Here is a 72,089-nt window from a genome sequence, read left to right on the forward strand (position 1 = left end):
TCATTCTTTAGTAGGGTGTTCTTTAACCTCCATGCTTTTGGAGGTTTTCCAGACTTTTTCCTGTGGTTGATTTCAAGTTTCATAGCATTGTGGTCTGAAAGTGTGCATGGTATGATCTCAATTCTTGTATACTTATGAAGGGCTGTTTTGTGACCCAGTATGTGATCTATCTTGGAGAATGTTCCATGTGCACTCGAGAAGAAAGTATATTCTGTTGTTTTGGGATGCAGAGTTCTAAATATATCTGTCAAGTCCCTCTGATCCAATGTGTCATTCAAGGCCCTTGTTTCTTTATTGATCCTGTGTCTAGATGATCTATCCATTGTTGTAAGTGGAGTATTAAAGTGCCCTGCACTTACCACATTCTTACCATAAGGTTGCTTATCTTTGTGATTAATTGTTTCATATATTTGGGGGCTCCCATATTCGGCGCATAGATATTTATAATTGTTAGCTCTTCCTGATGGATAGACCCTGTCATTATTACATAATGCCCTTCTTTCTCTCTTGTTACAAGCGTTAAGTTGAAGTCTAGTTTGTCTGATATCAGTATGGCTACTCTAGCTTTCTTTTGACTTCCAGTAGCATGATAGATAGTTCTCCATCCCCTCACTTTCAATCTAAAGGTGTCCTCAGGTCTAAAAGGAGTCTCTTGTAGATAGCAAATAGATGGGTCTTGTTTTTTTATCCATTCTGATACCCTATGTTTTTTATTTAGAGCATTTAGTCCATTTACATTCAGTGTTATTATAGAAAGGTATGGGTTTAGAGTCATTGTGATATCTGTAGCTTTCATGCTTGTAGTGAGGTCTCTGGTACTTTGTGGGCCTTGCAACATTTCACTCACAGAATCCCCTTAGGATCTCTTGTAGGGCTGGTTTAGTGATGATGAATTCCCTCAGTTTTTGCTTATTTGGGAAGACCTTTATCTCTCCTTCTATTCTGAATGACAGATTTGCTGGATAAAGGATTCTCAGCTGCATATTTTTTTTCTGTTCATCACATTGAAGATTTCCTGCCATTCCTTTCTGGCCTACCAAGTTTCAGTATATAGGTCTGCTACCACCTTTATGTGTTTACCTTTGTATGTTAGGGCCTGTTTAACCCTGGCTGCTTTCAGAATTTTCTCTGTATTCTTGTATTTTGCCAGTTTTACTATGATATGTCGTGCAGAAGATCAATTCAATTCAGTCTGGAGGGAGTTCTCTGTGCCTCTTGGATTTCAATGCCTTTTTTTTCCCCAGAGCAGGGATGTTCTCAGCTATGATTTGTTCAAGTATACCTTCATCCCCTTTCTCTCTCTTCTTCTTCTGGAATTGCTATGATATGGATATTGTTCCATTTGAATGCATCATTTAGTTCTTTAATTCTCCCCTCATACTCCTGGATTTTTTTTATCTCTCTTTTTCTCAGCTTCCTCTTTTTCCATAATCTTATCTTCTAATTCACCTATTCCCACTGGGGCCATAGTCAGACTGGTGTGTACCTTACCTTCCCCTCTCCCAGGGGCAGGACTCACTGTCGAGTGGTGTGGCTCCTGTCTCGGCTACCTGCACACTGCCATCTTATGGTGCTGCTTCTATGGGATCTGGCTGAGGGCGTATTAGCTGGGTTCGATCCACAAGGTGCACAGGGGTGGGAAGGGCAAGCTTAGCTCGCTTTGCCCTCGGTGGTCCCCTGCCGGAAGGGCCCTGTAGCACCGGGAGGGAGGCAGGCCCGTCTGAGGGATGGATCCACAGAAGCACAGTGTTGGGCGTTTGCATGGTGCAAGCAAGATTAGTGCTGGGAACTGGTTATCTTTGGGATTTCAGTTGGGGGATGGGAGAGGGAAATGGTGCTTGCCAGTCCTTTTGTTCCCCTGCTGAGCTCTGTCCTTCCAGGGCTCAACAACTCTCCCTCCTGGAGTTTTCTTGTCCTTCCCGTTCTCCGAGAGCAGAGCTGTTCACTTTTAACATTCCAGATGTTAAGTCCCACTGACTGTCAAAACTCACGCAGTCTGCCTCCTCCACTTTTGCAAGCCAGACTTCAGGGGCTCTGCCTTGCCTGGAGGCCTGTCCCTCTACCCCTGGACTCCCTCCTGCCAGTCTGTGTAGCACACACCTCCTCTCCGCCCTTCCTACCCTCTTCCATGGGGCTCTTATCTACCTAATTAACTTTATATAGAAATATTGAAATGAGGAAAATGGGTGATTTCTCAAAAAGAATGGTGCCAAAGCAGGAGATTTCTCTTAGCCTGGCTTTAAATTACATTCATTGACAAGATTTGTGAAATATGGGGATCGTCTTAGGAATACACTCCTAATGATAATATTCTTTCTAGCTTATATACTCATTGTTGTGCACAAGAGTATGATCCCCAGAATTTTAATTTTTGTGATACAGCTATTATCTGTCAACTAACCCAATAAATAATTGTACAGCAGTAAGAGTGTGAAAAACTGATGATCATATGAGTTGAAAAAGCTACAACTTAAAACTTGGTATTGCCATCACAATACCTCAAACCACAGTGTATGTCTGGATTGATCATGTGTCCAAATAGTAATGTTGTATCCTCCAGTTTTAGGTATGCTTTAGCATAATGTTTAGCTCTGTGTCTGGATTCTTTTATGTTCCATTCTTTTATTGACTTATAGTTGTAGTAATAACACACTTATTAATGGCGACTATAATTTTTTTTTTCTTGATTAATCTTTCAAGATGTTAATCATTTTAGTAATCTTTTCCAAAGTACTAATTTTGGCTTTGCTAGATTAAGATTTTTTTTTTTTTTTACTTTTTAAAATCTCCTATGTGTTTAACTTTATTCTTCTTTGTTGTTTTTTTTTGTTTTGTGTTTTTATATTTCTCTAGCTTCTTAACAGACAACATTAGACCTTTCATTATCAGGCTTTCAATATTTCAAATTTGTTTATGAGTGTATATGTACATATATATATATATATATACACATATATATACATATATATGTGTATATATACACACACACACACACACACACACACACACACACACACATATATATATATATTCGACATGTATTTTCCAAAAGTATTCAATTCTCATAATAATTCTAAGTTAATATATATTTTTTATTTTCAACATTTAAATTATCTTTCCTTCAACTTTTGGCATCTGTAGTTTCTGTTCAATAGTGAGCCAAAGACTCCATGTATTTGTAAAGTTGTTGTGTCTTTTTTTCCTCTTGCCACTTTAAGGATTTTATCCTCATTTCTGGTTTTAGGAAATTTGACTATGGTAGTCTGTGTATGGTTCTTTCTTTTTACTTTTCCTTTACAGGGCAGTCCAAACTCAATGATTCTGTGGGTTAAAATCTTTCTTCAAGTCTAGAAGTTTAGTAGACAGTATCGTTTTGAATATTTTTTATGCTTCAATTTCATTCTACTTTTATTCTGATATATTATTTAAACTTAGATATTTTGCCTGTATTCCTTAGCTCTTTTATGCTTACTTCTGCATTTCCTTTACTTCTTTCTTTTTCTGTTCATCAGTTTAGTTCTCCATAATTTTATATTTTATAGTCTTTCATATGAACAATTCTGTATTCTGCTATTAAACATAATAATTCCTTAACTTCAGCCATTTAAAAATTTAAGATTAGATTTTAATTCTTTGTTTAAATTATATAATTCCTCATGTATTTGGTTTATATTTCCCTTCATATTCTTTTTGAAAAAATTTTAAAATGTTTATTTATTTTTGAGAGAGAGAGAGTGCACAAGTTGGGGAGGGACAGAGAGAAAGGGAGACACAGAATCTGAAGCAGGCTCCAAGCTCTGAGCTGTCAGCACAGAGCCCATCATGGGGGTTGAACTGATGAATTGTGAGATCATGACCTGTAACAAAGTTGGATGCTCCACTGACTGAGCCACCCAGGAGCCCCTCCTTTTATATTCTTGAATAATATAATTATAATTTTTTTTTAGTCCAAATTAATAGACACTATTCTAAATCACTTGGGAGTCATTTTAATTTTTCCACCTGGCTTTTAGGACTTTTTAATATTTTAGTAAGCTTCATTTTTTTGTTTCTACTTTCTTTTAATTTTTATGATACCCTTACAGATATATGAAAGATTTAATGCATAAACTTATTGAACTAGATAGATTTGGTCTAAATTTCATGTAAATAAATCTTCCATCTCTCTCTTTAAAATTCAGGAAATGCACATTCTTTTTAAAGAAAATAAATAATTCAAATTTATATGTCCATAATTCAGCTGCTAAGAATTTTGGATTCTCAAGCATGGATTTGGACTTTTTTTTTTTTTTATCTTTTAATATTTTATTTTAAAATAATCTTCAAATTTTAAAGCCACAGGGAAGATGGCAGAGTAAGAGGATCCTGAGCTCACTTGTTCAATGGACATAACAAAATAACAGCTAAATAATAGCTAGTTTATGCAACTAACTCTGAAAAAGACCTGAGCATTGGCATAACTTCCAAATTCAGTCATAGAGAGGGGACCACATTGAAAAGGGTGAGAGAGGCAGAGACACAGTTGGGAATGGAACCCCAGCAAAACTAACCACAAATGGAAGGCCAAAGAAGTGAGTGGCTCAGACTTTGCCCCCGGCATCTCAGGAACCAGTGATCCACCCTGGGAAGATGAGTTCCCATAACATCTGGCCTTAGAAACCAGTGGGGCTTAGCTTAGGAAGTTTTAAAGTCAGCAGGGTTGAACTTCAGGTTAAGGAAAAGATATACAAAAGTGTGGCAAACACCATTTTTCTTCTCTTCCCCATCCTAGATAGACAGACACTTGCAGGCTCCAGCACTAATACTTTCCACCTATCTTGCCAACACTATGTGTCCCACCCCTACATTCCTTTGTGGAGCCACCTATTCAACCTATTCACCTGGGCAGGCATTCCTCCAAAGAAGTTACTGCCCCAATATATTTTGTACGTGGTCCAGGCAGGGACCAATGCCAGTCCAAAGTGACTCCTATCCTGGGGAGAGAAGGAAATAATGCCTCCACTAGTGTAACTGCAGTTCCAGCAACTAAATCTTTTTGCTGGCTGAGCAAGGATAAAGCCTTGTGGTTAAGGGTGTCCACAACCATGGCAAAGAGGCTAATTGTGGACACCTGATCTGACTGCCAGGCTTGCCCACCAATGACTCTGTTGGCCACATAATGAGAAAATTCTGTTTTTTGCTGAAACCACAACTGTGACAGAGGCTAATGGCAGATCTATTCTGACTGCTGATCCCCTTTACCCCACCTGTGAGTCTGTGGTGACCTCACACAGGAATCTTATAGCAAGGGAACAAACTGCCCACTGTGTCCGTAGTAGCCAAAGAAGGTTATTGCATCTGGCTGGGCTGAAGGCAAACATAGCTCAGCCACAACACTATGGTATATAGAGTCCACACAGGGGACACCCCTGCAGTGCCTGGTTCTGGTGACCAGAGGGGATGATGCTTCAGGGCATAATTTTATAGAACCTCTTCTATACAAAACCACCACTTATAAGATCAAGAGACACAACTTACATTAAAATACATAATTATATAATACATTAAAAACTAACACAGACAATTAGGGAATATGAAGAGACAGAGGACTATGTCCCAAACTTAAAAACGGGACAAAATAACACCAAGAGAACTAAATAAACAGAGATAAACAATATACCTTGTAAAGAATTCAAAGTAATGGTTATACAGACATTCAGCAGACTTCAGAAAAGAGTGGGTGAACTTAGAATTTCAACAAAAAGTTACAAAATAAAAAAATTAAATGAAACACCAAAAAAACTGAAATAAAAAATACACTGGAGAGAATCAATAAAAGATTAGAGAATGTAGGGGAATGGATCAGTGACCCGGAAGACAGAGTAATGAGAAGCAACAAAGCAGAACAGATAGAAGAAAAGAGGAAGAATAAAAAGTGAGAATAGTTTAAGAAAACTCAGTGATATCATCAAGAGTAATAACATCTGTATTATAGAGATCCCAGGAGAAGAGAGAAAAGGGGCCGAAAACTCATGTGAACCAATAATTTCTGAAAACTTCCCTAATCTAGGGAAAGAAATAGACATCTAGATCCAGAAACACAGAGATCCTCTAACAGTTTGAACCAAGGATATCCACACCCAGACACTAATAATTAAAATGGCAAAAAAATAATGATAAGGAGAGAATATTGAAAGCAGCAAGGAAGAAGAAAAAATTACATACAAGGGAAACCCCATGAGGCTGGAAAAGCTGATTTTCCAGCAGAAACTCTGCAGGCCAAAGGGAGCAGCATGGTATATTCAAAGTGCTGAAAACAAAACAAAACAAAACAAAACAAAACAAAACCCTACAACCAAGAATATTCTACCTAGCAAGATTATTATTCCAAATAAAAGGAGAAATAAAGAGTTTCCCAGACAAACAGAAGTTAAGATAAAGGAGTTTATCACCACTAAGCCAGCCTTACAAGAAACTTTAACAGGAATTTTTAAAATAGAATAAAAGACAAAACCAGAAGAAAAGTATAAAGGAAAACAACTTCACAGAAAAACACAAAAAGATAATAAAGGTAGCAGATTAGTTGCTTACAAACGTAGTATGGAGGTTAAAAAACAATTAGTGAAATTAATTTTTCTATAAATATCAGTAAAATGATACACAAAATAAAAAGATATACATACAACATCATATAAATAAAAAATTGAAGGGGAGTAAAATATTAGTGCTTTTAGAATATATTCAAACTTAAGGGACCATCAATTTAATATAGACTGATATACACATAAAGATGTTATATATAAACCTAATGATAACCACAAATCAAAAACCCATAATAGATACACACACAGACAAAAAGAGAAAGGAGTCTACCATAACAGCAAAGACAGCTATCAAATGAGAATGGAAGAGAGAAAGAGAAGAAGGAAGGAACACAGAAGAACTACAGAAGCAATCATTAAACAATTAACAAAATGGCAATAAGCACATGACTATCAATAATTACTTTAAATGTCAATGGACTAAATGTTCCAATCAAAAGACGTAATATGAGTGAATGGATTAAAGAAAGACCCGTCTACATCTGCCTATAAGAGACCCACTTCCGACCTAAAGATAGAGGTTGAAAGTGAAGGCCTAGAAAAACATATACCTTGCAAAAGGAAGAGAAAAATTCTAGGATAGCAATACTTATGTCAGACAAAACAGACTTAAAACAAAGACCATAGCAGGAGACAGAAAGGACCCACATATAAAGGGATCAATACAACTAGATGATAAACCAACTGTAAATATCTATGCTCCCAACTTAAGAGCATCTAAATATATAAAGCAAATAATAACATAAAGGAAACATATAATAATAGCAAGGGAATTTAATAACCCACTTACATCAATAGATAGATCATTCAGACAGAAAATCAACAAGAAAACAGGGACTTTGAACAATATATTGCACCAAATAAACTTAATAGATATATACCAAGATTCCATCTAAAAACAACAGAATACACATTCTTTTCAAAGGCACATGGAACATTTTCCAGGATAGATTACATGTTAGGTGACAAAACAAACACTAGGTAGACCACCATGGCATAAAATTAGACATAAATTACAAGAAAAAAACCTAGAAAGAATAGAACTACATGGATGCAAAACAACGTGATGCTAAACAATGAATTGGGCAACCAGGAAATCAAAAAGGAAATTAAAAAAAATACATGGAGACAAATGCAAAGGAAACTGCAAAGTTCCAAAATCTTTGGGATTCAGCAAAAGCAATTTTAAGAGGGAAGACCTACCTCAAGAAACAGAAAAATCTCAAATAAATAATCTAATCTTATACCTAAAAGAGTGAGAAAAAGAGCAAATCCCAAAGGTAGAAGGAAGGAGATAATAAAGATTAAGGCAGAAATTAATGAAACAGAGACAAAAAAAAAAAAAGAAATGATTAGTGAAACCAAAAGTGGGTGCTTTGCAAGGGGCAATAAAATTAATAAATATTTAGAACGACTCATCAACAAAATGAGAGAGGATTCAAATAAATAAAATCAGAAATGATTGAGGAGAAATATCAATACTACAGAAATACAAAGGAGTACAAATGAATATCATGAAAAATTATATGCAACATATTAGACAACCTAGAAGAAATGGATGAATTCCTAGAAACATATAACCTTCCCAAACTAAATCAGAAATAGAAAATTTGAACAAATCAATTACTAGTAATGAAACTGAATCGGTAATAAAAAAATTACAACAAACAGAAATCCAGGACCAGACAGCTTCACAGATGAATTCTACCAAATATTTAAAGAAGAGTTAATACCCATTTTTCTCCAACTATCCCAAAGTATAGAAGAGGAAGGAAAACTTAAAAATTTATGTTGCAAGTCCAGCTTTACCTTGATACCCAAACAAGACAAAGACACTACAGAAGAGAACTACAGGCCAATGTTTCTGGTGAAAATAGATGCAAAAAAACTTCAACAAAGTATTAGAAAAGTGAATTCAAGAACACATTAAAAAAAACCACTCACCATGATCAAGGAAGATTCATTACAGGAATGCAAGCGTCGTTCAATATCTGAAAATCAATCAATATGATATATCACATTAACAAAGGAGAAAGGATAAAAATCATATAGTCATTATGTTAGATGCAGAAAAAGCATTTGACAAAATACAACATCCACTCATGATAATAAAGACTCAACAAAGTGGATTTAGAGGGAACATACCTCAACATAATAAAGGTCATATATGAAAACCCCCAGCTAATATCATACTCAATGGTGAAAATAAAAAAGATTTTCTTCTAATTTCAAGGATATCTACTTTTACCACTTTCATTCAACTTAGTACTGGAAGTCCTAACCATTGTATTTGGAAAAGAAAAATAAATAAATTCATCCAAACTGGTAAGGAAGGAGTAAAACTGTCACTATTTGCAGATGACATGATACTAAATATAGAAAACCCTCACCAAAAAAAATATTAGAACCAATGAATAAATTCAGTAAAGTTGTAGGATACAAAATTCAAATACAGAAATATGTGGCATTTATATCTAATAACAAAGTAGCAGGAGGAGATATCAAGAAAACAATCCCATTTACATTTGCACCAAAGGAAAAAATACCTAGGAATAAACCTAACCAAGAGGTGAAAGATGTGTACCCTGAAAACTGTTAAGACACTGACAAGAGAAATTGAGGATAACATAAATGAATGCAAAGATATTCCACATTCAGGATTGGAAGAATATTATTAGAATGTCTACACTGCTCAAAAAAATCTATAAATTTAACACAATTATTATCAAAAACCCAACATTTTTCACAGAACTGGAACAAATACTAACATCTCTTGGAACCACAAAAGACCACAAATAGCCAAAGCAATTTTGAGAAATAACAAACCTATAAATATCACAATCCTAGATTTCATGATATACCACAAAACTGTAACAATCAAAACAGCATAGTACTGGCATAGGAATAGACCCAGAATAACGGAAAGAATAGTGTGCTCCCAAATAAACCCACACATATATGGTCAATTAATCCTCAACAAAGGAGGTAAGAATATACAAAGGAGATTAAGTCTCCTTAATAAATGATGCTGAGAAAACTGGACAGGTACAAGACTGAAACTGGGCCAGTTTCTCATAGCATACACAAAAATAAACTGAAAATGGATTCAAGACTTAAATGTGAGACCTAACACCATAAAACTCATAGAAGAAAACATAGTAATCTTATTGACATCGACCTTACCAACATTTTTCTAGATATGTCTCCTCAGGCAAGGGAGACAAAAGCAAAAATAAACTATTTAGACTACACATAAAAACTTTAGCACAAAAAAAGAAACCATCAACAAAATGAAAAGACAACCCACTGAATGGGAGAAGATATTTGCAATGATATATTGGATAAGAGGTTAATATTGAAAATATACAAAGAATTTCTGCAGCTCAACAATGAAAATTAAATAGTCCAATTAAAAATGGGCAGAGAACCTGAATAGACATTTTCCCAAAGACATGCAGATGGTCAAGAGATACATGAAAATATGCTGAATAGTACTAATCATCAGGAAAATGCAGTCAAAACCAAAATGAGATTTTACATCTGTCAGAATGGTTACAATCAACAAGACAAGAAATAACAAGTGTTGAGGATAGGGGAAAAAAAGTAACCTTCAAGCACTGTTAATGGGAATTTAACATGGCGCAACCACTGTGAAAATAAATGGATTTTCCTCAAAAAGAAAAAAATAGAAATACCATGTGATCCAGTAATTCCACTACAAGGAAAACTCAAAGAAAACAAAAACACTAATTCAAAAAGACATATGCATCCCTGTTTATTAGAGCATTATTTACAGTAGCCAAAATATAGAAGCAACCCAGCATCCATTTATACATAAAATAAAGAATAATTGGTGGAATAAAGAATAATATATGCATATATGTACACACATACACACACACACAGGCACACAATGGAACCATAAAAACGAATGAGATCTTGCCATTGCAACATGAATGGACCCAGGTGGTATTATATTAAGCAAAATGAGTCAGAAAGAGAATGGCGAAGTCTAACCTTCAAATTATAAAATCAGTAAGTCATGAGAATAAAAGGCACAGCAGAGGTGATATAGCTGATAATACTATAATAATAAATGGTGACAGATGGTACCTACACATCATGGTGAGCAATGAGTAATGTATAGAATAGTAAAATCAATATGTTGTGCACCTGAAACAAATATAACATTGTATGTTAATTACACATGAATTAAAATTTTTGAACTTTGAGAGAATTTGGAAAAATACACAAAATAATTCCATGTACTCTTTGTCCAGGTTCAACAAGTTATGACATAACACTTCACCCCTTAATACTTAATTTAGTGTATTTCTTTCATTTAAAATTAAAAAAAAAAAACCTTTTGACGTTTATTTATTTTTGAGGGAGAAAGAGAGTGAGAGCAGGGGAGGGGCAGAGAATGATGAAGACGTAGAATCTGAAGCAGGCTCCAGGCCCTGAGCTCTCAGCACAGAGCCTGACACGGGGCTTGAACCCATGAACTGCGAGATCATGACTTGAGCTGAAGTCAGACACTTAACCCACTGAGCCACCCAGCCACCCCTATTCAGTGTATTTCTTAAGAACCAAGTATTTCAGTGCTATAAATATCATGTTTAAATAACATATTTAAACAGCAATGCTCTAGTTATCATGTTTAGAAAATTTAACATTTACATACACTTTAACTTGAATTATATATTTAAATTCATTATATTTCACAATAATCTCCTACAAAGGATTTTGTTTGCTTGCTTTTCCTATAAAGGATTTATTCAGGGGAAAATATTTCACTGTTTTTCATTCTCAGTTTCCCTTCTTTATTTTTTTTAACAAAATTTTTTTTTTATTGTCAAGTTAGCTAACATACAGTATAGTCTTTGCTTCAGGAATAGATTCCCATGATTCACCACTTGCATACAACACCCAGTGCTCATCCCAACAAGTGCCCTCCTCAATGCCGATAGGTAATTTCCTCACCCCCATCAACCCTCAGTTTGTTCTCTGTATTTAAGAGTCTTTTATGGTTTGCCTCCATCTCTGTTTGTCTCTTATTTTCTTCTCCTTTCTCTTATGGTCGTCTCTTAAGTTTTTTAAATTCCACATATGAATGAAATCATATAATATCTTTCTGTGACTGACTTATTTCACTTAGCATAATACCCTCCAATTCCATCCACATTGTCTCAAAAGGCAAGATTTCATTCTTTTTCATTGCTGGGGAGCATTTCATTGTGTATTTATATACCACATCTTCTTTATCCAGCCATTCATCCATGACCATCCATTGATGGGCATTTGGGCTCTTTCCATACTTTGGCTATTGTAGACAGCACTGCTATAAACATTGGGGTACGTGTGTCCCTATGCATCAGCACACCTGTATCCTTTGGATAAATACCCAGTTGTGCAATTGCTGGGTCACAGGGTAGTTCTATTTTTAATTTTTTGAGGAACTTCTATACTGTTTTCCAGATTGGCTGCACCAGTATGCATTCCTACCAACAGTGCAAGAGGGTTCCCCTTTCTCCACATCCTCAACATTTGTTATTTCCTGAGTTGTTAGTTTTAGCCATTCTGACAGGTGTGAGGTAATATCTCAATGTGGTCTTGATTTCTATTTCCCTGATGACTTGCAATGTGGAGCATGTTTTCATGTGTTTGTTGGCCATCTAGATGTCTTCTCTGGAAAAGTGTCTATTCATGTCTTCTGTCCATTTCATCGCTGTATTATTTACTAACCCTTTATCTGATATGTCATTTGCAAATATCTTCTCCCATTGCATTGGTTCCACTTTAATTTTGCTGTTTCCTTTGCTCTGCAGAAGCTTTTTATCTTGATGGGGTCCCAATTGTTCATTTTTGCTTTTATTTCCCTTGCCTTTGGAGACATGTCAGGTAAGAAGTTGCTGTGGCCGAGGTCAAAGAGGTTGTTGCCTGTTTTCTCCTCTAGGGTTTTGATGGTTTCCTATCTCACATTTATTCTTTCAATCCATTTTGAATCTATTTTTGTGTATAATGTAAGAAAGTGGTCCGACTTCATTCTTCTGCATGTTGCTGTCTAGTTATCCCAGCACCATTTGCTAAAGAGACTGTCTTTTTTTCCATTAGATACTCTTTCCTGTGTTTTCAAAGATTAGTTGGCCATATATTTGTGGTCTATTTATGGGTTCTCTATTCAACTCCATTGGTCTCTGTGTCTGTTTTTGTGCCAATACCTTACTGTCTTTTATTTTTAATTTTTTTAACGTTTATTTGTTTTTGAGACAGAGAGAGACAGAGCATGAACGGGGGAGGGTCAGAGAGAGGGAGACACAGAATCTGAAACAGGCTCCAGGCTCTGAGAGCCCGATGCGGGGCTCGAACTCACGAACCATGAGATCATGACCTGAGCCGAAGTCGGCTGCTCAACCGACTGAGCCACACAGGTGCCCCAATACCTTACTGTCTTGATGATCACAGCTTTGTAGTACAGGCTAAAGTCCAGGATTGTGATACCTCCAGCTTTGGTTCTGTTTCAACCTTACTATGGCTATTCAGGGTCTTTTGTGGTTCCACACAAATTTTAGGATTTTTTATTTTGGCTCTGTGAAGAATACTGGTGCTATTTTGATTGGGAATGCATGGGTGTGTAGATTGCTTTGGGAAGTATTGACATTTTAACAATATTTGCTCTTCCAATCCATGAGCATGGAATGTTTTTTCTATTTCTTTGTGTCTTTTTTCAATTTCTTTCATGAGTTTTCTATAGTTTTCAGACTACAGATCTTTGATATCTTTGGTTAGGTTTATTGCTAGGTATTTTATGGTTCTTGGTACAATTGTAAACGGGATCAATTCTTTGATATCTCTGTTGCTTCATTATAGGTGTATAGAAATGCAAGTGATTTCGTACACTGATTTTATATCCTTCCACTTGGCTGAATTCATGTATCAGCTCTACCAGTTTTTTGGTGGAGTCTTTCAGGTTTTCCATGTAGAGTATCCTGTACCTGTGAAAAGTGTAAGTTTGACTTCTTGTTTGCCAATTTGGATGGATGCCTTTTATTTCGTTTTCTTGTCTGATTGCTGAGGTAAGACTTCCAATACTATGTTCAACTACAGTGGTGAGAGTGGACATCCCTGCCGTGTTCCTCATCTCAGTGGGAAAGCTCTCAGTTTTTCCTCATTGAGGATGATAAAATCTGTGGGTTTTTCATAATGGCTTTTATGATGTTAAGGTAGGCTCCTTCTATCATGACCTTCTTGAGGGTTTTTATGAAGAAAGGATGCTGTATTTTGTCAAATGCTTTTTCTGTATCTATTAACAGAATCTTATGGTTTTTATCTTTCTTCTATTAATATGATGATTCTGTTGATTGATTTGTCAATATTGAACCGGCCCTGCAGCCCATGAATGAATCCCACTTGATCATGGTGAATAATTCTTTTAGTATACTGTTGAATTCAATTTGCTAGTATCTTGTTGAGAATTTTTGCATCATGTTCATCAGGGATATTGGTCTGTAATTCTCCTTTTATTGGGGCCTTTGTGTTTGGGAATCAACGTAATGCTAGCTTCATTGGATGTGTCTGGAAACTTTCTTTCTGTTTCTATTTTTTGAAAAAGCTTGAGAAGAATAGGAATTAACTCTGTTTTAAATGTCTGGCAGAATTCCCTTGAGAAGCCCTCTGGTCCAGGATTCCTACTTGTTGGGAGATTTTTGATAACCAATTCATTTTCTTTGCTGGTTATGGGTCTGTTCAAATTATTTATTTCTTCCCATTTGAGTTTTGGTAGTGTGTGAGAATTTAGGAATTGGTCCATTTCTTCCAGATTGTCCAGGTTTGTCAAATAATTTTTCATAGTATTCTCTAATAATTGTTTGTATTTCTGTGATGTTGGTTGTGATCTCTCCTCCTTCATTCATGATTTTATTTATTTGGGTCATCTTTTCTTTTTCAGAAGTCTTGCTAGGGGCTTATCAATTTTATTTATTCTTTAAAAAAATCAGCTCTTACATTCATTGATCTGTTCTACTGTTTTCTGGATTCTATACTCTTTATTTATGCTCTAATCTTTATTACTTCTCTTCTTCTGGGTTTCGGCTTTCTTTCCTGCTGCCTTTCTAATTCCTTTAGGTGTGAGGTTAGGTTTTATATTTGGAACTTTCTAACTTCTTTAGATAGGCCTGAATTGCAACGTATTTTCCTCTTAGAACTTTCTTTGCTGCATCCCAAGGGGTTTGGACTGTTGTTATTTGTTCCTATATATTTTTAAATTTCTTCTTTAATTTCCTGGTTGACCCATTCATCCTTTAGTAGAATATTCTTTAACCTCTATGTATTTGGGGGCTTTCCAAATTTTTTCTTGATTTCAAGTTTCATAATGTTGTGATCTAAAAATATGCATGCTATGATGTCAACCCTTTTATATTTTTTGAGGGCTTTTTTTGTGACCCAGTATGTGATCTATTTTGGAGAATGTTCCATGTGCACTCGAGAGGAATGTGTATTCTGCTGATTTAGGGTGAAAAGTTCTGAAAATATCTGTTATGTCCATCTGATCTAATGTGTCATCCAGAGCTGTTGCTTTCTTACTTATTTTCTGCCTACATGATTTTTCATTACTCTAAGTGGAGTATTAAAGTCCCCTACATCACAATATTATTATCTGCATATGTTTGTGATTATATTTGTATATTTGCGTATTTGGGTGCTTCCACATTGTGGGTGTAAACATTTACAATCAATAGCCCTTCTTGATGGATAGACCCCTTAATTATAAAGTCCTTTTTCATCTCTTGTTACAGACTTTGTTTTAATATCTAGCTTGTCTGATATAAGTGTGGTTACTCCAGCTGTCTTTTGATATCCAGTAGCATGATAGATGGTTCTCCATCCCCTCACTTTCAATCTGTAGGTGTCTTTAGGTCTAAAATGAGTCTCTTGTAGATTCTTTATAGATGAATCTTATTTTTTTAATCCATTCTGGACCCTATGTCTTTTGCTTTGGGCATTTAGTCCATTTACATTCAGAATGATCATTGGAAGATATGGATTTAGTTATTATTGTGTTTTCTGTAGGTTTTGTGCTTGTGTTGATGTCTCTGGTCTTTTGTAGTCTTTGCTGCTTTCCACTCACAGTGTCCTCCTTAGGGTATCCTGCAGAGCTGGTTTAGTGGTCATGAACTCCTTCAGTTTTTGTTGGTCTGGGAAAGCCTTTTCTCTCCTTCTATACTGAATGACAGCCTTGCTTCATAAATGATTCTTGGCTGCATATTTTTTTCCTATTCATCACATTGAATATTTCCTGCCACTTCCTTCTGGCCTGCCAAGTTTCAGTGGACAAGTCTGCTACCACACTTATGTGTCTATCATTATAGGTTAAGTCTAATTTGTCCCTAGCTGCTTACAGAATTCTCTATCTTTGTATTTTGCCAGTTTCACTATGACGTGTCATGGTGTTGTCTTGTTTTTATTTATTTTGAAACAAGTTCTCTGTGCCTCTTGGACTTGGATGTCAGAAGACAGCTGGATGCCTGATTCCTTCCCCAGATAGGAAAGTTCTCAGCTATAATTAGTTCAAATAAACTTTCTGCCCCTTTCTCTCTTTTTCTTCTTCTGGAATTCCTATGATACAGATATTGTTTTGTTTTACTAAATCACTTAGGTCTCTAATTCTCCCTTGTTGGTCTAGTAATTTCCTTTCCCTCTTTTTTCAGCTTCATCATTTTCCATACTTTTATCTTCTATTTCACCTATTCTCTCCTAAGCTTCTTCCATCCTTGCTGTCACTACATCTAGTTTATTTGCATCTCATTTATAGCATTTCTTAATTCATCATGACTATTTCTTAGGTCTTTGATCTCAGCAGCAATAGATTTTCTGTTGGCTTCCATATTTTGTTCAAGCCCAGTTATTAGTCTTATTATTGTTATTCTAAATTCTTGATCAGATATATTGTTCATATATCTTTTGAGTAATTATCTGGCTGTTATTTCTTCCTGGAATTTCTTTTGAGAAGAATCTTCTTTTTCATCATTTTGGCTAAGATTCTGTCTTTTGCACGTTTTAATAGCTTATTATATGTCCTGCACCTGTGAATACCACTATATGAAAAAGTGTTCATACACTGTCTAGGGCCTGGCACTTCAGGAAGTGTTTTTGGAGTATGTTGAGTGCACTCTGTTTTTGCATATTTGGCTGTTCTATTCCGCTGGTCAGTCCTTTACAAAGCTCCTCCTTGCTTGTAGTGGTAGATTGTTGGACCTTCAACCCAGGTGTGCTTTGATCTGCTCATTGAAGTAACCCTTGAAAAAAGAAAAGTAACTCTCTTTGTATGATCTTATACAAAAAGAAAAATGAAAGGGTCAGAAAAAAGAAAAAAAAGACCGAGCAGGGAATCAAATAAACTATAAGGCTTAATTCAGAGAGAGAGAAAGGAAAATAAAGAAGGAGATACAGAAAAGGTGTAAAAAGAATAGAGTAAAAATGCCTGATTAAACAAACAAAACAGCAAAATATAGAAAACAAAGAATTGACCAAAAATCAAATCAGAAACTATTAGTCTGATTCCAAAGGGAAAAAAAGAAAGGAGAGAGAGAGAGAGAGAGAGAGAGAGAGAGAGAAGAGGGTAGAAAGAGGGAAACAAAAAAACAGACTAACATACAAAACCACAGGACAGTTGTCTGTTGATGCCTGGGACCAGTGGCTGTAATGGTCTAGAGGAGAGGCCGTCTGGTTCAGTCAGTTTTAGTCCTGTTCTGGTATATAAGCAGTTACCAGGCACAGGTGGGTGGGTTTTGTGTAAGCGGGTCCTGCCTCCACTTGGGGCCAGTGTGCTATTCCCTGAAGCCCCACCATGTTGGTGTTGGGCAGAAAAATCGTGATACCTGGGTCCTTCCCAGACCAGGTGTCTCAAACCACACTTTTCAGACAGCCCTCACAGAGTAGTGCAGGCAGCTGGCTTTTCCTGTACCACAGTCTTCCACAATTCCTATGCGCTCAGTTGGGATTCATAGGAACTTAAAGGATCTCTCACGAGGCAGCCCTGGTTCTGGGGTAGCACCACTCTGCCCAGCATACAAAGGGACTGATTCTGGTTGGCACCTGCAGAGTCTTTTGTCCTTGGTTGGAGGGCAATAAGCCCTCTTCTCATAGTACTCAAGGCAGGGGACTGTTCTTACTGTGCCCCCAAGATTGCTACTGACCCTGGGGCTGATTCCCCCAGGCACATGAACATCCAACTCCCAGGCACATGCACATGGCAGAGGCTTTGGTCAGGAGAAAGTTGCACATGTATGAACACTCTGATATTCAGCTCCTAAGGCTGTTTGCAAAGTAGAAACTGGCACTCTCCATATTTATCATTTCCCAGTCCATGGTCCAGAAAGGTTTTTCTCTTTTCCTAACACAATACAGTACTTCTTCAGCCTCTCTTTCCCTTTGTCTCCACACTGAAGGTGTTCCCTCCCCTCCATACCTACGCCACCACTCATCTCTCCCAATTTGCATACACACACCTCTGTTCAGTCAAGCTGTCTCCATCCACCTGTGGAGATTTTTTCTATAACTCTGCAGACTGATTTCATGGGTAATCCAAGTGTTCTGGCCTCAATACAGCTGTGCTCCAGGGATGAGGGAAATCCTGGTTCCCCTAGTTCTCTACCATCTTCCATTAGTTTTGTTTAATCTGGAAGCTTTCCTCAATTTTCAGTGTCTTTCTTGGCATTTGCTCTCCCAGTTATTTCAATTTGAGATTGGTTGTTTTTTTACTTTCTCTCTCATTACGTGGTTCAGATTATGTATTTTTGGCTATAATAATATAAAATTAATTATTTTTTTCAGAATATCACATTTTCATTAACATACACCTGTTTGTCAATATTAGGCATGTTAATTTGGAACATTTGTATGAAGTATTGTCTGGTTTCATTACTGCATAGTTTAAAGTTATTAAGTAATTTGTGGGGAGATATTTAAGACTCTTATTACTTCTGAGTACATACATTCTAATATATATTAAAGTAACATTAGATTGTTTTCAGTATATTTCTCAGGGATTTTCTAATCACTGGTCATACTACACAAACAGGGTCATGGCTCAAAAGTGTAATATATATATATAGACTTTTAGGGAAGATGTCGGTGTAGGAGGACACTGGGCTCACCTCATCCTGGTGATCACTTAGATTCCACCCACACATGCCTAGAAAACTGCTAGAAAACTAGCAGAACGGACTATCCAGATCCAAGCATAGACAAGAGACCCATGGAAGAGGGGAGGAAGAGCAGAGAGGCGGTGTGCACCACACGGACTGGTGGGAGGGAGCCAGGGCAGTGGAGGGGCAGCCAGCCCACCTGGCAAGGCAGAGCCCCTGAAGTCTGGCTTGCAAAAGTGGAGGGGCCAGAGTCTGTGAGTTCTGACAGCAAGCGGGACTTAACATCTGGAATGTTATAAGTCAACAGAACTGTTCAGAGAGCAGTGGGGCGAGAGGACACCGGCAGGGAAAAGTGTTGAGCCCTGGAAGACAGAGCTCAGCTCAGCAGGGAACAAAGGTGATGGCAATCACCATCTCCCTCTCCCATCCCCCAGCCAAAATCCCAAAGGGAACCAGTTCCCGTCACCGAACTTGCTTGCATGGCACAAACACCTAACACTGTGCTTCTGTGGATCCATCCCTCCAACAGGTCTGCCTCCCTCCTGGTGCTGCAGGGCCCCTGCCACAGGGACCACTGAGGGCAAAGGGAGCTAAGCCTGCTCATCCTGACCCTGTGCACCTTGAGATACACCCCAGCTAATACACCAGATCCCATCAAAACAGCACCACAAGCCTGGCAGTGTGCAAGTAGCCCAGAGAGGGGCCACATCACTCCACAGTGAGTCCTGCCCCTGATACAGGGGAAGATAAGGTACACACCAGTCTGATTGTGGCCCCAGCAGTGGGCTAGGTCAGACATCTGTCTGACTGTGGCCCTGCCCACCAACACAAGTTTCTCCTGACAGCACAGGAGAAGTGCCTTGCAGTTTGGAGCCTTCCAGGGATTACCAAAAATGACAAAACAGAAGAATTCTCCTCAAAAGAAACTCCAGGAAGTAGCGACAGCTAACGAACTGATAAAAAACAATTTAAGCAATATAACAGAACAATAATTTAGAATAACAGTCATAAAATTAATCGCTGGGCTTGAAAAAAAGCATAGAGGATAGAAGAGACTTGCTACAGAGATCAAGGGACTAAAAAATAGTCATGAGGAGCTAAACAAATGCTATAAATAAGGTACAACATAAAATAGAGGTGGCCATAGCATGGATTGAAGAGGCAGAGGAGGGAATAGGTGAATTAGAAGATAAGATTATGGAAAAAGAGGAAGCTGAGAAAAAGAGAGATAAAAAAAATCCAGGAGTATGAGGGGAGAATTAAAGAACTAAATGATGCAATCAAATGGAACAATATCCATATCATAGCAATTCCAGAAGAAGAAGAGAGAGAAAGGGGATGAAGGTATACTTGAACAAATCATAGCTGAGAACATCCCTGATCTGGGGGGAAAAAAGGCATTGAAATCCAAGAGGCACAGAGAACTCCCTCCAGACTGAATTGAATTGATCTTCTGCATGACATGTCATAGTAAAACTGGCAAAATACAAGAATACAGAGAAAATTCTGAAAGCAGCCAGGGTTAAACAGGCCCTAACATACAAAGGTAAACACATAAAGGTGGTAGCAGACCTATATACTGAAACTTGGTAGGCCAGAAAGGAATGGCAGGAAATCTTCAATGTGATGAACGGAAAAAAAATATGCAGCTGAGAATCCTTTATCCAGCAAATCTGTCATTCAGAATAGAAGGAGAGATAAAGGTCTTCCCAAACAAGCAAAAACTGAGGGAATTCATCATCACTAAACCAGCCCTACAAGAGATCCTAAGGGGATTCTGTGAGTGAAATGTTGCAAGGCCCACAAAGTACCAGAGACCTCACTACAAGCATGAAAGCTACAGATATCACAATGACTCTAAACCCATACCTTTCTATAATAACACTGAATGTAAATGGACTAAATGCTCTAAATAAAAAACATAGGGTATCAGAATGGATTAAAAACGAAGACCATCAATTTGCTATCTACAAGAGACTCCTTTTAGACCTGAGGACACTTTTAGATTGAAAGTGAGGGGATGGAGAACTATCTATCATGCTACTGGAAGTCAAAAGAAAGCTAGAGTAGCCATACTGATATCAGACAAACTAGACTTCAACTTAACGCTTGTAACAAGAGAGAAAGAAGGGCATTATGTAATAATGACAGGGTCTATCCATCAGGAAGAGCTAACAATTATAAATATCTATGCGCCGAATATGGGAGCCCCCAAATATATGAAACAATTAATCACAAAGATAAGCAACCTTATGGTAAGAATGTGGTAAGTGCAGGGCACTTTAATACTCCACTTACAACAATGGATAGATCATCTAGACACAGGATCAATAAAGAAACAAGGGCCCTGAATGATACATTGGATCAGAGGGACTTGACAGATATATTTAGAACTCTGCATCCCAAAACAACAGAATATACTTACTTCTCGAGTGCACATGGAACATTCTCCAAGATAGATCACATACTAGGTCACAAAACAGCCCTTCATAAGTATACAAGAATTGAGATCATACCATGCACACTTTCAGACCACAATGCTATGAAACTTGAAATCAACCACAGGAAAAAGTCTGGAAAACCTCCAAAAGCATGGAGGTTAAAGAACACCCTACTAAAGAATGAATGGGTCAACCAGACATTTAAAGAAGAAATTAAACAATATATGGAAACAAATGAAAATGAAAATACAATAACCTAAAGGCTTTGGGATGCAGCGAAGGCAGTCCTGAGAGGAAAATACATTGCAATCCAGGCCTATCTCAAGAAACAAGAAAAATCCTAAATACGAAATCTAACAGCACACCTGAAGGAAATAGAAGCAGAACATCAGAGACACCCCAAACCCAGCAGAAGAAGAGAAATGATAAAGATCAGAGCAGAATTAAACAATATAGCATCTAAAAAAACTGTAGAGCAGATCAACGAAACCAAGAGTTGGTTTTTTGAAAAAATAAACAAAATTGATAAACCTGTAGCCAGGCTTCTCAAAAAGAAAAGGGAGATGACCCAAATCGATAAAATCATGAAGGAAAATGGAATGATTACAACCAATCCCTCAGAGATACAAGCAATTATCAGGGAATACTATGAAAAGTTATATGCCAACAAACTGGACAACCTGAAAGAAACAGACAAATTCCTAAGCACCCACACACTTCCAAAACTCAAACAGGAAGAAATAGAACACTTGAACAGACCCATAATCAGCAAGGAAATTCAATCAATCTCCAAACAAAATAAAAAATCTCCAAACAAATAAGAGTCCAGGACCAGACGGCTTCCCTGGGGAATTCTACCAGACATTTAAAGCAGAGATAACACCTATCCTTCTCAAGCTCTTCCAAAAAATAGAAAGGGAAGGAAAACTTCCAGACTCATTCTATGAAGCCAGCATTACTTTGATTCCCAAACCAGACAGAGACCCAGCAAGAAAAGAGAACTACAGGCCCATATCCCTGATGAATGTGGATGCAAAAATTCTTAGTAAGATACTAGCAAATCGATTCAACAGCATATAAAAAGAATTATTCACCAAGATCGATTGGTATTCATTCCTGGGCTGCAGGGCTGGTTCAACATTCACAAATCAATCAATTGGATACATCACATTAATAAAAGAAAAGAAAAGAACCATATGATGCTGTCAATCGATGCAGAAAAAAGCATTTGACAAAATTCAGCATCCCTTCTTACTAAAAACCCCCGAGAAAGGCGGGACGGAAGGAACATACTTAAACACCAAAGCCATTTAGGAAAAGCCCACAGCTAATATCCTCAATGGGGAAAAACTGAGAGCTTTCCCCCTGAGATCAGGAACACGACAGGGATGTCCACTCTCACCGCTGTTGTTTAACATAGTGTTGGACGTTCTAGCATCAGCAATCAGACAACAAAAGGAAATCAAAGGCATCAAAACTGGCAAAGGTGAAGGCAAGCTTTCACTTTTTGCAGAAGACATGATATTAGACATGGAAAACCCAATAGACTCCACCAAAAGTCTGCTAGAACTGATACATGAATTCAGCAAAGTCGCAGGATACAAAATCAATGTACAGAAATGACTTGCATTCTTATCCACTAATAATGAAGCAACAGAATGACAAATAAAGACTGATCCCATTCACAATTGCACCGAGAATCATAAAATACCTGGGAATAAACCTAACCAAAGATATAAAAGATCTGAATGCTGAAAACTATAGAAATTTTATGAAGGAAATTGAAGAAGACATAAAGAAATGGAAAAATGTTCCGAGTTCATGGATTAGAAGAATAAATATTGTTAAAATGTCAATACTACCTAAAGCTATCTACATATTCACTGCAATCCCATGAAAATTCCACCAGCATTCTTCTCAAAGCTAGAATAAGCAATCCTAAAATTTGTATGGGACCACAAAAGACCCCAGATAGCCAAAGTAATTTTGAAGAAGAGAACCAAAGCAGGAAGCATCATAATCCCAGACTTTAGCCTCTACTATAATGCTGTAATTATCAAGACAGTATGGTACTGCCACAAAAACAGACACACAGACCAATGGGATAGAATAGAGACTCCAGAATTAGACCCACAAAAGTATGGTCAACTAATCTTTGACAAAGCAGGAAAGAATATCCAATAGAAAAAAGACAGTGTCTTTAACAACGGGTGCTGGGAGAACTGGACAGCAACATGCAGAAGAATGAAACTAGACCACTTTCTTATCCCATTCACAAAAACAAACTCAAAATGGATGAAGGACCTGAATGTGAGACAAGAAACCATCAAAACCCTAGAGGAGAAAGCAGGAAAAAACCTCTCTGACTTCAGCCACAGCAGTTTCTTACTTGACACATCCCCATAGGCAGGGTAATTAAAAGCAAAAATGAACTATTGGGATCTCATGATGATAAAAAGTTTCTGCACTGCAAAGGAAACAATCAACAAAAAGGCAAACAACGGAATGGGAAAAGATATTTGCAAATGACATATCGGACAAAGGGCTAGTATCCAAAATGTATAAAGACCTCACCAAATTCCACACCCAAAAAACAAATAATCCAGTGAAGAAATTGGCAGAAGACATGAGTAGACACTTCTCTAAAGAAGACATCCAGATGGCCAACAGGCACATGAAAAGATGCTCAATGTCACTCCTCATCAGGGAAATACAAATCAAAACCACACTCAGATACCACCTCATGCCAGTCAGAGTGGCTAAAAGGAATAAATCAGGAGACTACAGATGCTGGGGAGGATGTGGAGAAATGGGAATCCTCTTGCACTGTTGGTGGGAATACAAACTGGTGCAGCTGCTCTGGAAAACAGTGTGGAGTTTCCTCAAAAAATTAAAAATCGACCTCTCCTATGACCCAGCAATAGCAATGCTAGGAATTTACCCAAGGGATACAGGAGTACTGATGCACAGGGGCACTTGTACCCCAATGTTTATAGCAGCACTCTCAACAATAGCCAAATTGTGGAAAGAGCCTAAATGTCCATCAACTGAAGAATGGATAAAGAAATTTTGTGTTTTTTTTTTAATTTTTTTTTAATGTTTATTTATTTTTGAGACAGAGACAGAGCATGAACGGGGGAGGGGCAGAGAGAGAGGGAGACACAGAATCGGAAGCAGGCTCCAGGCTCTGAGCCATCAGCCCAGAGCCCCACGCGGGGCTCAAACTCACGGACCGCGAGATCGTGACCTGAGCTGAAGTCGGACGTTAACCGACTGAGCCACCCAGGCGCCCCAAGAAATTGTGGTTTATATACACAATGGAACACTACGTGGCAATGAGAAAGAATGAAATAAGGCCTTTTGTAGCAACATGGATGGAACTGGAGTGTTATGCTAAGTGAAATAAGTCATACAGAGAAAGACAGATACGGTATCTTTTCACTCTTATGTGGATCCTGAGAAACTTAACAGAGACCATGGGGAGGGGAAGAAAAAAAAAATGCTAGAGGGGGAGGGAGCTAAAACATAAGAGACTCTTAAAAACTGAGAACAAACTGAGGGTGGATGGGGGATGGGAGGGAGGGGAGGGTGGGTGATGGGTATTGAGGAGGGCACCTTTTGGGATGAGCACTGGGTGTTGTATGGAAAGCAATTTGACAATAAATTTCATATTTAAAAAAAGTATTATATATTGAACTATTTTAAAAAAAGAAAAGGAAAAAGAAAGGCTCAATTATTTAAAAATATTTATTTAAAATTTTATTTAAAAATAATTTACTATTTTAAAAATTAAAATTTGACTTCTTGGTTTAATGCATGACGTATAGTTTTTTTCAATTTCTATATTTTGAAGTATAAAAATAGTTTGGGAATCTAATGTGATTTCAGTCCATTAATCAGACTATTTAACTTGTCATATATTTCATTTATATTTTACCAACATTAAAATTATTCCACCTGCTTGGTAATAACAAAAAGCTTTAGTACCTCATTTTCTGTGAAGAAACCGTATCCTTTTAACTCTGCTATATCGTATGCAGCTGTACTATTTTCTGTCTAGAGAAGTTATATGTCTTTTCTGGTATAAACAAATTTAAAGAGCTATAGTTGGAATACAGTGTTTTGCTATCTAGTGATCAGAAATATAATTATTTTATGTGGTACCTGGGTGGCTCGGTTGGTTGTGCGTCCAACTTAGGCTCCGGTCATGATCTCGTGGTCTGTGAGTTCGAACCCCACATCAGGCTCTGTGCTGACTGCTCAGAGCCTGGAGCCTGCTTCGGATTCTTTGTCTCCCTGTCTCTCTGTTCCTCCTACGCTCACGCTCTGTCTCTCTCTCTCTCTGTCAAAAATAAATAAACATAAAAAAAAGAAATATAATTATTTTTAAAAGTGTGTTCAATTTTAAAAAGTTCAACTCAAATACAAAATTACAAGTGTTGTAAAATTTAAACTTAGGCCCTTTGATAAAGTCTAGTTTTAGAGATAAGTAGTATTTGCTAAATACAAAGTAATTTACCAAATAATATATTTAGACATCATCATGGTAAGAAAGAATATTTAGGAGTTCCTGGGTGGCTCAGTAGGTTAAGAATCCGACTCTTGATTTCAGCTGAGGTCATGATCTCACAGTTTTTGGGTTCAAGCCCTAAGTCAGGCTCCATGCTGTAACTGTGCAGCCTGCTCAGGATTCTTTCTCTCTTCCTTTCTCTCTGCCCCTCCCCATTTTCTCTCTCTCACTCTCAAAAATGAATAAACTTTAAAATAAGAATATTTAAATTGGCTTTAAAAAGAATGGGTTCTTGATGAAACTACAGTCTGAACATTAGTAATTAATTAGAGAAGTGGTAAAAAAAATTTACATTATATAGGATTCATAGCATAGTTTATTTCAACATGAAAGCTCCATACATACAATTTTTACTTTCTGTTCTCCAAAATGTGAAAGATCATATTTTACAATTCACTGAAAATGCAAACTAGCTGTCTCTATGTTAGTAGAAATATAAAATACAGTGATATTATAGCATAATTTCTATTAGAATTATTATTAATATGTTGATAAAATATATTGGGGATTCAATTCTGAAAGTCTTAGGAAAAATATGTTAGCAGACTATGGCTATTAACAACTACTAAATATTATAGCTAAAAATATTTCTCTAAAATATATGAAACTGGCATGATACGTTCCTTTGGTGAGGGCATGACTATATAAAACAACTTTTGGGGCGCCTGGGTGGCTCAGTTGGTTGAGAGACCAACTTCAGCTCAGGTCATGATCTCATGGTTTGTGAATTTCAGCCCCACGTCCGGCTCTATGCTGACAGCTCAGAGCCTGGAGCCTGGTTCTGATTCTGTGTCTCCCTTTCTCTCTGCCCCTGCCTCACTCATGCTCTCTCTCTGTATCAGAAATAAATAAACTTAAAAAAAAATTAAAAAAAAAACAACTTAAAAAATTTTTTTTAATGTTTATTTATTTTTGAGACAGAGAGAGACAGAGCATGAACAGGGGAGGGGCAGAGAGAGAAGGAGACACAGAATCTGAAATGGGCTCCAGGCTTTGAGCTGTCAGCACAGAACCCGACACGGGGCTCGAACTCACAGACCATGAGATCATGACCTGAGCCGAAGTCAGACGCTTAACCGACTGAGCCACCCAGGCGCCCCAAACAACTTTTAATGAAGGTAGAAAAACAACCTAAGAAAAACATTTTACCTAATGATGGAAAAATAACATTGTTTATTAAACTTTTTCAATATCCTAAGATATGTATTGATTCAAATGCAAAATGTTTATGAAATAAAAATAGAAAAGAAACTTTAATTTCATAGACAATACCTGGTTTTTCTTTTGGTCAATAACTAGTGACCAGATAGAAGATCAAAGAAAGAGTCTAACAGAAGATTATCACGCACTTAAAGAATAGGCCAAAGAAACAAGGAAAACCCACTTTTGAGGTTCAGGAAATAATACAAAGATGAATTTTTCCTCTCCATAGCTTTCAATCTGCTCCAAACTCCTCAGTCTGATAAATGACATATAATAATACAAAGTATTATCACAGGGTTTTGGTAATGATGTTCAATGACAGTCCCAAAGGAGACTTCTAAATGAGTCACCTGCATACTTTATAAGTGTATAGCAATCTTATCTGTCTTCTTTCTAGAATAATTAAAAGTGGGGAAATCAATATGTAAATTTTGAAGATATGAAATAATACCAAATTTGAAGCTTATATATCATTTAAGTTCTAGATGAAGAGTATATTTTCAGAACTTTGCTCCAGAAAATAAACTTTATTTTCTTACTCTAATATGATTTTTTTATCATGTCTGCTGTATTTAGTCTTCTATAGTATCTTTCGTATATTTTGTGATTCTCATGCCATATAATATTTGAAAGTATAATTAGCATGTTTAAATTAATTTTTTTACTTCTGGTTTCATTTTCATTTTTTCTACTGAATTCTAAGACTTACAGACTTCAGCAATACATATACAAAATAGATTTTCCTAGAGAAATTAAAATAATAATAAATGAAAAACAGAAGAGGATACAGAGGAAAATCCTTCAAACAATGGAAAATAATATAGAAGTAGGAAGTCCAAGAGTGGTAGGTCACATTTTTCTAAAATATATTACTTATATCCACTTATCTTTTCTCTGTTATTTAGTAATATTTTTTTTTTGTATTTGGTTATCCCTTTATGAAACTATTTTCTGCAAGTAGTGTCATTTCTCTTAGCTTGATTTTTTTAAAGGCTATTTATTTATTGAGAGAGAGAGACAGAGAGAGAGAGACAGAGAGAGAGAGAGAGACAGAGAATCCCAAGAAGTCACCAGGTCTCAAATTCACAAATCTTGAGATTACCTGAGCCAAAATCAAGAGTCTGATGCTCAACCAACTGTGCCACCCAGGCACCCCTTGATTGTTCTTCTAACCAAATATTTAATGATAAAATAAACCATAGCATTCACCTTCATATGTAAACATAGGAAGAAAAGACTATGATACACTAAATGACATTCCCAAAGCCCTATTACTGTTAGAGAAGTATGAACTGTTGCTAAGAACCAGATATACCCTCACCGTATAATTACAATAGATTGAAACAAAGAGAATTAAAGTGCCATCCTCTCAGGAAAAATTTTTAGTAATAGCCATTTTATATTAGCTTATTTGCCAAAGTAATATTTACTGTATGACTAATACAGTCCACTAGAAAGGTTGACCCTTCAGTCATAATATATTATGGTAAGTTTTATAACCCGTGATGAAATATCATATTAACAAACAATGCCTACTTCTTAAATTTCTAATTTACTCTTTATGGTCAGATGCATTGCATAGGACATGAAATTTATTTCATAACATAAAATAGTAGCAGGTTCTACATGCTACTATTATCAAATGTAAAATAATGAGAAAAAAAGAGAGTGAGAGAGTAGAGAGAGAATGAGGGAGAGAGTGAGAGAAGAATATGTAACATTTCATTTTTGAAAACAATTTTGAATTAAAGTGGATTTTATTTTTAATATTTTCAATTCTGATTTTTAATTGGGAAAAGTGTTATCGGATTCAAATAAATAAGAAGGCAGTGACTCTATATCATAACAGAAGGAATTTTGACTTTAATGGCTGGGAACCAGGGTGTTGCAATCACGGAAAATCAATATCAAAAACCATGGACACAACTGGTGTGCAAGTAACTAATTCATACTAAAATTGACAGTTGTAGGCATCTCAGGCACAGATGAAGGATATTGTTCTCTTAGACATAATTAGGATTGTTTAATAGGGAAAATTAACATCTTTGAAGTGATTTACTGAGAATAGGGAAGCAAACCCAGACCTAACAATAATTACCCTTAGGTAAGTGTTAAAGTGTATTTAAATCATAGAATTATCATTTGAATTAGCAGTGTCTATTTATGTTCCAATCAGACAGTAATTCTTCCAGCTATGTTATTTCTGGAATTTTAGCAGGAACAAAAATAACATTCAGATAAATGCGCTAGGTCTGTTAACTTTTGTAATAGGAATACCATCAAATTAAAAGGTGTACATGCCTAAATGAGCATATTGACTATAAAGTGACTTAATACAATCAGATTTTCTTCTCAAAGTTTATGTCTTCTCTCTGCATTATTTCTAAATTGAATTAAGTTTTTGAAGATAATACTATAGTTAAAATTCTTTTTTTATGTAGTTTTTTCTTGGAATTTTAAATATATTAAATATTTATGAATCATTTTAAAAAGGGAGAGATAATCAAATGAGAGAAAAATATCTAATAGCATCTTTTCAAAGTTAATATTTAAAGCAGAATTGCATGTTAACCACACTGTGTCTTATTATTAGTATTATAGTTATTAACAAAGAGATGTGGGTCAAGAATCAATTGGCAAATATAGAGGATAATTTTTAAAAAAATGCTAAAATGATGATTTTAAATCAAATACTGAAAAATATAGCTAGAAAGAATTATAAGTAGAATTTTTTTTCAAGAATGAAATAATTTTTCTTAAAAATATTAATGGATCCATGGAGCTCTTTCAATAAAACCTGTAATTTTGAAATGAAAGCTTTTACGTCTTATCTTTTAGAGTAAGTTTATCTGTAACTTAACTTTTATATATGAAATATACTGCAAACTCATTTTGAAAAAGATTTTAAATATAATCAAATTTAGTAAGAAATTTGTGGGCATCTGTAATTTGTTTACATGGCATGATGCCATTCCTTTACGTCTTTTTTAAATATGTGTAGATATTACTCTTTTTTTAGATAACTTGCCTATATAAAAAAGAAAATGCAAAGAAATGACCTTAATCATTCAGCAAATATTTACTAACATCTATTCTGTGGAAGTCACTGAAGTGACCACCATGAACACAACCAATACAAATCCAATACCTCAAGGCCGCTTTTTTGTTTGGGTAGAGGAAGGGATAGGATCAAATTGGACCAAATCCATTAGCCACCTAAATATGTGCCTTGTTTATCTTGGTCATGTTTTTGACCAAGTGTATAAGCAGAAAGAAAGCATACTACTACCCTAATTGTTGCTTACAGCTATATGTTGTATTTAAACATTTACCCCACTGCTTTACATCCATTAGGGGGGGTGGTATGGTAGATTTGGGCAGCTCAGTTTCAGCTCCAGGCTTTATGTGGGTATGAGGTTATGGTTTATGTCTCGGGACTCACATTATAATCTTATCACCAAGTCCTGTCTGACTCCCATCCAGCCACCATGGCATCACTTCCAGTTTACCCATCTCTCTATTTCTTCCTCACTTCTGGCACCTAAAGATACAAATGCATGCTGCCACTTATGTAATATGGGCAAATTTGATGTTAGTATCACACTCCTCTGAAAATGATTCAAGAATATGACAAATGGCACTTTCTTGCATTTGGAGATAAAAGGAAGTTAATCCAAGCTGTGTCATGTAGTGTTGTACTTACATAAACCCTTCAAAAGTACATATAAGCCAGAAAAAGCATAGTGGCAGTGACAGAGAATTCCCCAAATCATCATTTTATTTAATTTCGTTAGTAAGAATAATCTCAAAGTTTGAAGAGAAGCATGAAAAGTCTTTATTACACAAAAGCATAAAATGTGTATTGCTTCCTTTTATCACTCTGTGTATGGCAAAATAGTATCTATGAAATATCACTGCAACAGCAGTAATACTGGTAATGCAATTTCAGCTTTAATTGTTTACCATAATGAGACAGAAAATGAATATATAAAAACATTTGCAGGCATTTCCTTATCATTTCAGCAACAGATTTTATTTTTCTTCATATTAGTAAAATGTAGCCAAGTTCAACAAGCTGACCATTTCAATTTCTCACATTAAATTTTGTTTGCTGTTTTATCCTGCTGCTGTCTCATCTCAGTAGCTCACAGTCAAAACTTAATGGTCTGTAGCAAAGCTCAGCCCCAGAAATCAGAATCCTATCAATGTTATGTGAAAGAATATCCCATTAAAAAAAGTATCATGCTGCCTTATGATCCAGTCTTTTAATTTCAAAATATCTTTGCCACACCAAATCTGCTTCTTCTCTACCAAATATCACTAATTATCAGACATTATGTATGATGAGACTCCTTCTGTCATATGTTAATAAAATAAAATTTACTATCATTTGATGGTTTTTCCTCCTTGCTATCTTTCAGATCCATTTTGTCCCATATATGCTGAAAAACTTTATCAGGATTAATTACTTCAAGCCTCTATGAGCTAAATTAAGACCTGTATAGAGGCAGATGTCTGATCGAAATCTCTGAATGCTCATATGGCTTCAATTGTGGGTAAAGAAATCAGAGATTCCTGGAATTAAAAAAAAATAGGTTGTTTCTGTTCATCCAATTTTCTAAATGTCATTAAGAAGATCAGCTATTAACATTTCACAGATAAAACGTGAAATGACCAGTACTTATCAGAGAAGAAATCAGAGAGTATATTAACCATGTAACAGACAAAAAAGATCCACAGGACTATTTAGTAAAAATATAATGAGTTAAAAAATCAGATCGAGGACAAAATACACAGACCATCAAGTTGATATATATGGAGGAAAAATCAAAACAGAGGGATGCAGTGGTTTGTTTTTTTGCCACCAGAAGTGTGAGGTGTGAGGTGAGCCAACAACAAAACACGTAGTTTAATCAAATAGTATTCAGATGCCTATGAATGCTGAACTCCACACATATCTTGTAAAAGTGAACTGAACTTGCCACCCTATCCATGATTTTTACATTATTTTTATTCTGTAAAGTAATTAGAAACTATGGGCTGAGGAACACGAAATTCTATCAAAGTATTATGAGAAAGTCTGGATAGGAATCTTGATGGGTTTCTACTGAAAATAAGAAATTAGAGGTGTGTAATGAAGGGTAACTTGACCTTGCATGTTTAAGAAGCTCTTGGGAATTGCAAGCCTATTTTGTCTTCCCGAGCTTTGATCATGGACTGATGAAGTAATAAAGTAAATGTTCCACGAATACATATTTCCTCACTTAAACTGCTGATGACATTGTTGTATGGAAAGAAGTGTGAGCAAAACAGGGTAGGCGGATATATTAGTGGATATATTGGTCAAAATTACATTCATCTGCCAGCTGGAAACAAAAATATACTGCTGACAGTCGAATTTATTTGTATCATAAAGCTCAGGGTTGGTGTGGTGGCTGAAAGTTGTCATTAGGAATTCAGGCTGTTTCCATCTTTTTACTCTCTCACCCTAGGGGCTTGGTCTCTCACCACATTCTTGTGGTTTTATGGTTACATGTCTCCTCCTCCCAACCAAACAGGAAGAAGCAGGAAGGGAGAATAAGGAATGGTCATAATCTGAAATAGGAAATTAAGATGCTTTTCCAGAAATGCTTATCTAATTATGTTCAATTGGGCAAAACTATGTTTCATGGTCTCATATGCTTTACATAACACATTGCCACCCTAAACAAATTGGGTGTTATTTTGGCCAGAAAAAAATACCTTGTAGTAATAAGGTATTTGTATTAGAGTATCAGGTAAGAGATTCCACACTCAAATAAGATAATTGAGGAGAGACCATTAATTCTCGAGTAATGGTAAGGGGAATCAAAGAGAGATGATAAAGAATTCAAGGTCAGAAATAGCAGAAAGTTATTACTATGCCAGATTGAAGGAAACAGTTAGAGGGAGGTGTTATTGTCCAGAGAAATAGACCTGTATTTGTATGGACAGTATCCTGGACAGGAACTCTGTCAATCTACAGGTTAGCGAAGGAGAAAAAAATACCACAATATCACTGTGTTCCCCCCCCCCCCCCACGATTTCTTGCTGGTGTCTGCCATTGTCAAATCCAACCAGAAGACAAAGGGTATTGAACTCAGTTAAAACAGTCCATAAACTTACACTTCCCAGGGGGAAGGTTTGAGGGGTGGGCAAAGCATGATGCAAAAATGAGGATGTAGATTTGAAGGGGTAAATGGATAATAGCCAGTGCAATATCCAAATACCATGTAAAATCTGCATGAGAAATTTTGACTGAAGAAAGATTTAGGGAAATAAATTCCTTCAATGGAAACTAAAGACTGGGTATGTTTTGAGTTCAAGTGGATAGTTCAATTTCTTTGTCCAATTAAGATGATTTTGGTAAACTGCACTCAAAGCAACCTACAATTCTTTATTTAACATTATCACGTATACATTTAAGTCATTATTTGTGTATTTTTCCCCAAACTTGATTTTATACATTGCAAAAGAAGAGATTATTCACTGCTTGGTAGACAAAATTCTAAGATGTGTCTCCAGATTCCCATCTGACCAGGAAACACACACTTCTTACCAGTTATTCAATTGACCAGTAACCTGAGTGCTGCTATGATGGTATTTTGTGGATGTAATTAAGATCTCAAATCAGTTGACCTTAAGATAGGAAGATTATCGTTGGTGAGCTTCACCTAATCAGGTGAGTTCTTATAGGGGTCTGAACTCTTCCGGTGAAAGATCCAAAGTCACAGAAATTCTACACATGGGATAGATTCAACGTGAGGCAGATTTTCTATTGCCAGCTTCTAAGATGGAGGGTGTAGATGCCTCTGAGAGTAGAACACAGCCCTTGGCTGACAGACAGCAAGGAAACATGGCCTTCATTCCTAGAGCCACAAGAAACAATTCTGCCAACAACATAAATGAGCTTGGAAACAAATCCCAAACTCTAGATGAGAAGCACAATAGGACCAAAATTTAGCTATCACAGCCTTGTGGGAATCTCAGAAGAGATTCCAGTTATGCTGGGCCCATTCCTAACCTACAGAATGGAGCTCATAGATTGTGTTGTTTTAAACCATCAAGTTCATTACACAGTCATAGTAAAATACATACCGCTACATCCACAAGTACAGTGACTGCTACAGGAGAGAAAAACAATATTGAATAAATAATTTTTATGTATGAGAGAATGAAACTGTAATAGCAACCTTATAGATAATATAATTCTGATTTCTTACTTTGTAGATAAGAGAACAAAAGCTCAGAAAAGTTTATATGTCAATAATCAGACAAGTTAAAAATAGCTGAACAGCCTGACCAGATGATTGGGAACTCTTTCTGCACTTCCTGCTCCTGCCTGTATGCTGCACATTGCTGTTTATCCAGGTTTCCCCTCAAAAAACAGTTTCTCAAATAAAAACCATGGCACTTTCCATGATTCTTAACCAGCAAACTGTTAGGAGTCTTGGAAAATAGATTTTTCACATCACTTTTAAATTGCTAGAAAATGGAGAATCCACTAAATTTATGTAGTGTAATTTTATTTCAAACACATTTATACAGTTAGCCTCCATTTCTACAAGAGGTATTGAAGAAAATAAAGATTGAAAATTTACAGTTACATATTAAATCTGAAATGTTTTAAAATATGTTTTAAGAAAATAGAATCCTAAAAATATTTTAGATGCTTCCCATTTTATGAAATGGATGATGGCATTTTATAGGAACATATTTAATTTGAACCATTCTAGAAATAATCCATGTTTTTTATTATTCTGTATTATTGGTATAGCACTGTTGAGTATGTCCCACCCACAGAAACAAAAGTAAATAAATAATAAAACACAAACGGAAACCTTCCATTCAATAAACTAATAGCTACTAGAGTGACATCTTATGTCTCTTTAAATCTAATTATATAATTAAAATGTTAGCTTTTGTATCAGTTTCTAAATATAAACATAACTTTTGGTTAGTTAACTTTAATTTTAGACTTTTAGAACGAACCAAGGGACATCTAAAATTTTTAATACTGAGACTTTCTGAAAAGTTATATCTAATTTAATATGAAAAAATGTCTAAAAATGGTATTCTAGCAAGTCAAACCCAGAACATAATATTAATTCAAATAAAATTATACTTATAGGAGCTAATATTTTATTAAGTTTTCATGCAATTGTAATATCTGGATTCTACAGTCATTGAAAGCAATTATGGAACTTAAACTTATATTGTAATTATATTTCCAAATCCTAAAGCTCAATTGGAAAAGTGTCCTTCAACTAATTCCTAAAAATAGTGTGCTGTATGAGGCTTCTTCCTAAGCTAGTTGTGTTAAATAGAAGTATTTGATTTAATTATATAGCGTGCCTTCAAATTTAAGCAATGAAGAAAAAGATCTTTATTTCAATATACATTTTCTAGAAACTAAGAACACTTAAAAATTTCAATAATTTTTGGGATGTACAAAATCATCCAGGATTTTAATTGAAAATATTTTTAAAAACAAAGCTTGAAAATCAAGAGAAAAAAATTTCAAATACTAGATTTTACATTAGCAATACCAGTAAAAGATAATGAGTTAACTGAAATTTAAGGATCTTTATTGCAAGCAAATAATTGCTTAGCAGACTTTGTGTGGGAGTATACTGCATTGTATTGGTGTCTAACTGTATTGTTTTCCTATATTTGGACTACTAATTTTGTAAATTATCTGTAAGTTTCATTTCCCAGCAAGTTCATCAGTCACTTAAATAGCTTTAATTTCTCTTGCAAAGAATTAAGATGGAATTAAACCAAGGAAAATTTCCTTTTACATTGGTAAAATTCAATTAACCAAAGTAAAATATATGTATCATTTATGTATTCATGTGTGACTGAATTTTGTTGTCTTTTTTATTTTGGTTAATTCCCATCCATTGCATGTATTATAATTTACTATTTTATTATTTTTCGGGGGAATATAAATAGAAATATAAATGTATTTAATTTCAAAGATAAAAATAACTGTAAAAATAAGGACACTAAATGAATATTACTCAGCTTAACATAAACAATAGATATTTATGACACATATACAAACTAATGCCAGAACTCTAATTCAAAGAGATTATAGTTGTCTACTTCATATTTTGATAAATTTATGATTTATAAATGCATGTAAATGTTTAAAATAAGCAGTTTTCAAATTTCATATACCCTAATCTGACATCCTTATATCCAAGTGGACACCATTTAGAAATGGTCCTGATTTATATTAACTGAACCTCTGTGCCAGCTGGCATTTTGTTCTTCTTTTCTTGAAGATTACTTATATATTTTGTCCTCTCCTCCAGTAAAGCTGTGAATTCACTAAGAGCTGAGACTTGGTATAATACCCATTTATCTACCAAAATATGTATGTTGGGTTGCACACCATTAAATACTCAAGAGAATTTTATATTTTAATTGGGTGTGATTATCAAGTAATGAGGCAAATCCACAAATGTTTTGGAAAGAAATTAAATAATTTATACATGCTATTTATGTAAATAGATGGACTCAGGAAAAAGGGACAGATTTAATTTCTTATTGATGAAAGTAATACTAGATGGTGTAAAGGGTAAATCTAAAAACTCAGTGCCATAATATATAAAAATGAAATGTATTTTCTCTTCATGCAATTCCCCTAAAGGGTATTTCTGAATAGGTGGCTCTCCTGAATGAATGGAATTTAAGCAGTAACTCAGAAACTAGTCTTCCTCCATTCCATTTTGGTGGCTCTCCCCTCATAAAGGTCTTTAAGCCCTCTCAAAATAGTTACTGGATTGGGAGGAAAAAAAAAAAAAGATTGCAGAAGACATTCCCATTTGTCAGTGTCAGCACCCCAGCCTAGAAATCATACTTCCACTCATACTACATTGGTGAAAACTAATAACATAGTCATTTTGACTCAAGGAGACCTCAAAATGTAGTTTCACCTTAAGAAATGAGCACTGGTAAACTGTACCATAGTTATTATGACTTTCCTCAGAATGTTTTGAATTCCACTGTGGAAAACGATGTAGAATATACTTTTAGGAACTTTTGTGAATTTACTTCTTAGGATAGGGTATCTTTACCTATGGATGTAGAGGAGAATTTTGTTTGGAGAATTCTTCTGATAAAGTGTGTTCTCTCCTGGGAGACTATTACTCTCTATGCTTTCTTATGAAGAGAGAATTATTTTCTCCAGCACTCTAAATTTTGAATATCTATTCTTTCTACATAATTCCACCTTTAAATATGTGAAAGGCCCATATTATAACAGTAATAGCATTAACTACTTTTATTAGTCTTGCTTCATTCTCTTTTTAATCGTGGACATGATGAAATAAGACAAATTACTCGTGCTGTTATCTGGAATAGTGATGCTTTGATAAGAGTCTACCTTGAAGTTATTCTGCAATTAGAGTTTTTTTTTTTTATTTTAGAGAGAGAGAAAGTCAGGGGGAGAGGGAGAGGGAGGGAGGGAGGGAGGGAGGGAGAGAGAGAGAGAGAGAGGGAATGAATCCCAAGCAGGCTCCTCACTGTCAGCACAGAACCCATTGCAAAACTTGAACTCAGGAACCGTGAGATCATGGCCTGAGCCAAAATCAAGTGTTAGATTCTCAACCAACTGAGCCACCAAGGTGCCCATGCAATTAATATTTTTAAGAAGAACTATTAAAAAATCTTTTTTACTTAATAGGGTATGATAGAAATCATTGCTATACAAGCTTTAACTTATGAATTTGCTATTGGTTTACAGGGTCTGCATAGAATCAATGACTTTTACCAGAATCTAAATTAAGTAAGTCACTAGTCAAACTGACATTGTTTTCCATTTCAAGACTTTCTCAGTGAAGGATTGAGTACACTGATTTATCTTCTGGTTTAAGCCTCTTACCTCATTGTGGTTCTCCTTTTTGTTTAATATCCATTTAATTCTTTCAGTTATAGAATTTTTCTTTTCACTGCCTTCTATCTTTGTCGTGTGATTATTTCAGCTATAGAAATCAAATTCCTAACTTAGCATTTTCTAAACCCATTTTTTATTATGTCAGTATGTTCTACTCCATGGATTTTATTTTGAAACTTGGAACTGGCATGTAATATGCAGACCCATTCCTTAAAATGGTGACATAGGGACAATGAAATTTATTCCCTTTTTTGCTTTTGTGCCAGAATTCTCAGTAATTAAAAGTGCTTTGATGCTCCTCTAACGGTGAGTTAAAAGGCTCCCTATCTTCACACATACTCAAAAAGGAAACCAAAACAGAGAATCATCAAAAGATAATAATTTTGCATTTATATATTTTCCTTTTTCCTCCTTTTTGCATTCTTTTGGATTACCCATTTTTATTCCATTTCTATCCTGCTAAGTTTTGTTGTTTTCTTTTCTCTTTTCTTTTCTTTTCTTTCTCTCTTGCACTTCCAGGTTTCTGCCTGGGATCATTGTTCTTCCTGAGGCACTCTATTTTCTCTCTTTTAGTGAAGATTTCTGGCAAAAAAAAAAAAATCCTCAGTTTATGTTTCTCTGAAAATTATTTCATTTCAATGGTTGAATATTATTTTCCTTGGGTATGATATGACACATTGGTAGATTTCCTTTCAGTACTTTAAGGTTGTCATTTCTTTACTTCTGCCTCCCAGTTTTCCTGTTGTCAGTCTTCTTATTGCTACTTTGAATAGGCCTTTGTGTATATGTGTGTGTGTCGAGGGGTTTTTAAGATGTTTGCTTGCCTTTGTTTCTCAAATATTTAATATTACATGCCTATGTGTTGTATTGGACAGGTTCCCTGGGTAATGAACTTGTAGAGATACGTGTGCATCAGATTTATAAAGGAATACTTCTGAAAATAGCTGATCCCATTTAGATGGGGCAAACCTTCAGAGAATGGTGCTGCCCAAGCTCCTGTCATCAATAAAAAAGGAAAGACTAACTGGGAATATGTGTTTATTCCAGTAAAGATGAATTTCTGCCATTTCCAGCTAGAAGGGTTCTGATGTGGCCAATCTGCCCACTTAATAGCTGGTTGGTCTCTGAGGGATGAGGCCATATATAAGGCATAGCTTTCATTTTTTTACTGACATGCTGAACACTGAGCAGTAGCAGTAGATATATCAGCTTGTCCATGTGTGTTCCCATGGGATTGGGACTTACACATAATGTCCATTGATGGCACTATGGCTACTCCACCCATGAATCCATTTATCTGGAACTGGGGTGGGCAAGGACAATGGATACAAAGGTGAAAAGGATGGCTGACATCAGCTGGATGAGTCATTCTACTTACTTGGTTTCTTAGTGCTTCTGCTTTGGTAGCTGCTTTCTGATGGGCATTCATGTGCAACACGAATATCTTCATACTACATGCCCTCTCATATGTGAATCCATAGGTTTCCTCCTAAGACTTTCTGTCCCCAAACTGCTATTGTTTTTTCATTCCAAGACTCTTATCAACATTCAACCATTTGCTATTAACCATGTGTCCATTTACGCTTAGCTAGGTTCTACAACTTCTTGAGTGAGTAGGAGCTTTCCTCCCTTGGCAAACCCAATTCTTCACTAAATGGATTATTAGATAATCCTAGGTGCTGATTTGTCAGGCCAGAGGGGATGTGAGTATACGTCCTTACAGAGACACAAGTAATTTCCCTATGAATCATGTTTGTATAATAACTACTTGCTCCTAATAAGGAAGAGGGAGCCATATCAACACATTCAAAGGACTTGAGGGATTCTATGAATTCAAGGTTTTCAAGTTCCTATGTCAAATCTCAGAGATCCTGTCTTTCCAAATCATATCCTTTACCTTGAAATAAAGACACAGCACAGTTGAAACTTCAACACTTACTATAGATCTATTACTTTGATAATTATAACCTACACCTGATCTTTAGTTTTTTTCTTTTTGTCTGGCTCAACTTCTCTCCCAAGATATTATTGTTAATATAATAAAAATTATTAATATAAGATCCATATAATAACTTATAATATAGGAATTATAACAACTTGCAATGTGTCAGATACTATCCTGTATTTTACCCTCATAAAAACAAAATAAACTTTTCACAAAGTTAAATATTTCCAATACCTATGTTTAAACCAAGCAACAAAGTTAAAGAAACTAATTGAAGAATTTATGAAACATTGTTATTTAACACAGCTAGTAGTTGTTGAAGACAATATTTAACCCAGGTGTTGTGACTCTAAATATTAGTCAAGAAGCTAGTCATGAGCTACTCGAGGATGAGCCTTAGACGTCCTGATGGAGAACCCCAACTAGAGCTGCCCAGGGACCACCCCATTCTACCCAGCTAGCAATCGGTTTGTGGTTACAACATCCTCGCAGAAAGGGGCATCTGGGTGACTCAATCAGATAGCATCAGACTCTTCATTTTGGTTCAGGCCATGATCTCAGGGTTCATGAGATCAAGCCCCAAGTCAGTCTCTGTGGTGACAGCAGAGCCTATTTAGGATTCTCACTCTCTTGCTCTCTCTCTCTCTCTCTCTCTCTCTCAAAATAAATAAATAAATAAAAATTCTGGCAGAGGAAGAGTTAAGTTTGTTGTGCTTTTTGCTCTTGTGTCTCCAGTTATTATTTGACCTATGTTTTTTTTTTTAATGTTTATTTTTGAGAGACAGGGAGACAGAGTGAAAGTGGAGGAGAGATAGAGAGAGGGAGACACAGAATCTGAAGCAGGCCCCAGGCTCCAAGCTGTCAGCACAGAACCTGACATGGGGCCTGAACCCACAGACCCTGAGATCATGACCTGAGCCAAAGTTGGAGGCTTAACCAGGCCACCCAGGTGCCCCATTGACCTATATCTTTAGAATAGAAATATGGGGCACCTGTCTGGCACAGTTAAGTGTCCAACTCTTGATCTAGGCTCAGGTCATGATCTTATGGTGCTAAGATCAAGCCCATTTCTGGCTCCATCCTGAGCGTGGAGCCTGCTTGAGATTCTCTCTTCCTCCCTCCCTCTTTCTCTCTCACCCCCATCCCCACCCTCTCCCCCTCCTCATGCATTCTCTCTTAAAAACAAAAAGGAAATAATGTTACAGTTTCCTATTTCACGCAGTCATTTCAAATACATCTTGGGAAAGGACATGCATAATTGGTAATTAGTATATAATATAGGCCCGTCATTCAAATGTTGGGACCCTAGGACCCACTCAAAAGAAAAATTGATATAAGCCCACACTCCACAGTTTACAGGGCCTTTTTTTATCTTGACTGTCCCGCTCCCCTCTTGGAGCATCCTTTAATAACACTTTGCTCTGCGTTCATTTCACTGTCCTGCAATTCTTTACTGGGGCAGTGAAAAGAACTGAGGCTACTTTCCTTTTCCATCTAACTCTTGGTAAGATATAAAGGCCTCATTTCTGGCCACTGTACCATGCTGCCTTTTACTAGTTTCCTGTGCCCAGGTTTCCAAACACCGTCTTTGCATGTACAGAGATAATTCATGAAGTATATAATTCTCAAATCATACTGAATAATTTGCTCATGTCAGACTATATACCACTCATTTGCTCTCATTTTCCAATATGAAATATTTTCATGCCAGTACATTTTCCTTTTCTTACTTCAATGGTTGCATAATATTTCATTTGACAAGCAATGATATCCTTAGTTTTTGGTATAGCCATTAATAACACATTAAACTACTATGTTGGTTTTTGAGTACGTGTGCACTATATTTATATTTATGAGATTCCTGCATATTGTTATCTTTAGCAACAGTTCATTTGTTTGCATTATTTTAGCATATTCTATTGTATAACTGTACCACAATTTATCCATTCTACTGTTGATGGATCCCTGGACTTTTTTTTTTCAATTTTGGGCTATTATAAATAATGCTTCTATGAATGATTCTAGTACATGTTCTTGATAAACATATGTACACATTTCTCATTGATAATACAAGAAGTTGTAATATTTTCAGTGGATACCGCCAGAGTTCTCCAAATTGACTGTAATAATTTTTGTTCTACCAGCAGTACATATGAGTTTCAGTGGCTCCATGTCCCTAGCAGGTCCAAAATAAATTTAAAAAATTAATTAAAAAAAAAAACTTAAAGAAAGGTATCCAGAATTATTTTGCAAGTCCCTGAAGACTAATGATGGTTTTTTACTTTAAATAATTATTTATTTTTGAGAGAGAGAGAGAGACCGACCACACATGAGTAGGGGAGAGGCAGAGAGAGAGGAGTACAGAGAATCCCCAGTGGACCCTACAATGTCATCTCAGAGCCCTATGTGGGGCTTGAACCCAGGAACCAAGAGATGATGACCTGAGCCAAAATCAAAAGTTGGATGCTTAATGGACTGAGACACCCAGGTGCCCCCTGACAAATAATGATGTTAAACAATTTTTCAAATGTTAATTTACCACTGTATATCTTTTGAAGTGCCTGTTGAAAACCTATATGCATTTAAAAGATGACTACCTGCTTTTTTGTATTAATTAGTATATATCTTGTTTCTTTTAATGTAAGTTGGTTTTGAGTTCTTTGTCAAACATATATAATACAAATATCTTCTCCCACTCCTGGTTTGCATTTTCAGTGTTTTAATTGTGATTTTTTTGGTGTATAGAAGCTCTTAATTTTAATGAAGTTCAATTTATCAGTGTTTCTCCTTTATGAGTAGTATATTTATGTGTGTGTGCATATGTCCTGTTCAAAATACATTTACCCAAACCAAGCTCATTGAATAGTCATCTCCTGTTATTCTAAAATTTATATGTTTTTGTCTTTCGCATCTAGAGGTACAGTCAATATTAAATTACTTTTGTTGTATGGTATGATTTAGGGGTTAATATTAATGTTTCCCACATTCATCTTCAAATTGACCCTAGTTAATTAATGAAAAACTCAATTTCCATTGGATTGAGCTTTTTCTTTTCAATTTTTGTAATGTTTTATTTATTTTGGAGAGAGAGAGAGAGACAGAGAGACAGAGAGACAGAGCTTGAGTGGCAGAGGGGCAGAGAGAGAGAGAGGGAGACACAGAATCTGAAGCAGACTCCAGGCTCTGAGCTGTCAGCACAGAGCCGGATGCAGATGTGGGGCTTAACCCCATGAACCTTGAAATCAGGATGTGAGCTGAAGTTGGACTCTTAACCAACAGAGCCCTATTTAAAAAAAAAAAAAAAAAAAGAAAAAAAAGTTCTGTTAATGTTTTGTATTGAGCTTTTTCTTACATTAGGGCTATCATTATGCTTGTTTCAATTATACATTTTTTTCTATTTATCTTTGCATCCAAACTGTCTTAATTGTCATGGTTTTATTATAATCTTGCACCTGTGTGTATAAATCTTCCCACCTGATTTTTCTTTAAGATTTTCTGGGGTATTCTTTGAACCTTTGTGGTCCCTAGACAATTTAGAATATGCTTATCAATATCCACCAAAAAATGTTTTTATTGTCTTTATACAATTTTGAATGGGTTGAATTAAATCTGTAGATCAGATTGGGAGAGTATTCGCATCTTTATAATGTTGATTTTTGCAATTTATAAAATCCTGACCTGGGTGATTTTATGATACCCCCATGGTGAGATCTGACCTAGTCAAAGTAAGAATGAAGTGAATATCTCGTACCTAAACAAATATGTCCTATTATTTTTCCTTACATAAAAGGCACTCAGTAAATATTTGTTTAATGTCATTTATTTGATAATTACCACGAGTATGCCTGTATTATCTCTACCACTGGGAATATAAATTGGAAATAGGAGTACCTGAAAACCAGAACAAACACCCTTCTATCTCCATAGGAGGTAGTCAATAAAGAGACAAAAGGCTCTTTCTTCTGTTTTTCTCCATATGCTGGATACTTAAATTGAGTACGTGTCATTTAAATTTCATCATTTAATAATTACCTCCTTGAGAGACAGCTCAAAGAAGCATACTTTGACCGTGATATGTGTTTGTTGACATACACATGTAGTTAACGTCAAAGGAATATAATTTAACCCATGCAGCAGGGCAGATATATTTGATTTTCAGTTTTAATGTTTAAACACAGTACAAGAAAAATTAAACTGTTTGAATTGAAATGATTGAATGAAGAACAGGAAAAGAAAACTGAGGCTATTATCCAATAGTAAAAAGAATATTCCATGGTGGTAGAAATTTCCAGGAAGTAGTTCGCGTTTGTCTAATTAAAATAGACAGGAAAGATGTCATTTTCCAAATTCTCATTATGAGAGGGCTCTGTATACAAATAATAGGTGAAATCTTTAGAGAGCCATACATGAATAGAAGAACAAGAGAATACAAGGGGAAATAATTTGCACAACCTCTGGATGAAAAAAAAAGGCAGGGAAAACATGATAAAAAGAATAGGCAAACTTGGGAGAGGACACAATGCTGCCTCCCTGAATTGGTACATGAGAAAACGAAAGAATGTGAAACATTAAATAATAATCGTTAGCCTTATGGAGTTTCCTCCCTTTTGAGTTTTTTCATTTGTTACCCAGTAAATTCAGAGTTCTAAAAAATTTTATTTTCAAAACAGAGTCTTCTCTGTTTATCAATCGTTTGTTTTACTCCAGGTGATGCCACAAGAGAAAGAACACTGTGGCTTGCCTGCGGTGAGATGTTGAAGCCAAGGGGAGTGAAGCAGAGACCAGGGGAGATGAGCCAGACAAAATTCTGACTTCCGTATTTTTGCCCTGCAAAAAAAGATAATGTCTCTATTTCATGCATATTTATAAAGGAGGAAATGGTGGTATTTTAAACCAGACAAATAATCTATAGGTTTTATTTATAAAGAAAACAATTTAACTCAAATATTCTTTTTGGAAGTTAAAACTCTGGAACTATCTAATATTTTAATTGCTGACTTCTCTTTACAACTAACACTTTATTTTTAACCTCTCATATGATTCCAGAGCAGTGTTGAGAGAAATCTTTATCTCAGTCTATGAGATGGACTATATTATAGAATTGTGTAGAAGGCATGTAGAAGGACCAGGTCAGTAGAAGTAAAATTTATAAAATAATTCCTATTATATTTATCAGATATATGCATTTCATAAGCACTCATAAACCTGCATTTAATGTACATTTTAAAATTCTAATTTCCAGTCCTATTGATTTTCATATACCTTTCTTTTTTTTTAAGTTTACTTACTAATTTTGAGAGAGAGAGAGAGAGAGAGAGAGAGAGAGAATGAATATCCCAAGCAGGCTCCACAGTGTCAGCACAGAGCCCAATGCGGGGCTCAAACTCATGAACAGTGAGATCATGACCTGAGCTGAAATCAAGAGTCAGATGCTTAAATGACTGAGCTCCTCATATACCTTTCTGTCAAATCATTTAAAGAAATGAATATTTAGTGTGCATTTCTAATTTCAAATTCATTTCCCAAACAGGAAAATTGTATACATAATTATATGTTATATACATTATATAAATATGATTACAAATAAATGAGATACATCGATTTTTATATAATTTTCTTGGTATTTGATGGTGGGCGGAGGGTGGGAATGCTCATTTAAACATATAAATTTGGAGAAAAACAAAAAAAAAAAACCAAAAAACTAAAGTAAACTTTATACTTCACAGCAAGATGTGGCCATTAAAAAATATTTTATTTCCTAGGATTCCTATACTTTGTCTTCAGAACAAGATAAAACTATTGTAACCACAAAAATCAAACTCTCCTTCTCTTGAGTTCTTTCAAGAGTAAACAACTCAATAAAAAGTAACTCCTTGCTATTTTTTCTTTCCTAACATCCCTGGAGAGGAAGACAGCAAAACAGAATCCTTGCTCATTGATCTCCAATTCAATTCCCAGGCTCCCACCTCCAGACAAGTAATTAAAGATATGGTTTTAGCAGTTTATAGTGTAAGTGGAATCACTAAACCTGTGAGTCACTGTGAATTATATACATTCTTAAACTGAGTGAAAAGATATGGGGTCTTCTTAATTGGCATCACCTCCATTTTGGTTTTTGAAACTTATTGCTTAATCCTGATAATTATTTTTAAATACTTTATGTTAAATACTCAATTTGAGTATTTCAAATACTAAAGCCATCCAGACTTAACTTGGGTATTTTTTATATTGTATTTATAAATAAATAGCTAGTGTAATTAACAGTCCTATTATATAATCTATTCTTTTGACCCTAAACTAGTAAATACTAAATTCTCAAATATATGAAGATCTATTTGTAGATTCTCTATTCTACTGAATCCGATTTCAGTTGTCAAACCAAAAGAACAATTTATTTTAACATCTCATATTCTAGTATCTAATCAGGCTGCTATTTTCCCCCTACCACCACAAGGCCATCAAATATATAAACACATGTTACCCTTCATTTTTTTTTTTTTCTTTTAACTTCTTGGACATCATCATGCATTGTTAAACAGGAAATTAAGTGGTACGTTTCAAATCTGTCTTTAAACTTTTTCTGGTTCACAACTATGTTTTTCTGTTATTTGAAAAACAGCATGAACTATTTCCCACCCCAAACATAATATCTATTTCACAAAAATGAATTTATCTTCCACCTTGCCTTTCATCTCCCAAAAGAAATTGGTCAGGCCCTTCCTATCTTTTTTTCAACCTTTGAAATGTTAAGAATGCTCTAACAGGATTTCTCAAGACTTACTTAATGGTTTTGTAGAATTCATCCCTTGAATCTTAGGAAACTTAACCCAACATTTATCTTTATATATTTAAATGTAAATTGAAATATGTATGTAGCAAATTGTGCTGTTCATGAGTATTCACTTTTCTTTTTATCTTTGCTTGCACATGTCTTTGGTGGTGTTTCATTTTAATTGATTGGACTTTTCATGACCACTTGCCTCAGATTATCAAATCACTCTTAATTCTTGTATAACTTCAATGAACTTTTTTAAAAGCTATGTGAAGTGGATAATATTTTTTTTACTACTTTCTAGCTTACAAGGTTATAGTTAAGAATATGACATCCATCTGGTTGTTTTTCCTTTTGAGGTCATCGCTGCCCCAATTTTTTTTTAATGTTTATTTATTTTTGAGAGAGAGAGAAAGAGAGAGAGAGAAAGAGAGAGAGAGCACATGCGCGCTCGCACACACAATGAGGGGTGCGGGGCAGAAAGAATCCAAAGCAGGCTCCAGGCTCTGAGCTGTCTTCACAGCACCTGATACAGGGCTCAAACTCATGAACTGTGACATCATGACATAAGCCAAAGTTGGACGCTTAACGGACTTACCCACCCAGGAGCCCTTGCTGCCTCAATGTTTTAAAGACATTCTCTTTAACCTTAGATTTCCAATATGTTTGAGAATTTGCATAGTCCTTCAAAAGTCAGTATAATGTTAAGAATATGGCCTCTGACTCTGACACTCAATTGATTTACTTGATATGTCTGTGCCATAGATCCCAAAACCATAAAATAGTACTTAATTTACAGGATTACTGTAAACATTAAATGAATGTATGGAAAATGCTTCTGGCAGTGCCTGGCATGTAGTAAGTTCTATAAAAGTGTACTCTATGAAAATATTATTGCTATTATTATTAATTATTATTCTGCTATTATCAGTCTAGCCTGGAAATTAGTGAACCCTTTCATTTGGAAAATTGAGGTCCTTTGTTTTTTCATCTCAAGAACATCTCTATTATTTGATCAATTATTCCTTCTCTTTCCTGAATTTATGCTATTTCACTATTCCTCTCCTAACTTTATTCTTCAAGTCTCACATATGCCCTTATTATTTTGACTTATATTTTTCCTGTTTTATGAAATAAATCCTTCACCTCAACTTTGAGATCCAGTATTGTCTTTCTTTCCTTCAATTTATTTGGAAATATGGTTTTTAAATTAAATGCAAAAAGGCTTTTTATTTGTCTGGTTGTAGCTCAGGTGATTTTTTTTAATTGAGAATTTTAATCAGTTACTCCAATATAACTATTTCATGAGGTGTGTGCTTTGACTGGGCTATCTTATCTTCCTGTCTCTCTCACTTATCAAACCACCAGATAATGATTGCTTTCCTGGTTGAGACACAGGTTGATTATTATAGCAGAGATTCTGTTCATAGTGGAAAGAAAAGCCATCTGGAACTTTTCTGCTATTGGTGTAGAAGAGAGCAAACTAAGTTTTTGGAACAAGTGCTCAATTAACATGGTGAGGGTGCTGGTTATGTGACACTTTTACAAGGATACTTCTCTGCTCTTCCACTTGGGCTAGACTGTTTACTACTCATCATATATCAGCTGTAGAGGTTTTAGAATGCCCAATAAGCTAAGTAAGCTGTCCCATTTTTGAGTTTAAAATGCATTCCCTTTTTCTTGTTTATATAAAGATCTGCAACAATTATGTTCATTTTCTGGACTTTCCTCTGATTCAAGAGAGTAACTTTAGAAATTTAGCAAAGTGAGGAAAAAGTAGAATTTTGAGATAAAGTACATGAAATTTGTTTTGCTTTGATCACATTCTAGCTGTGTTACCTTAGATATGATTTTTCAATTCCATGACACAAATTTTCTCTTTTGTAAATTCGTCCAACTTCTTGAACTTTTAAGACTTCTTGAGTTTTTAGGAGGATTAAATGATATATATTTTATATTGTGTATGTAAGTTATTGTATTTGGTATTATTGTTTCAATAAGTTTATAAAAGAGCATATATAGTATTTCACAATTTACTAAAAAATGTAGATTCTAGACAACTCCATATAAAGCATATTATTAACTACCAGATCATAAGCCTTAAGTAAAACATTTTTAATAATTCCAAGCTTTTTTTTTCTTTTTGTTCTAGAGTAGCCTAGTCATTTTAGTAATTAAGCATCCAGGCCTTTTGGAATTTACATGGAAAGCTGGAATTGTCAGAGATTGTAAAAAGAAAAAACACACACCATTTTGTTTCAAATATTTTAAACAGTTGATATGCCATTAATCTCTTATTTTAGTTGTTTGTTTTGTTCTAATAAATTATTTTTGGTAAAACCATAATGTTTTCTTGTCCAATGGATTTTCCAATTTCTTTTCATTCTTAGAGTTTTCAAATGCAAAATTAAATTATCTTCAAACATTTTCAAATCTATACTCTGCTCAGAAAATCATAACACTTTAATAATCATTAATTTGTTTCAATTCACATAAAATAGTACCTCTGACTTTGTAAATGAGAGTTATGGTTATATAATTATCCATAACCTTGTTTAAAGTATACTGTAATATTCTGTCATAAAAAAGTGCTTTAAACCTATTTAATGAAAAGATTTAGATACAATGATTACAGATTTAAAAATAATGAATATATTTTTTTCAGTTCAAAGTTATGTTCATTATTAAAAGAAAAACCATGCTCATTGACTATGATGTTAGTTGTAGACTTTTCATATATGGCCTTCATTATGTTCAGGTAATTTCCTTCTAACTTTACTGAGAATTTCATAATGAAAGAGTCTAAATTTTAACAAACACTTTTTCTGCCTCCACTAGGATAAGCATGTGGTTTTTATCCTCCATTCTGTTAGTGTGTCATACCCTACCAATTGATTTCTTTCCTTTTTAATGTTTATTTTTGAGAGAGAGAGAGAGCGCAAGCATGAGCAGGTGAAGGGCAGAGAGAGAGAGGGAGACACAGAATTCGAAGCAGGTTCCAGTCTCTGAGCAGTCAGCAAAGAGCCCAACACAGGGCTCAAACTAACAAACCATGAGATCATGACCTGAGCTGAAGTTGGATGCTTAACTGACTGAGACACCCAGGCACCCTATTAATTGATTTCTATATGTTGAACCATTCTTGCATCCAGTAATAAATTCCACTAGGTCATGTTATATGATCTTGTTAATGTGCTGGTAAGTTCAAATTGCTAATCTTTTTCTGAGTATTTTTTCTTCTATATTCATCAGAAATAGTGGCCTGTAGCTTTCTTTTTTTGTATGTCTTTACTTCTAAGATCAAGAATAAGGTTAAAAATACTCACACTTTAGCCACTCTTACTCAAAATAGACTGAAGTTCTAGCCAGAATAATGAAGCAAAATAACTAAATAAAAGGCATCTAATTCAGAAACAAAGAAGGAAAACTGTTTTTGTTTGCAGATTTCATGATCTTATGTGAAGAAAACCCTAAAGACATCACCAAAAAAACTTGGAGAATTCATTAACAAGTTCACTAAAGTTGCATGATACAAAATCAACATACAATTATCAGTTGCTTTTTTTATACACTTATGACAAACTATCTGAAAAGGAAATTATGAAAACAACTTCACTTACAATAACATCAAGAATAAAATACTTGAGAGTAAATTTAAGGAGGTAAAAGAGTTGTGCACCAAAAACTATAAAATACTTATAAAAGAAATCATAGAAGACACAATTAAATGGAAAGTCCCCCTCCCCAGGGCCATGGATTCATGATAATATTGTTAAAATATACATATGACCCAAAATGATCTACAGATTCAGTACAGTCTCTAATATAATCCCAATGTCATTTTTTTCAGAATTAGAAAGAAACCTCCCTAAAATTCAGACAGAACCTCAAAGGATTCTGAGTAGTCAAAACAATCTTGAAAAAGAACAACACAAGTAGAGATATCACCATTCCTGATTTCAAAATGTATCACAGGGCTACAGTTTTAAAACAGCTGATGCTGGCATAAAGACAAACATATAACCAATGGAACAGAATTGAGAGCCTGGAGAAAACATTCACACATAAATGGTCTGAGAAATGTATGCTCCAAAAGACAAAACCTCAGAAAAAGAATTAAACAAAGATAAGCAATATGTCTAATAAAGAGTTAAAAATAATAATTGTAAAGATGTGCTCATTGGGCTAGAGAGAGGGTGGAAGAACTCAGACCTCCAAGAAGAGATAGAATATATTTAAAAGGAACCATAGTTGAAGGATACAATAAATAAAATAAAAATACACAAGAGGTAATCAACAGATGACTGGGTGCAGAATATATCGGTGATCTGGAAGACAGGGTAATGGAAAGCCCTCAAGCTGAACAGCAAAAAGAAAAAAAAACCTCAACATAAAGATGGGTTAAGGGATCTCTTGGAGAATATCAAGTGAACAAACATCAGCATTTTAGGGGTCCCAGAAGGAGATAGAGGGGGCAGAAAACTTATTTAAAGAAATAATATCTATAAAATTTCCACAATCTAGAGAAAGAATAGACTTCCAGGTTTAGGAATCACAGGGAGTTCCAAACAAGATGAACCCAAGGAGGTTTATACCATAACACATAATAATTAAAATGTCAAAGTTTAGAGATAAATGGGATTTTAAAAGCAGCAAGGGAGAACCATAAAGTTACATACAAGGAAAACCCCATAAGGCTATTAGCTGAGTTTTTCAGCAGAAATTTTGTAGGCCGGAAGTGATATACTGATATATTCAAAGGGCTTAAAGGAATAAAAACCAAATTTACAACCAAGAATATTATACCTGGCAAGGTTATTCAGAATGAAAGGAAAGATAGAGTTTCTCAGACAAATAAAAGTTAAACAAAATTCAAACTAAAGTCATCACAACTAAATTGGCCTTACAAGAAATGTTAAAGGGACTTCTTTAAGAGAAAGAGGAAAGACTATAATTCAGTGTAAAAAATATTATGAATAAAAACATACAAAACATGACAACATATACATAAAATGTGGAGGAGGGAGTAAAAACTAATTTTTAAAAAAATGTGTTCAAATTTAAATGCCCATTAACTTAATATACACTGCTATATAATTAGAATGATATATATGTACATCATGTTAACCATAAACCCCAAAACTGTAATAGAAACACATACAAAAAAAGAGAAAACAAACTATAAAGACAGAAAAGTCATCAATCACAGAGAAAGTGAGCACAAGAAAAAGAAACAGAGAACTACAAAAAAAACTAGAAAACAATTTACAAAATGGCAATAAGTACCTGTTTATCAATAAATGTTTTAAATGTAAATGGCCTAAATGCGTCAGTCAAAAGATATAAAGTGGAAGAATGGAAAAAAAAAAAAGCAAGACTAATTTGTATGCTGCATTGAAGAGATTCACTTCAGACCTAAGAGCCAATACAGCCCCGAAGGTAAAGGAACAAAAAAGGATATTCCATGCAAATGACTGTGAAAAAAGAGCCAGGGTAACAATACTTAAACAAAATAGACTTTAAAACAAAGACTGCATCAAGAGATAAGGAAGGGCATTAAATAATGATAAAGGGATCAAACGCAGAAAAAGATATAATAGTTGTATATATATATGCACCCATCACTGGAGCACCTAAATACATAAAGAAATTGGTGATAATACAATAAAAGTAGGGGACTTTAACACCCACTCACATCAATAGATGTACCATCCAAAAAATCAGTAAACGTGGTATCTTTGAATGACTATTTAGACTAGATGGACATAACAGGTATATACGAACATCCATCCAAAAACAACACAGTACACATTCTTTGCACGTGCACATGGAACATATGCTCCAGTATAGATAACTTCATGGTCACAAGTTTCAATAAATTTAGGAAAATTAAAAGTAGACCTTACATCTATTCTGATCATAATGGCATAAAACTAGAAATCAATCATACACATGCACACACACACACACACACACACACACACACACATCACAACCTTAAAAAACACAAACACAGAGCTGCTAAACAACATGATACAAAACAACCAATGGGGAAGATATCAAAGAAGAAATTAAAAAAAAATACATGGAGACAACTGATAATGAAAACAGTGTTCCAAAATCTTTGAAACTAGCAAAAGGAATTCTAAGGGGGAAATACATAACAATACAAGCCCACCTCAAGAAAAAAAAAACAATAGCTCAAATAAACAATCTATTTTTACACCTAAAGGAACTAGAAAAAGAAGAACAAAGCCCATGGTGAATAGAAGGAAATAATAAAGATCCTAGCAGAAATAAATGGCACAGAGGCTAAATAAAACAATAGAAAATTCAATGAAACCAAGAGCTGGTTCTTTGAAAAGATAAAAAAAAAAAATATGATAAACCTTTAGTAGACTCTTCAAAAAAAGAAAAAAAATTAATTAAATTAAATTAAAAAAAGGAGACCCAAATAAAATAAAAAAGAGGAGACATAACAACCAACACCATAGAAACACAAAGAATTATAACAGAATATTAAAAACAGTTCTATGCCAAATAGACGGGACAACCCAGAAAAAAATATTCATAAAAACATACAATCTTCCAAAAGTAAATCAGGAAACTCTGAACAGATCAATTGTTAGTAACAAAATTAAATCAGTAATCAAAAAGTACCAAAAAAGAAACGTTCAGGGCCAAATGACTTCACAGATGAATTCCACCAAGCACTTAAAGAAGTCTTAATACTTGTTCTGTTCAAAATATTTAAAAAAATAGAAGAGGAAGGGAAACTTCTATGTTCTACAGAACCGTCATTACTCTGATACCAAAACCAAAGATATCACAAAAAAAGAGAACTATAGGTTGATATTCCTAATAAAGATAGATTAAAATATTAGCAAAATGAATTCAATAATGCATTTAAAGTATATTTTACCATGATTAAGTGAAATTTATTCTACAGATGGAAGGATGGTTCAATAATCACAAATTAATCAATGTGATACTCCACATTAATAAAATGAAGGATAAAAATTATATGATTATCTCAACAGATTCAGAGAAAGCATTTGACAAAATTCAATATCCATTTACAATAAAATCTCTCCAGAAAGTGGGTTTAGAGAGAACATTCCCCAACCTAATTAAGGCCATATATGAAAAATCCACAGCTAACATCATGCTCAATAATTAAAAAATGAGAACTTTAAGATAAAGAGCAAGATAAAAATGTTCACTCTTTACTTTTATTCAACATTGTACTGGAAGTTATAGTCACAGTAATCAGAAAAGAATAAGAAATAAAACACATCCATATTGGAAAAGAAATTAAACTGTTACAATTTGCAGAGGACATAATAATATATAAAGAAAACCTAAGGTCTCCACCAAAAAACTTTAAGAAGTAATAAATTAATTCAGTAAAGCTGCAAGATACAAAAGTAATGCCAAGAAATCAGTTGCATTTCTATACACCAATAACAAAGTAGCAGGAAAAGAAATGTAGAAAATAATCCTATTTATAATTGCATCAAAAAGAATAATATGCCTAGGAATAAACTTAACCCAGGAGGTAAAAACCCATACTCTGAAAACTATAATAAACTGATGAAACAAATTGAAGAAAACACAACAAAAGGAAAAATAGTTCATGCCCATGGAATGGAATATTATTATTAAAATGTCCATACTATCTAAAGCAATCTAGAAGTTAATGTAATCCCTCTGAAAATACCAATATAATTTTTCACAAAACTAGAACAAATAATACAAAAATCTGTATGGAACCAAAGAAGACCCTGAATAGCCAAAGCAATCTTGAGTTCAAAAAAAGTTGGAGGTATTACAATACCAGATTTCAAGATAAATTACAAAGCTGTACTAATCCAAACAGTATGGTACTAGAACATAAATAAACATAAATCAATGGAACAAAAAATGTGGCCCAGAAAGAAACCATGCTTATATGGTTAATTAACTTATGACCAAAGAGGCAAGAATATGCAATTGGAAACAGACTCTACTAAATGATGTAGGAAAACTGGACACCTACATGTGAAAGAATGAAACTGGATCACTTTCTTACACCATACACAAAAATGAACTCAGAATGGTTAAATGATTAATGGGAGACCTGAAACCATAAAAATCCCCCAAGAGAGCACAGGTAGTAATTTCTCTGACAGCAGTTAGCAACATTGTTTTAGATGGGTCTCTTGAGGCAAGGGAAACAAAAGCAAAAATACACTATTAAGACTATACTAAAATAAAGGACATTTGTACAGAAAAGGAAACCATAAACAAAACAAAAGGACACACTACTGAATGGGAAAAGATATTGCAAATGATATATATGATAAGAGGGTAATATCCAAAACACACACACACATAATCTAATTAAAATGGACAGAGAACCTGAATAGACATTTTTCCAAGAAGACATACAGATGGCTCACAGACACATGAAAAGATGTGCAACTAAATGCCAGAAAATGCAAATCAATCCACAATGAGATATCACCTTACACCTCTCAGAATGCCTACAATAAAAAAATAAAAATAAAAAACAAGAAATAACAACTGTTGCTGAGCATGTGGAGAAAAAGGGAGACTGTGTACTATTGGTGGAAATGTAAATTAATGCAGCCACTGTGGAAAACAGTATCGAGTTTCCTCAAAAAAATAAAAATAGAAATATGATCTACTAATTCCTCAATTGGGAATTTACACAAAGGAAATGAAAACACTATTTCAAAAATATATATTTATGCCTATGTCTATTGCAGCATTATTTACAATAGCCAAGTTACAGAAGCCAAGTTCCCATTCATAGATGAATGGATAAAGTAGTAGTGGAATATATAAATAAAATAGAATATTACTCAGCCATATAAAGGATGAGATCTTGCCATTTGCAACAACATGAATGGACCTAGGGGGTATTATGTTAAATGAAATAAAAAAGATACAAAAAGACAAATACCATATGATTTCACTTGTATGTGGAACTTAAAAAGAAAACAATAAACAAAAAGCACAATCAGACCTATAGAGAACAAATGGATGGTTGCTAGAGGAAAGGGGGTGATTGCCAAAATGGGTGGAAAGCAATGGGAGTCTTCCAATTATGTAATAAGTCTAACGAATAAAAGGAATAAAAGTTACAGCATAGGGAATGTATTCAATGGTATTGTAATCGGGTTGTATAGTGACCGATGTTAACTACACTTGTGATGAACATAGCATAATGCATAGAGAAATTGAATCACTGTGTTGTACACCTGAAATTAATGTAACACTGGGTGCCAACTATACTAAAAAAATGGTACATACATACAATGAAATATTATTCAGCTTAAAAAAAGAAATCCTGCAACATACAACAAAATAGATGAACCTTGAGGTCATTATGCTAAATGAACTAAGCTGGTCACGGAAGGACAAATACTGAATGATTTCACTTATACAAGATATCTCAAATAGTCAAACTCATAGAAACGGAATAGGATAGTGGGAGGAGATTGCCAGATTCGGGAGGAGAAGGAAATGGGGAATTGCTAATCAAAGGGTATGAAGTTTTAATTATGCAAGATTTATACGTTCTGGAAATCTGAACAATATCGTTCAATAGTCAACAATACCATATTGACATTTAAAAACCTGTTAAAAGAGTAGATATCATGTTGTGCTCTTATCACAATAAAACAAAAATAAATAAGGGCCGGTGGGAATATCTTCTTTATAATCTCTATAAATTTTATAAATGCTATTATTCTTACTCAAGTTTGATAATTTTCTGCATTTCAGAAAAATACTTGCATATCAAAATATAAATTTATCTTAATCCAGCCAATATTTACTTCTAACATAGATAAATACAACATTAAATATAATCATGAAGTACAATTATCTTTATAAAACTGGGTGAAATTTTTCTTTAGTACCTTCCTTCTTCCCCATTTCCTTCAGTTTTCTTCTTTACATACCTAATGCTGACGTAACTTGTTCTAATACTTCTTCTTCATGTTTTTCATGTATAAACCTAAATATTACCAAAAAATTATGGTTCCCTAAACAAGGTATGTTCTTTTGTGCCTTTGATAAAAATTTGTGGTGCCTGAATGCAAGATACCTTCTCGTTCACTTCTCAGACTCTTTTTCCTAAGTTAAGATTCACAAGGAAGAGGGGGGAGGGTGGAATAAAAAAAAAATAAGATTTTCTGTGAATGCTCCTTGACCCACTTTTCTCTCTTCCAATGCAATTATTCTTTTTTGACTTTTAAACTTAGTTCCCTATTGCATTTTTGTCATTGTATTTCATGATATTTCCAAATGAACCTTATTTTCACTCAAACATCTTCCATGTTTGAGTTTCTTGGGGATAGGAATCATTTTTAGTTCCTCTAACTAGAGCCATGCATAGGTTAGGTAGTCAGTTATAATTTGTTGAATTGATAGTGGAGTAATGGATACATACATTTGTTCAGTACTTTTAATTTTCAAAGCATATTCACATATTCCTCCCATAAAAGAAATCTCCCATGAGAGGTCCCTACTTTACATAATATAGCAGAGCCCTTCAAAATTCAATCCTTAGTTGCATAGCCAGAGCAAACTAAAGAAAATCATCTCTAAAGGAAGTAATAACAAGAGTTAGATTCAAAACTTGAAACTTGAAAAGACACTGTTCTAGGTGCTTGTAATCTCCAGATAGAAAATTTACTTGTAGATTTTCAAATTTTACTTGGCTGATACAGAGGCAAATTACTGTCTCCACATATCTTTTGACTACCCTGTCCCAGGCTACTCTCCTTGAAAAAGGGTGGAAAAATCTCAGGGAACAGGTTAGAAGTTTCCCTACCATCGCACCTCTGCCCCAATTAATAAAAAAACTATAAGAATTCACTGTCAACAGTTCTCTGGTAAGGGTTATAGATTGGGGGCAGGGTTGGGGAGGGAGAGTATATTCTGTGGCCAAATAACCTTGGGAAAATCTGGGTTAACTATTTTTCATTTTTTTAAGCTGTAGAACTTTTGTGATCCTTTTGTATCAATGACTATCAAGTACGTGATCCGTTAAGAACTATTAATGTAGATTAAGATTGCTAATCTTTAAAAGGGTGCTATAAATGCAGATTTATAGAATCTATTTGATTATAATTTGCTAGTAATTTCTGAATTTCTGTGTGTGTGTGTGTTTATCATTCATTAAAGACTGCTGTACACAAGTTTTCTTTTGTGATCATTGCCTCTCTCCTTTGAGTTTTTCATGTGCACATCTGTAAAATGAGACTTAGACTGTATGAGCTGTAAGATATCTTCTAGATTTAAAACATGATTTTATAGAACTAAATCAAATCTTTTACCTTTTTGATAAATCCCGAGTTAATGGAATAGCCTTAATTCATAATTCAGGTCTTCTTCTGATTATTTCTAAATGAAGACATGCACTGACCTAACAAGAAATGAAGCCCATTTATCTCTAAGATTTATGTGCACATTTCAGTGTATTTAATTGGATTTATGCCAACTTGAAATGTGATGTCTATGGAATGATTTAACCACATGTATCTTTAGTTTGTAGATTTCGTTCTCATGACTGTGAAACTTCTTTCAGTTGTCATGCATACATTCTCCTGACTTCAATAACATTCTCAGATGTTCCTGCTATAGCATATACCATACATTTTTTACTTTGATATGTATAAAGTGTGGGGTGTTTTGCATGCATTTCTGTTATGAGCTACTGCATATTTATTTCATCACTGGTATCACATTCTGAACTTTTAGAAGCATTTTAGTTGGCAGGGTTTATATTTTTTTTCAAATTTTTAATTTTCTATATGAGATAAATATTCTGTGATAAAACATTTTGTAGTATAAAAATAGTCCATTTTTAACTTAAGTATGGGCAACATGAAAAAAATTCTATCAGATTAATAACAAAAACTATTTAAAAAAATTTTATTCTCTCTAGGATATCTAAATTTTATTAACATATTGTATGTACTTAAAAAGTTTTATACTGGGGGGCCCAGGTGGCTCAGTTGGTTAAGCATTGGACTTCGGCCCAGGACATGATCTTGTGGTTTTTGAGTTCAAGCCCTGCATCAGGCTTTGTGCTAACAGCTAGGAGACTGGAACCTGGTTCAGATTCTATGTTTCCCTCTCTTTCTGCCCCTTCCCCACTCAGGCTCTGTCTCTCTGTCTCTGTCTCTCTCTCTCAAAAATAAAATAAACATTAAAAAAAGAAAGAGAAAGAAAAAACCATACTAGGAATACAATATATAAAAGTGCACGTTAAAACCTGAAGCTTGATGTGTTATCATAAGTTGAAACACTATCAAAGAGAGTAAGTAAAATGTGGCGGACTGTTTAGAAAACTTTCAGCATTTGTAAAACTCCCCTAAAGGAACCACTACTTTTTTAGCTCCTTCTTAAAGTTACTACTATCTTGTTTCTTAAAGTTTGATTTTGATGGCTGATAGTTATATAAACTGAATCGTATAGGTTTCACTTTTTCCTGTCTAGTTTACTTCAAAAATGTGTGTGTACCATATACATTCAGAAGTGCAGCCTTTTGCTTATTTTAATTGTGTATAATTTCAAGTTTATCATTTATGTATTTTACACTGATGGGCATTTGAGTTGTTTTCATTATGCGATTATCACAAATAATGAAGCTGTGAACATTCTGATTTGTCTTCACTGCATATGTGCACGTAATTCTGCTAGGTATATGTCTAGGAATGAAACTGCTGGTTCAAAGATGTGCATATGCTCGTCTGGAGCAGATCATTCCAAAATGGTGACTGAATCAGTACAATAGGAGATGGGAGAATCTGGCTTTTTTTTTATTTCCCCATATGAAAATCCAGGTTACCTGGTAATACTTGGTGAAAAAGCTGTGTCTAGGATCACACTACAAATCAAGCTGTTTTGTGTATCACTTTGTTTCTGTATCTTATTCTGTTCCAATAATCTTGTAATAACATTGCATTAAAAAAGAAATGGAGGGGCACCTGGGTGGCTCAGTCGGTTAAGCGTCTGACTACGGCTCGGGTCATGATTTCGCGGTTTGTGGGTTCAGGCCCGTGTCAGGCTCTGTGCTGATAGCTCAGGGCCTGGACCCTGCTTTGGATTCTGTGTCTCCTCCTTTCTCTGCCCCTCCCATGCTCATGCTCTGTCTCTCAATAATAAATAAATGTTAAAAAAATTTAAAAAAAAAGAAATGGATTTTTTTTTAATTTAGAACAATTGTTATGGTCACAATTATTTTTAAAATGCATTTAACAAAAAATAAAAATAAAACAAAAATCATTTTGCAGGGAGGAATTTGTATAGAGTTCCAACAGGTCTTCAAGAAACTGTATGACATTAACTGGAATATATTGCTATATAGGAATACACCAAGATCTAATGTTCTTGAAATATAAGCCATCAATTGTGACTTTAGACCACAAATGTGACAGAAAAACTACTAAATCAATAACAGTTCTGGATTACATATAAGAGATACATGAAAACAGGAGTATTTTGGAACAATCTGTGGAAACCACCACTGGAAGTTCTCTGCATCTCTGGCAAATAAAGCTGTTCTTTTTGAATGAGCTCTTCACCTTTAACAACTCTGAATTCAGATGTGTGCACGTGGGGATCCACACATGAGCACGTGCAGATGTCTATTTACCTCTGTGGTGAGAAGACTTGCTAAACTGGAATTTTAACACCACTGGTGATTTATGAACTGTTTGTCCCTAATGCATTTTATTACAAAATGTATCAGTTTATTATAGAACATATAACACCAGATTTAAGAAGAGCACTATGGAGAATCAAGACGGTTATAAGACATAAATGTTTCTATCAGAATTAAAGCATCCACTTAAAAATTGAGGTATACGTTGTAACTGACAAATGCGAGGTAAGTTTAAAATCTTTCTAAGTTGTCACCTGTTTCACCAGTTGTGACTTCGATGACCCAGAGTAGATACGAAATAAATAGTTCACAAAAGCTTCAATTATGCTTCATTTGAGGACTCAAAATTAATATTTGAATTATTTTTTTCAAATAAAAAATGTGTTAACATTTTAAAACTAATTTTAACTCAATGAGGGATTTTAACATTATCATGTTTCTGAATTGCTTCTCTATTTTAATGTACTTAGGCAATTATGGTCCAGCTTCTAGTAACTCAGTATATTTAGTTAGACACATGCTTATCTCCACAAATGGATCTTAATATATTTATCTTGAAAGTGTGTAAAATGTCAAATCTCTCAAAAGGAAATCAAATCAACAATATATTATTTCTCTGATTAACTGGAATGAAATTTTTCTACAACTCTAATTTTCATTAGTCACCTGTAAGCTAAGTTATGTTAGAGACCCAACAGAAGTTTCATTGAACTTGGAAAAACAAATATGGGACAAGATTAATTCCTGACTGTGAAAATAATTGCACTGTCTCTTACACGTGTATTCGTAATCAATCTTCTTTCTTGCTAATAGTAAAAGATGCCTTAAACACACACACAAATTAACATGATTTGAATCTTCTTTCATTTCATTTTGTAATATATAACTGTCTTTAAATCCTGTTTCTCAAATGTTTTCAGGAAATTGATATTGAATAAGTGTAAACAATTTATACTGGAAACATTATTATATTTTATAAAAAATAGACTTTTGTAACTCCTGATAAGGGGCACCAAAAAACTGAGTCCTGAGGAAACATATATATATATATATATATAGGTATAAACATACATACATATATATATATATATATATATATATATATATATATATATATGGGTATAAATGACTCTTAATAACTCAAATACATTTTAAAATTTAATAAGGCAGCTTACTTCACAGAAGCCCTATTGGAAATTATTTTAATCACGATAAAAGCATTGATTTAGACTGGTCCTAGTACTAGTAATGTTTTTTAAGACAGGTTTTACATAATTGTTTATTTTAATTTGTTTTGTGGCTTGAATTATATCTGGTCCCCTACTCCTCCAAAATATATTCTAGTCCCAAACCCCCAGCAGCTGTGAATGCGATTTAATTTGAAAACCAGATCTTTGCACAAGTAACCAAGATAAGGTCATATGTGATTAAGATGGGACTTAATCTAATGACTAACATCTTTGTAATAAAGAAATTTGGGCACAGTGGGAGAACAACTATATAACAATAAAGGCAGAGATGGAGTGACAGACAGTAAGCTAAAAACACAAAGAATGGCTGACAACCACCTGAAATGGGAAAGGAGGGACCCTTCCCTAGAATCTTCAGAGGGAACATCACCTTACTCATCTCTTGATTTTGGCATCTAGATTCCATAAGTGTGAGAAAATTTATTTTGTTTTAAGCTATTCAGTTTGTGGTAATTTGTTACCACAGCTCAAAGAAACAGATACAACCTGCTAGGAAGTTGTTCATGCAGTTACATATCATAAGGAGTATTTTCTCTTAAATTCCTGGGCCTGTGTTAAGCACTTTTTATTTCAATCTTTTACATTCTGACAAGAGCTAATACAATGGGGGAGAACATTAGAATACTCAATTTGTACATAAAAAACCCAAATCACAGAGGACTCAACATCATGTTCAATGTAGGTCTATGTAAACTACAAAATGTACTTCTGCTAAGTATTTTCTGTACATAGGGGAACCCAAGTTGTTAATTTTTAATGTATTTCATCTTCAATTTTGAAAAGACAGTAGTGATGTATGTTTTGTCATATATGTTGATATTTTAATGTGTGAAATCATAGAATAGTAATTTTATGTTATACAACTATTTTTCTACCAGGCAGCAGATTGTTATTGTATGTGAATTTTTAGTATTCATTTCTTCTCACGTTCTGTGTCAATCAGTGCTTTTAACAGCTTTCTTGATATATAAATTACATACCATATAGTTTTTCCAGTTTAAGTATATAATGATTTTTAGTCAATTCAGAGTTGAGAAATCATTATAATCTAATTTGAGAACATTTTCATCACCCTGAGATGATCCTTATGCTCATTTGCAGTGAATGCCCTTTTTCATTCATGGCCCGGGCATCTCTCAACTACTTTCCATTTTAGATTTGTCTTTTCTGGATATTTCATATAAACAAAATTACATAATATGTGGTCTTTTGCATCTAGCTTTCTTTCATTTAATGCTTTTAAGGTTCATCATCCAGGTTGTTGCAAGCATCAGTACTTTGATTTTTTTTTTTTATTGCTCAATAGTCTTCCATCATATGGATATACCACAGTATGTTCATCCATTGATGTTATCAATCTCTACATTTTTTATTATTCTGTCAAAATCTGCTATAAACATTCACATGTAAGTATTTGTGTGGACACGTTTTCCATTTCTCTTACCTGGGAATAAATTCATGTTTAAGATTTAAAAAAAATAACATTTATCTATTTTCAAGAGACAGATTGAGACAGTGTGTGTGGGGAGGGGCAGAGAGAGAGGGCGACACAGAATCTGAAGCAGACTCCAGGCTCTGAGCTGGCAGCACAGAGTCCAAAACGGGGCTCAAACCCACCAACCGTGGGATCATGACCTGAGCCGAAGTCATACGCTCAACTGACTGAGCCACCCAGGCGCCCCTCATGTTTAAGATTTTTAGAAAAGGGGCACCTGAGTGGCTCAGTCAGTTTAGCATCCGACTCTTGGTTTCGGTTTAGGTCATGGTCTCATGGTTCATGGGATCAAGCCCTGCATTGTGCTGATAGTGCGGAACCTGCTTGGGTTTCTCTCTTTCTGTCCCTCCCCTGCTCATGTAAGTGTGCTCTCTCTCCCTCTAAAAATCAATAAATACTAAAAAATATATATTTTTAGAAATTACCAAGCTATGTTCCAAAGCAGCTGAAACATTTTATATCCCAATCAGCAATACATGAGGATTCATATCTCTCCATCCCTGACAACACTTTATTATGTGTGTTTTTTTATTAGAGTCGTTCTAGTAACTGTGAAGCATTATCTGATTATGGTTTTAAAATGCATTTCCCTAATGAAAAATGAAGTTGAAGATCTTTTCATATGGTTACTGACCATTCCCATATATTTGGTGAAGTTTCTATTCAAAATCCTTTGCTCACTTTTTACTTGAGTTATTTGTAGTTTTTAAATTCTAAAGGATCTTTCTATATCCGGGATGCAAGCCCATTACCACATATATGATTTGCAAATAGTTTTTCTACTCCGCAGTTTTCCTTTTCATATTATTAGTGTCTTTTCAAGCACAAAGCTGTTGAATTTGATCAAGCCTAATATTGCAGATACCAGTTTTTTTTAAACTCCTTTGTACATTTCAATCACTTAAAAAGTTTAATAAAGAAAAATCACTTCTGTTCCTATTTTTAATCCAGGGACCGAATAGAATCAGTCACTCTTCAGTGCTGTCAGTTTGAGAATCGGTACTCTATATGGAAAAATTCTTGTATGCAGAGTATGCTCCAGGGTTTTCTTTTGGGGTATAGAACTCAGAAAACAAGTGCATGAAGTGCTGGAGACTGATTTGCACATTCCAAAAACCTGTTCAGGATTAGACTAGGAATGAAGACTGTTCTGAAGGGTGTGTTGTAGATTATGATTTTCATATGTTTAATATGCATAATATGGGATATTTTATACTGTTTATAAGCATCAGCAGATAAGCAAAGTGGAAGTTAGAGAACTTTCTAAGAGAAGGTGAAAAAAGTTTTTCATGTTGACCTGTGTGAACATGAGGCTGAGTGAAGACTAATGTAAGTGTGAGGAACTTATGGGGCCACATTCTCAAGCAGCCTGTTTTTTGTGGGTTTCCTTCTAGAAACCCCATAAATTTTGAGTTCTCACTATGAGGATCCAAGAAATATCCCCTCTTGGCTCTGGCCAGAAGAGAGGGAGAATATTATGAACCACAGCAGAACAAAAGACTGCTCTCCACAGAAAACTATTTTGACAGCACAGTTATTAAACTTTATTCATTCTTGGAAAAGAGATGATCCACCCTTTAGTTCCCTCCAGCATGAACTCCAAAAAGTGATTAAAAAAAATAACAGTCAACAGGAGACAAGGCTTCAAGGAAATACGCTGGGAGTTTTTCGGACAGGGAAAAAAGTAGGGAATAGGACAAATTATAGAATACAGACAGGACAAAGAATGTAAGAAATATTTAAATTAATACTGGTGGAGAACTTTCCAGTATTAATGAGAGAAATGCTTATGAAAGTCTCAGTACTGAAAGACAGATTCACTAAAACACTGTTTCTCAATCAGTAGATTATAGAACATCCTCCTTCCCCACCACTTTATTACCACACAAATAGAGTTCCAGTGTAACATAATTATACTGGGGTTAGATAAAAGAGATGTATAATACAGACCCTCTATAAAGATATCCATCTCCTCAAAGTCAAGATAGGACATAGAAACATCAAAAGCATTTGAATCACCTGGTACATAAAGCTTCAACAAACATTAAACATAGCCCAACTCCTAACTAAATTAACTTAAATCCTCATAAAAAAGACATATTTATCTCATTTCCTGTTCCCCAATTTCTCAGATAATAAGTCCAACTTTCAAAAAATATGCAAACATTATAAAAGGCAAGAAAAAATGAAACCTGAAGAAACAAAACAGTCATGAGAACGAGACTAAGATATGACATAGATGTGAGAATTATCAGATAGGAAATTTAAAATAAGTATGATGAAGAAACTTAAAGACTCTAATGAAAAAATTAGACAACATAAAAGAACATAGAGATAATAGAAGCAGAGAGATGGAAACTAAAATAGTAAAGAAATGTTAGAAACAATAATACAAATAAAAATTGCCTTTCTGGGGCTCATCAGTAGACTCAACATAGCTAAGACAGAATCAGTGAAGTTAAGGATAGACAGTAGGAACATACAGATAATTAGAATACTACTAGAAAAAAAAGGAAGAAAGAAGAACTATCTAAATCAATAATGGTGGAGAACTTTTTGGTATTAATGAAAGACACCAAACTACATCAAGGTAAATTTAGCCAACACCAACCAGGAAAAATATATGTGCACCCACACATACACACCCCCCCAAAGGATAACACATTCACAAAAAGACAATATTAAAAGAGGAAAAAAGACACCCTATTTGTAGATGAACAAGCATTACATTTACAGTGGACATATCACTATAAAAAGTGCAAGGAATAAAAAAGCAGAGTGAAATATTTGAAGTGTTAAAAGAAACAAAAGAGTAGAATTCTATAATCAGTGAAATTATCCTGTAAAAGTGAATGAGAAATGAAGACCTTTTCAGACAAAAACTGGGAGATTTTATTGCCATAATACTTGTCCTGCAATAATTTTAAAATTAGTTTTTTGGGGAGGTGGAAAATGATATAGGTTAGAAACCTGGACTTACATAAAGAAATGAAAAGTACCAAAAAATAAATAAATAAATGAAAGCAAAATCTGTATTTTTTACTTGTAATTTATCTAAAAGATAAGTATTTAAGTAAATAGTAGGGACCATGCATAGGTGATTACAGAGTACAAATAAATGAATTAAGTGACAGCAATGTCATAAGGGGCAATAAGAAAAAAATTGGGACTATTATACTAAAAAGTACCTCACCATCCCGCTAAACGATGAATGGGCTAACCAAGGAGTTAAAGAGGAAATTAAAAAGTACATGGAACCAACGAAAATGATAACACCACAGCCCAAAACCTCTGGGACACAGCAAAGGCAGTCATAAGAGGGAAGAATATAGCAATCTGGTCCTTCCCAAAGAAGGAAGAAGGTCTCAGATACACAGCCTAACCTTACACCTCAAAGAACTGGAAAAAGAACAGCAAGTAAAACCCCAAACCTGCAGAAGACAGGAAATAGTAAAAATTATAGCAGAAATCAATGCTATCGAAACCAAAAAAAGAGTAGAACAGATCAATGACACCAAAAGCTGGTTCTTTGAAAAATTAACAAAATTGATATACCACTAGACAGTTTGATCAAAAAAGCAAAAGGAAAGGACCCAAATAAATAAAATCAAGAATGAAAGAGGAGAGATCACAATCAACACATCAGAAATATAAACAGTAATAAGAGAATATTATGGGCAATTATATGCCAATAATATGGGCATTCTGGAAGAAATGGATAAAATCCTAGAAATGTATAAACTACCAAATATGAAACAGGAAGTAACAGAAAATTTGAACAGAATGATAACCAGTGAAGAAATCGAATTAGTAATAAAAATTCTCCCCCCCCCAAAAAAAAGAGTCCAGGTCCAGATAACTTTCCAGGGGAATTCTACCAAACATTTAAAAAGAGTTAATGCCTATTCTCTTGAAGCTGTTCCAAAAAATAGAAATGGAAGGTAAACTTCCAAACTCTTTCTATGAAGCCAGCATTACCTTGATTCCAAAACCAGACAAAGACCCCACTAAAAAGGAGACCTATAAACCAATTTCCCTCATGAACATGGATGCAAAAATCCTCAACAAGATATTAGCTAAATGGATCCAACAATACATTAAAAAAAATTATTCACCACGACCAAGTGGGATTTAAACCTGGGATGCAGGGCTGGTTCAATATCCACAAAACAATTAACGTGATTCACCACATCAAGAAAAGAAAGGACAAGAACCACATGATCCCCTCAGTAGATGCAGAGAAAGCATTTGACAAAATACAGCATCCTTTCTTGATAAAAACCCTCGAAAAGGTTGGGATAGAAGAAGCATACCTTGAGATCATAAAAGCCATATCTGAAAGACCCAATGCTAATATCATCCTCAATGGGGAAAATTTGAGAGCTTTCCCCCTAGGTCAGGACCAAGACAGGGATGTCCACTGTTGCCACTGTTACTCAACATAGGATTGGAAGTCTTAGCCTCTGCAATCAGACAACACAAAGAAATAAAAGGCATCCAAATTGGCCAAGAGCAGGTCAAACTTTCACTTTTCACTAATGACATGATACTGTATATGGAAAACCCAAAAGATTCCACCAAATAACTGCTAGAACTGATCCATGAATTCAGCAAAGTTGCAGGATATAAAATCAATGCACAGAAATTGTTTGCATTCCTATAGACCAAGAATGAAGCAACAGAAAGAGAAATCAAGGAATCGATCCCATTTATAATTGCACCAAAAACCATAAAATATCTAGGAATAAATCTAATCAAAGAGGTGAAAAATCTATACACTGAAAACTGTAGAAAAGTTATGAAAGAAATTGAAGAAGACACACACAAAAAAGGAAAAATATTTCATACTCTTGGATAGGAGAATAAATATTAAAATATCAATACTACCCAAAGCAATCTACATATTCAATGCAATTGCAATACCTATCAAAATAACGCCAGCATTCTTCACTTAGCTAGAACAGACAATCCTAAAATTTGTACGGAACCAGAAAAGACCCCGAATAGCCAAAGCAATCTTGAAAAAGAAAACCAAAGCTGGAGGCATCACAATCCTGGACTTCAAGCTGTATCACAAAGCTATAATCAACAAGACAGTATGGTACTAGCACAAAAACAGACACTTCGATCAAGGGAACAGAATAGAGAACCCAGAAATGGACCTACAAATGTATGGCCAGGTAATCTTTGACAGTGCAGGAAACAATATACAATGAAATAAAGACAGTGTGTTCAGCAAGTTGTGCCGTGAAAACTGGAGAGTGACATGCTGAAAAATGCACCTGGATCACTTTCTTACACCACACACAAAAATAAACTCAAAATGGATGAAAGACCTAAATGTAAGACAGGAAGCCATCAAAATCCTTGGGGAAAAAGCAGGCAAAAAATCTCTTTGATCTTGGCTGTAGCAATTTCTTACTCAACATATCTCCGGAGGCCAGGGAAACAAAAGCAAAAAATAAACTATTGGGATCTCACCAAAATAAAAAGCTTCTGCACAGTGAAGGAAACAACCAGAAAAACTAAAAGGCAACTGACAGAATGGGAGAAGATATTTGCAAACAATATATCAGGTAAAGGGTTAGTATCCAAAATCTATAAAGAACTTATTAAACTCAACACCCAAAAAAACAAATAATCCAGTGAAGAAATGGACAAAAGACATGAATAGACACTTCTCCAAAGAAGACATCCAGATGGCCAACTGACATGAAAAAATGCTCAACATCATTTATCAGGGAAATACAAAATCAAAACCACAATGAGATATCACCTCATACCTGTCAGAATGGCTAACATTAACAACTCAGGCAACAACAGATGCTGGTGAGGATGCAGAGAAAGAGGATCTCTTTTGCACTGCTGGTGGGAATGCAAACTGGTGCAGCCACTCTGGAAAACAGTATGGAGGTTCCTCAAAAAATTAAAAATCGAATTACCCTATGACCCAGCAATTGCACTACTAGGCATTTATCCACGGGATACAGGTGTGCTGTTTCGAAGGGACACAGGCACCCCAATGTTTAGAGCAGCACTATCAGCAATAGCCAAAGTATGGAAAGAGCCCAAATGTCCATTGGTGGATGAATGCATAAAGAAGAAGTGGTATATATACATACAATGGTGTATTACTGAATCATCAAAAAGAATGAAATCTTGCCATTTGCAGCTATCTGGATGGAACGAGAAGGTATTATGCTAAGCAAAATTAATCAGTCAGAGAAAGACAAATATCCTATGACTTCACTTATATGAGGATTTTAAGATACAAAATAGATAAACTTAAGGGAAGGGAAGCAAAAATAATATAAAAACAGGGAGGGAACAAAACAGAAGAGACTCAAATATGGAGAACAAACAGAGGGTTACTGGAGGGGTTGTGGGAGGGGGGATGGGCTAAAAAGGTAAGAAGCATTAAGGAATCTACTCCTGAAATAATTGTTGCACTATATGGTAACTAACTTGGATGTAAACTAAAAAATAAATCAATTAAAAAAAAGTTCCTGAACTGCACATGAAGTGGTATAAGATTACATGAAATTGGACTTAGATTATGTGAAAATATATACTGTAAACTCCAAGGCAACAATTACATGTTTTTAAAAGATATATAATATGTTAAAAGTAAAATAAAATGAATTAAAATGTTTAATTAAAATGAGACCAGGGCACCTGGGTGGATCAGTTGTTAAGCATCTGTCTTCGACTCAGGTCATGATCTCATGGTTTGTGAGTTGGAGCCCTGAGTAGGGCTCTGTGCTGACAGCTTGGAGCCTGGAGCCTACTTCTGATTCTGTGTCTCCTTCTTGCTCTCTTGCCTCTTTCTCACTGGCACTCTGTCTCTCTCCTTCCCTCAAATATAAATAAACATTAAGGAAAAGAGAGAGAGAGAGAGAGAGAGAGAGAGAAAGGAAAGAGGGAAAATAAGCAAGAGCAATGAATGGAAAACAACTACAAACATGGTAATCCAAAAATACCAATAAGCACTTTAACCGTGAATGCCTAAAAGCACCAATTAAAAGACAGAAATTATCAGAATGGATGATCTAAAAACAAGAATCAAGTATATGTTGCTTACCAGAAATCCACATTAAATATAAAGACACAAGTAGGTTGAAGGTAAAAGGATAAAGAAATGCACACAATGATAATACCAATCAAGGGAAATCTGGACTAGCTTTATCAGTTTCTAATAAAGCAGACATGAAAACAAGAAACAGTATCAGAAATAAAGTGGAACTGCTACATAATGCAAAATTTATATTCTCCAGGAAAAGTAAAGTATCTTATATATCTGCTTATTGAACAACAAATATGAAATACATGAGACAAAACCTGATAGAACTTCAGGAGCATCCATTTTATTTTATTTATTATTTATTTTATTTTTATTTTATTTTATTTTACTTTATTTTATTTTATTTTCATCCAGTATTTTAGTTGGATACTTAAACAACCCTCTCTAAGTAATTGATGGATAAGCAGGCACAAAGTTAGTAAGGGTATAGATCACCCTAGCAGCACTATCACATGCCACTGATCTAATATGCATATATAAGAAACTCCATCCAACAAAAGAATAGTCTTCTCAAGCTCACATGAAACTCTCAACAAGACCACATACTATATCACAAAACACACTGTAATAAATTTAAAAGAATAGATCCCTATATAGGATGACTTCAGACCATAAAGGAATTAAGCAAGAGTCAATAGCAGAAAGATAGCTGAAAAGTCTCTAAACTATTTACAAATAATGCAACACATTTCTCAATGACCTGAGTCAAAGATGCTATCTCAATCTAAGGTAAATAAAATACAACTTATCAAAATTTGTACATCAAAGGTATAGTGAGAAGGAAACTTATAACATTAAATGCATGTGTAAGAAAAGAAGACCTGAAATAGTCTAAGCTTCCATCTTAAAAATCTAGAGGAACAAGAGAAAATTAAGCATAAAGAAAAAAAAGGAAAATAAACAATTACAGCAAAATCAATGAAATTGAAGATAGGAAAGCAATAGATAAAATTAAAGCAATCAAAAGCTAGTTCTTTGGGAAAAACAAAACAAAACTTCTACCCAGACTAACAAAAAGAAAGTGAGAAAGAGAGAGAAAGAGAGATTAGGCATAAATTACTAATATCAGAAATTAAAGTGAGTCATTGCAATGAATGCCATGAAAATTAGGACAATAAGGATATTCTATAAATAATTTTGTGCTGACCTATTTGATAACTTAAAAAAATTCCTTGAAACACAACAGCTATCAAAACTCACAAAAGGAAAATAGCTAATCTGAATTTCCTTATATTTATTAGTTAAATTGAATCAATAATTAAAAACCTTCCAAAAAGAAAAGCTCCAGGTCCAGATAACTTCACTGATGAATTATTCCAAACATTTCATCCCAGAAATAGAATCAAAAGGAACATTTTCTAACTCACTGTATGCAACCAGCATTACCCCATTATTAAAACCAGTAAAGTCATTACAAAAAAAGAAAATTACAGGCCAAAACTTCCTATGAACATAAGCACAATAGTCCTTAACAGAATACTATCAAACCAAACTCAACAATATATAAAAAGGATTTTACAGTTTGACCAAGTTAAGTTCATTCCATGAAATACTATTTTAACCTTTATATATCAATATATTTCATCAGATTAACAGACTGAATGAGAAAAACCATATGATTACATCAACAGAATGCAGAGACTTGTAAATAATCACTGTACTTGATTTGATGATGTCATGTTCCATGGTGCACAGATAAACAGTCCTGAAAACTCTACATATAAGTATACCATAATTGAACAACTCTGTAAATTGACGGCAGATGGTGGGAGCCAGTTTTCTTACTGTTGTAGAAATATTACGACAGGTAGGAGGAGAAGACTAGTATTATCCATGTGGTAATGGATTAGATTTGAAGATATCAATGTGAACCTGTGTTTACTTTAATATAGACTCAGATACAGAAATGTTTATGGGCAAGTGTGTGTGCATATGTATATTCCTTCATTTGTTATTGAGATGGCCTAGACACAACAATACCCCAGTAGAAATAAGTATTC

Source organism: Panthera pardus, unplaced genomic scaffold (genome assembly GCF_024362965.1).
Source record: "Panthera pardus isolate Hobbes unplaced genomic scaffold, ASM2436296v1 HiC_scaffold_16, whole genome shotgun sequence".
Taxonomy (NCBI): Eukaryota; Metazoa; Chordata; class Mammalia; order Carnivora; family Felidae; genus Panthera; species Panthera pardus.